The 71,692-nt window shown below is 45.1% G+C and overlaps 2 protein-coding genes across 4 annotated transcripts; both read left to right on the top strand.

The window, feature by feature from the left end:
• Positions 1 to 1,341: 1,341 nt before the first annotated feature.
• RNF7 (ring finger protein 7) lies at positions 1,342 to 8,759 on the top strand. Of its 3 annotated transcripts, XM_080672604.1 has the most exons (4): positions 1,342 to 1,628; positions 5,414 to 5,461; positions 7,054 to 7,158; positions 7,335 to 8,345. In XM_080672604.1, the coding sequence occupies exons 1-3, from the start codon at positions 1,454 to 1,456 to the stop codon at positions 7,116 to 7,118; spliced, it is 288 nt and encodes a 95-aa protein (XP_080528730.1). In that variant the 5' UTR covers positions 1,342 to 1,453; the 3' UTR covers positions 7,119 to 7,158; positions 7,335 to 8,345. The 3 variants fall into 3 exon arrangements, with proteins under 3 accessions (XP_080528730.1, XP_080528731.1, XP_080528729.1); XM_080672605.1 differs by lacking the exon at positions 7,054 to 7,158 and having other exon boundaries at positions 1,343 to 1,621; positions 7,335 to 8,759; XM_080672603.1 differs by lacking the exon at positions 7,054 to 7,158 and having other exon boundaries at positions 1,348 to 1,628; positions 7,335 to 8,759.
• A 15,953-nt stretch (positions 8,760 to 24,712) lies between these two features.
• On the top strand, positions 24,713 to 53,902 carry GRK7 (G protein-coupled receptor kinase 7; the record flags this gene model as incomplete). Its single annotated transcript, XM_080677096.1, has 4 exons — positions 24,713 to 25,318; positions 26,782 to 27,219; positions 47,022 to 47,296; positions 53,566 to 53,902. 4 exons carry the CDS (start codon positions 24,713 to 24,715, stop codon positions 53,900 to 53,902), a joined length of 1,656 nt encoding a protein of 551 aa, XP_080533222.1.
• Between the last annotated feature and the right edge of the window lie 17,790 nt (positions 53,903 to 71,692).

Raw genomic sequence — 71,692 nt, 5'->3', positions numbered from 1 at the left:
ACTCCTTGAGCTTGGTTAGCCCCCACTTGGTCACAAGGCCTGGCATCAGGACATGAGGGGATGAGGGAGGTCCAACAAGAGGTAGAAGGCTCTGAACCCTAACCCTGGCACAGCAGGTGTCCACCCTCAGATGGTGGTGGTAATCAGGTATCTCCATAGGCTCTCTGTGGCTCATCTTTCATATCTTTTAAACGGAGATGTTGTCTGCTTTGCACGGAAAACGTAATTATACGACCCTGGGCTAGCAATAGACTCCTGACTTCAAAACTGTCACCATTACTTCTCTGGACCTCATTCCTCCTGCATATAGGAGGAGGTTAAGCTAAATTAAAGTTTCTCAAAGAGTGGCCCCCAGAGTTCCTGGGAACCGTTCAGAGGTCAAGACTATTTGTATAACAATACTCAGAGCTATTTCTCTCCTCTCTCTCTCTCTCTCTCTCTCTCTCTCTCTCTCTCTCTCTCTCTCTCTCTCTCTCGCCCAGTGTTTTCCTGAAGCTACATGATTTGCGAGGTCATTGCTCTTAAGATAATTTGTAATGAGTTTATTATTGTTATTTTTAAATGAATTAATACAGTGCCCTTGTCGCTGTGGCTCCGTTGGTTGGAGCATCTGTCATCCTGTCCACCAAAAGGTGGTGAGTTTGATTCCTGGTCAGAGCACATACCCAGGTTGTGGGTTGCACCCCTGGTCAGGGTGTGTGAGGGAGACAACCAATCTATGTTTCTCTCTCACATCAATGTTTCTGTCTCTCTCTCCCCCCCCCCTTCCTCTCTCTAAAGTCCATAAATATATATATATATATATATACAAATAAATATTTTTAAATGTTTTTCTCAGTTTTAATTTCTTAACCAATATATATTCTCCACAGCCAAAAGCCTCTTGAGGTCCTAGTAATTTTTGAGTGTAAAAGGCTCCTGAGACAAAAATGGAAGCTCATGAAGGTCATTCAGTCACTCTACAAATAATTGGGGTTTTCTGTGGCCAGGCGTTTTTTTAGATCCGGAGGACAAGATGCTGACAGACGTGGTCCCTGCCCTTAGGGAGTTTACATTTGGGTGGGGAGACAAACGGATATGTTAACAAGGTAATTTCTGAAAGCCGTAAGTTTCACGAAGGCAGAAAGCAGGACACGTGTTTCCTGCACCATGTGCACCAGCCATCACGACAGAACACTCCCCAGCGCGGAGGCCAGACTTCCACGCCGACGCCCCCCAGGCCCTCAGGCCTCCAGGCTGCCCCCCACGTGAAGGGGCGGAGGGGCGGGGTCAACGGTGTCCGGGCGCTGGCGTAATGTGACGTCACTGCTCGCGCCAGCCAATCGCGGGCGGCGCCTGTGGCAGGCTCCGCGGTCGCCGGCGGCCTGCGGGCGGCGCTGTGGTCTGTCGGGCGGCCCCACGGAGCCGCCATAGCCGCCGGCCTTCCCCGACCCAACGTCTCCGCGCCGCCGCCATGGCCGACGTGGAAGACGGTGAGGAGCCCTGCGCCCTGTCCTCTCACTCCGGGAGCGCAGGCTCCAAGTCGGGAGGCGACAAAATGTTCTCTCTCAAGAAGTGGAACGCGGTGGCCATGTGGAGCTGGGACGTGGAGTGCGATACGTGCGCCATCTGCAGGGTCCAGGTGATGGGTAAGCGCTGCACGCGAGGCCGGGGCCGCACTACGGCCTCCGCGGGGCCGGCTCCGGCGGGGGGACGCGCGGAGGCTCGGAGAGCCCGCTGCCCGGAGGGGCGGCGGCGGGGCGCCCTGCCCCGAGCGGGAGAGCCGAGGAGCGGGGGGCAGCCCGTGCTGTGGCCGCCGCCCGGGCCTTGGGGTCCCAGCGTCTGGGGCTGGGTTCTAGCGAGGGGAATGGGCAGTGAGTAGAGGGATGAAGATAATTGCGGGGAGCGATGGGTGTGACCAAGGTCATACAACTATGTGGTTTGTCGGGAGCTGGGAGGAACCGACTCGGTTAGTGCGGCAGGCCCCAGCCCCGACTCTGAAAGCGGCCCGCGGAGGGGTCGCGGCCAGGGCCTGGTGCCGCAGAGCACGTCACTGGTTCCGGTCACACAGCCGAGTGATGCTCTGGTCATCTTCCACCGAAAACGACACCCTCGGTCTGCTGCTGAGAGCTGCAGGGAGGGAGAGGGAGCCCAGCCCGGCGTTGGTGGGCCCGCTGCAGCAGGCCTGGCTTTTAAGTCTGGATGGCTCAGGCAGGTCCCACGGCACGCGCTCGGCTGCAAGGGAGCACAGGGTGCTTCGAGAATATTTCCGTTTTGTGGGAATTGAATAATGTGAAGCCCTTGACTTAGACACACAAAAGTTAATCTTCTAGCTGGCCCCTTCCTGTCGTAGGATGCTATTTCCTGGAAAAGACTGCCCTGCTCTGAGGCAGGCCTTTGTGGATGGAGAACCCGCTTTTACAAATAAGTTTGACTTCTTCCTGTGGTACTGTCAATAAAAATATTGGACCGAGTGAAACCTCTCATAACAACTTCACCCCGTGTTGCTGTATATGGTTTCTGTTTTAAGATCTCAGGCCACCTTGAAAAAGAGGTGCTCTTTAAACGCAAGTTACATGTTTAAATAGAGCATTTAAAACTACTCTGAGAGCTTCTTACGTGTTGTTTCTTGAGGGTAGGTGAAGAAAACCGAGGTTTCTATCATTTTAAAACTTTGTGTCTTGCCCTGAAAAATGAGAGAATTGGAGAAAAAAAACTTAAAAGAGAATTGCTCTCCCTTTTTTCGAGATGAAAACTTCTAGCAGAATCAAGAGATTTCTCAGTTTACACTCTTTAGTATGCCCTCTAGTCTTTTATGCATAAGGACTTGTTTCGAAGAGGATTTACAACAGTGGGATCCAAGTATTTTTTTATGTTTTACTTTCGAAAGAGCTTGATTTCAGACATGATCCACTTACTTTGATATTTAGGTTTGAAAGTACCTAGTTTATTGGCCTGCAGTACAGCCCCCTTACTACATAACTTATGCCTTACTTAAGAACTAGAATCATATTTTCCACTTTGGGTGGCATTTTTAACTTACATAGGTGACTTCATTTTTTGTTCTTTAGCAAGATAGGCTTTGCTGAAAATTTTGTCACCTAAATTTTCTTTAGTTTAAAAAGAAGAATGTTCCTAAAAAGGCATTTTATTCTTCTCCCCAAAGAAAAAAATTTCAACTACGAAGTGGAAATATGGAATTAAAGTACTGGTTGATATCTTGCAACAAATAAACTGTACTTGGGATATTTAAAGTAAGTCAAAGTATGGGCTGTAAATGGTTCCCCTTCTCATTGACTTTCTAATTATAGCAAGTATTTTGCTACTGTGGATTAACGTTGCAGATTACAACAGCTATACTTTGAGTTCAGGAAAGTGTTCTGGACTAGACCTTTGTATTTTGTTTATGAGGTGTTAAAATCCACTTAGAGGTCAGCTGACAGCAGGAGGAAGTTTGTTTTTCAGACTTCCCAGTCCTTACCCTAGCATCATTCTAAAAGGTGTTAGTGTTATTGTACTGCTTAGAAATGTGCTGTTTCAGATATTAGGAACGTCATCAAAAGAAACTTTTTTAAATCTGAAACTGTGGGAATTTTTATCTACTTAGGTCAGTTTTTGATAATCTAAATCAAAACTATAAGCGTAATTCAGAGATTTCTAGATCCTATAAAAAGAGCCCACTTAATCCTATTTCCTTAATATTTGGAATTCATCTCATACACAACTGATTTATTATGACTTCTTGATCCAAGATTTGCCTGTCAACCTATTCGGATGTGGTTAACACTCTCTTTGTTTCCACTCTCCTCCCTTCATTCTGAAAGCAGCAAGAGCTGCTGAGGAAGAGAGGAATACTTTTGCTTGTACTGCCAAGAAATAAAGACCCAGAGTAACCTAACCCTTCATGGCTGTATGTTAACTTGGACATTTGACACAATCTTTTGGGCCTTCTTTTCCTCATTTGTGAAAGAGGCAGCTGGGATCACAAACTCTGATTCTGTGATTGCACAGAACCAGAGCCTCATCTTCACTATTACATCAGGATCCTTAAGATACTTAGTTGTTTGCCTGTCTGTCTCCCTATTTGCTGTGAAAACCAGGAATCCAGACTTAGTCATTTTGGTGTCCCCTGTGCATATAACTCCTTGCACAGAGTAGATACTTAGTAATTGTGGAGTTGAAGAAAGTCTTAGGAGGCAATGTTGTTTTTAGTCCACACTGAAGAGGCCAGGGTGGTGTGTTTTTTTAGGGTAAAAACATGCAGAGAGAAGCAAACAAGTGCCTGTGTATAATCCAGTGTAAGAAGAACAGGCTCCGGCTCCACCGTGTGTCTATTTTTACTGAATTATTTTTCTCCAGTTAAAACTTTTTTTTCCTGTTGGTTTGAACTTCCTTTATCCAACTTTGACTCCTCTTCCAGCTAGTGAATGAATCCATTTAATTAGTCCCTAAAATAATCTATTTTACTTCCTTCACCAAGCATATATATTTTCTGTATTACCTCCTTCATCAAGCAACCTAGTATACTTTAGGTTCCCATTCCTAGTATTTACTCCCAAGTAATTTATTAAAATACTTTGCCATTGTTAGTTAAATGCTTTGGGCTCAGACTTAGTTTGTAAAGGAAGCATTGTCTTAGAAGAAGAAAAACTCCTAGTTTTTAGAAAGTATTTTTAATTAATTTTAATTTAATGTTTATATAGATTATATAATCACATAATTCAAAATTTTAAGACAGTGTACAATGAAAATTCCTTCCCACTCAGTCCCCTCCAGGTAAACTCTATTATTAGTTTCTTGGGTATCCTTCTAAAGTTTCTTTATGTATGTATAAGCAATGCCAATATATATGCATGGCTCATTTATTTTTAAAATTTTATTTATTCAATTACAGTTCACATTCAGTATTATATTTTGTACAGCAGCATAGTGGGTAGATAACAATATACTTTCCAAAGTGTTCCCCCAATGTTTCTAGTACCCACCTGGCACCATACATAGTTATTATAGTATTGGCCATTCCCTATGCTGTAGTTTATATCCCCATGTGCATAGCTTATTTAGAAGGGTGTCTGGAAAATAAACTACCCCTAAGGTTGAGCTATATGAGCATGCCCAGTGAGCTTATAATAACTTCTAATACAGTGGAGTATTCTCTAGTGGTTGCATCCACTGGCAGGACATCTTTTCATCAGAGCTTGTGAAAATAGAGGGTCAGTAACCCTGGGAAAATTGCTCCTGGTCAGAAGTAGATTAGTGGAGTGCCTTGTACTTTATTCCTGTTTAAACAGTTATGTTCAGGTGAGAAATTAATAGTATGAGCCTTTAATCTCCATCTCTAACCCTTTGGGCTTTTATTTGACTTTGAAGTGTCTGGGTTTTAAAAATTGCATCCTGAGCATCAGAATGAGAATTGCTGTTTGTTTACTTTTAGATGCCTGTCTTAGATGTCAAGCTGAAAACAAACAAGAGGATTGTGTTGGTATGTTGTAATTTCATTCTCATGCTTTTTCAACTGAAGGTGTTTTCTCTCAGTGGGGATGTTTGAATTTGCTATTAAGATTGACTTTATCAATACACAAAAATAAACTGTAAAGCAGTGATCCATTATTAATATAAAATGTGTTGGTTCTCAAAGGGCTTTAATAGAATTCATCTTACAAGGTGTTTTTTTATTGCCTGTAATTAAGAAGAATTGGTTATATAAGTATTCCAGACATGGGCATAGTAAATATTTTGATAATCAAAAAAATGAATAATCCTCTTCTATTAAGAAAATTATATAAGAAGGAATTTGCCAACGCATCATTAAAATTTTGAATATGTTATACGTCAGTTTTGGTAGGGTTTCATTCTACTAAAGCATTTCAGTTTTCAATACTCTTAAGATACAGTGTTTAACTTTTAACTGATAGAGAAAAATTATAAGTCTTTTTTGGAAATATAACATATATATATATATATATATATATATATATATATATATATATATGTATGCATATATATATATATTTAGAAGTCTATTAAATTTCCCTTATAGTCTGGGACTACAAAAGTTGTCTTGGCTAAATGTTGTAAGCAGTTCAAAGGTTTATATGTTCCAGTTCTTGAAATCATCACTTCTAGATTGCTTTATATAAGTGTTTAAACATTTTTCCTAGAATGAAAAGTTAACTTTGTACTTTGTGCTGGTGTGGTTTATAGGATATGTTTTTATTGATTTTTTTTTAGAGAGGGAGGGAGGAAGGGACAGACGGAGGGAGAGAAAGAGAAACATCAATGTAAGAAATATCATTACCTCCCATACCAGGAATTGAACCTGAAACCAAGTATGTGTCCTGACCAGGAATCGAACCCAAAACCTTTTGGTATACAGGATGATGCTCCCACCATCTGAGCCCCTGGCCAGGGCTATATATATAGCTTCTAATTAATGATCTATGCCATTTTGATCAAATCCTGTTTCTTCCTTCTGAAACACTAGAATGATTCTTGCTTTCTACCGTCTACAGCCTATTTTCATAAGAAGTTTTTTTCTTTCCTTTTTTATTCCTGTGTCTTAATTGTTCTGTTATCGTATAGCTCAGATGGTCGAACAAGGGACAGATGAAGCTGACATTTGAGATTATAGTCCAGATTGTGGGTGATTTCCCTTGTTTTAAAATTTTTCTTTCATGCTGTTTGTTAAAAAACAACAACACATTAATTTGGTAATTGTGAGGTATAGGCTGTCTTGCTTTGATCACAAAGAGACCTCTCTTTCCAGACAGCCACTTTGAAAATTTCATTGTCACATGAGGAATTGCACTGCTTATTGATGACAACACAATTACCAGCACTTCTAGGAAATAACTCAGCAGATGCACAGCTGATAATATTTAGAAGCATGTCATCTATTCATAATAGCCTACTTATGAACTTGAAAACATTTAAAACTCATATCTTAATAAGTAAAAATCGGGAGGATATTTTTCAGTAAAATAAAGCCCAAAACATCTCCAAGGTCAGTGCATGACTGAGAGCTCAGGTCTGGGATCTAAGGAAGACTCAAGTCCTTTAATCTCCTAACTTCAGGAAGACAGCTGTACAATATGGAGCTGTACAGGAACTGGGGCCACCACATCATTCACAGATTCTAGAGCTGTGGTGGGACGTCCCCTAAGCACAAACCTTACACATGTAAGTTTCTGTTTCTTTACAGGTAGAAAAAATTATTTTGACCAATTTATCATCTTTATTTGAGATTATGAACCATGATTATTATTCATAATATAAAATAAGCTATATATTTGAGCTCGGTAATTTAAATTGAAATGTCTAATGTCAAATAATCTTTTTTTTTTTTTTCCTTTTAGTGGTCTGGGGAGAATGTAATCATTCCTTCCACAACTGCTGCATGTCCCTGTGGGTGAAACAGAACAATCGCTGCCCTCTCTGCCAGCAAGACTGGGTGGTCCAAAGAATCGGCAAGTGAGAGTGGTGAAAGGGCTTCTTAGTGCATTTGTCCAGAGCCCTGGTGGATCGATCGCCTTATCAAGTGCCCTACTACGGCCAGGATACTCTGGAGGACTAAGTTTTCAAATAGGAGGAGATGGATCTTTGGTCCTTGAGGACTCATCAAAGGCATTGGGTTAGCATTTTGTCAGTTTTATTTTCAGAAATTCTCTACAATTAAGAAGATAATTTATTAAAGATGGTCTTTCCTATCTCTGTGGTATGTGTCACACTGCTTAGAAGTGCTATAAAGGAGGAGAGAACTACAAATTGAATGACCTTTATAATTTACTTATTGATATCTAAGGGGCTGTGGAAGCAGTTCTATTCGGAAGAGAACTTTTGCATGCTTAAGATAGATCAGTTAAAAAAAAACACAGTGTTATAGTAACAAATAAAATGCAGTTTAAAACCCAACTCTTATCCTTAATTTGTTCCTGATATTTATTTTAGACAGGAAAGGGGGTGATGCATTAAATATTTATTTGATATGACAATTTTAAGTTTGGGCCAGAGAGCAGGGTAAATAAGATTTAATCTTTGGACATAAGGGATTTTGCTTTTAGGTTATCGTCCTCTATCATCGATTCATCAAAAAAACCTAGATATGCACACCTCACTGTTCAATCATTCAGTGGGAAAGAACAGGGGCATTTCCAAGTTTTAATCAGATTATGGTATAATTTAACTGTGTTTCAGGTGGACTTAATAAGGGGGAAATGTTTACCACTATAGCATCAGATCAAAAAAAGTTTATTTTATTACACAGTGTTTTAATAAACAGTTTATTCTGTTTACTTCATTTAAATTGTCATTATTGCAGTTTTATGCACAACCTTAAACTTGATATTAATAAACTGATTTGTCAAGTGAATGCTTTTGTTTCATTAGAAAAAAATATTTATATGCTCTTTCATCTATATATATAAAAGCCTAAGGAACTGTTACAACTGGAACGACTGGTCAGCCAGTCACTATGATGTGCTCAATGCAGGAGCTACCCCCTGGTGGTCAGTGCACTCCCACAGCCAACCTCCCACAGTCCCTTCCCCCTGCCAGCCGGCCCCCCCGATAGGCCCTGATCAGGGAGGCTGGCTGGCCAACCTCCCGGGGTCCTTCCCCGGCCGACCAGCCCCCCGATAGGCCTCAATCGCTGGCCAGGCCAAGGGACCCCACCCATGCATGAATTCATGCACTGGGCCTCTAGTTGGTAATAAGAAAATTTTAAGTTTATTACCTAGAAATATAAAATTGTAAGAAAATAAAATCTTATCCCATTCATTCACATTTAGTGGAGGTTAATTTATAACAATTTATGAATCTTTACATCTAAGGAATATGCATATATAAGATATGAAAATCTATATATATAAAAGCCTAAGTGACCCAACGACTGGTCGACTGATTGCTATGACGTGCGCTGACCACCAGGGGGCAGACACTCAACGCAGGAGCTGCCCCCTGGTGGTCAGTGCACTCCCACAGCCAGAGTGCTACTCACTGACCCACAGGCGTGAGCCTCTCCTGCCTCTGCAGCAGCATTATGGAGTGGCGGCAGCGGTGGCAGGCACAGCAGGGTCAGCATGAGCAGGAGCGGTGTGGGGCCTGGCCTGGGCCCCTGTTCCTCCCCAGCCTCCAGCCTCATCCCCACGGGCTCCTTTGCCTGCAGGGATCAGGCCAAAACCAGCAGTCTGATATCCCCCAAGGGGTCCCAGATTGCAAGAGAGCAGAGGCCAGGCTGAGGGACCCCACCGGTGCAGGAATCCATGCTTGGGCCTCTAATATAATAAAAATTAAAATTCTGTATGCATTCATATTGGCTATTAATCAGATTTCTCTGGAAATTTTTGCTTATATATTTTTTCACAACTGTTCACTGAAAAATTACAATATCCTATACAATAAACGTAATATGCTAAGTGTCTGACTGATCTTCGACCAGTCAACTGCTCGACCAGTTGCTGTGATGCACACTGACCACCAGGGGGCAGACACTCAAACCAGTAGGTTAGCTTGCTGCTGGGGTCTGGTGGCTTGAGATGGTGAGAGAGCCAGACACGCCCTAGAGCCCTCCTGCGGTCCCTCCCTGGCCAGCCGGCTCCCATCACCCTGATCATGACTGGGCAAGACGGCCCCGATAGGCCCCGATCACTGGCCAGCCCAAGGGACCCCACCCGTGCACAAATTTGTGCACCAGGCCTCTAGTCCTATCTAATAAAAGAGTAATATGCAAATTGACTGTCATTCCAACACACAAGATGGCCACCACAAGATGGCCAGCAGGGGAGGGCAGTTGGGAGGGACCAGGCCTGCAAGGGAGGGCAATTGGGAGCGATCAAGCCTGCAGAGGAGGGAAGTTAGGGGTGACCAGGCTGGCAGAGGAGGGAAGTTGGGGGCAACTGGGCCTGCAGGGAAGGGCAGTTGGGGGGGACCCAGGCCTGCAGGGTAGAGCAGTTGGGGGGGACCAGGCCTGCAGGGGAGGGCAGTTAGGGGCAAACAGGCTGGCAGGGGAGCAGTTAGGCATCAATCAGGCTGGCAGGGGAGTGGTTAGGGCAGCCGTGGGCAAACTACGGCCCGCGGGCCGGATCCGGCTGTTCTATCCGGTTCTCTTGCTCTCCCCTCCGCTCCTTTACTTTGAATTTATATTAGTTCACACAAACACTCCATGCTTTTGTTCCGGCCCTCCGGTCCAGTTTAAGAACCCATTGTGGCCCTCGAGTCAAAAAGTTTGCCCACCCCTGGGTTAGGGGGTGATCAGGCTGGCAGGCAGAACCGGTTAGAGGCAATCAGGAAGGCAGGCAGGCAAGCAGTTGGGAGCCAGCAGTCCTGGATTGTGAGAGGGATCCCAGATTGGAGAGGGTGCAGGCTGGGCTGAGGGACACCCACCCCCCCGCCCCCCGTGCACAAATTTCGGGCATCGGGCCTCTAGTATAAATATGTTTGACTATTTGAATGTGTTTGTCATGGGCAATGAACTATTTTAGCAGCTTTTGGACCTTTTTAAAAAGTTGTATCTATAAAAAGTGAACCAAATATTTGGCTTTGAAGTAAAGAGAAATACTAAAAATGTTGAGTTATTTTAGTGTGACAGTATGTAAGTAAATGAAATGAGGATGGTGGTAATAAATTGATTTTCCACAGCAAAACTGCCTGTCCGCCACCTAACAAAGCTTTGTTTCTATTACACATCATCCTCTGAGGATAGAAAAGGAGGAGGGACTGGACAAAGCAGCACTGATCCTACCCACCCTGGAATGGTATCAGGTCATCTGCATAGCCATCTGAAAGTTGCAGCCAAAGAACAAGCTGTGACATCTAATTAGGAGATCCAACGCAGAAGCTAAGCATTGAACAGGTGTTCTTTCCTTGTGGTTAAACAGTGTTGAATTTTATTTTACTAGTGTATTGGGAACATTTGTCATCTTTAGCTATTTACTTTCCCACCTATGCAAGTTGCCTTCTATTACGGCTGGCATCTGCGTCAGTAAATTGACCCTATCAAACCCATTACTTCCTTTTTATAAAAAATGTCCCCTTTACTATCCTGAAGTGACATTAAAATGTATATAATAACTTAATTGTACATAGAATAGAAATAAGAGGAAAGTAATTTATAATCATTTATATTTCAGTATGTAAATGCTTGGGTATAATTACATCTGAAGACTGTGTAAGTGATAATAACTCCATATAGACTGTTGTGATTCAGAAACACAAACATTTCTATTGATGATAAGACTTTTCCCCCTAAATTGGTGGATCGTACATAGTAAAGTTCTGAACAAATGTACAATCTTGATTTACATGTTAGTTGTGTGTTGGGCAACAATGAATTTTAAAGCTATGCAAAAAAGTACTTTATACTGTATAAAAAAATTAGGTTCTAGGTTCAGATCATCATAAACTGATTTTTCTACTACATGAATAGGCATTGGAAAGTCACACAGGATGCTGAACTATGTTTCTTCATGTGAGATTGTCCCACATGTTGTAAGACTTTGAACTTCCCTGGCCCCCACCCACCAAATGCCAGGGGTGCCATCGATCATTGTGCCACCCGAAAGGAAGCTCACATTTCCAAAACATCCCCTTTAGAAGTTGTACTGGCTTATCTGGGAGCACTGTTACAAGTGCTTGTACAGGCAATTAACTTACATACTTCATGCCCCAGTCTATGAGAAACATCCTAAAATGATAGATACAAAATAAATCCTATAAAACCCTATGAAGGGTTCAGATTTTTGAGTAGCTACTAACCTAAAAAGAGTTCAGAGAAGCAAATCTTGCTGATCTATGCACTCCTTTAGAGGTGGACAACTCCTAAGTTAGTCTTCAATGTGTAGGACATACACGGTTGGTGAACATTCACTTAGCAGTCTTCTGGGTCTAAAGAATTAGCTCAAAATTATTTTATTTAATGAAGCTAATGTAGAAGCCATTAGGAACAGAAAAGAATGTTTAAGTGTTCCTATAGAAGTTTAATAGACGTCTGATAAGAAAGGTAACTATTTTTAAAGTGCTTTGTTGCTTTCTAAGTTACTGCCAAGGGCTGACTTCAGGTAATGCTCTGAAAAGAAAATTAGAAAATTTTCATGTTTACTTTAGCAAGCCCTTATTAAAAAAATATTTAAAGGAAAAATATTACTGGTTGGATATAAGGAAAATTAGAATTAAAGTACAAATAGTTTTAAAATTTTGAGCTGCTTTATATTGAACATGTGAGTGATACATGAGAAATACTTGCATGGAAGTTCCTACTCTGCCATTTTTACGTCATTCCATTTCTGTTAGGTTTTGTTCAATGAAGTACATCTTACAGAAAAAGTATCTTCTCTGCATGTTGATACTCTGATACTCTAGAGCCAAAATACCTGGACTTGAATCCTAATGCTACCATTTATTTGTGTGACCGTGAGCAAGTTATTTCACCTCTCCATCCCTGAGTTTCCTCATGTACAATATCTACCTTACCAGATCATTTTGAGCACTGAAGACTAAATGTAAAGTGAGAATGACTCCCAGTACATGGTAAGTGCTATTGTTATTTTATTGGTTTTTGGAAGCTCCTTAAATAGAATTGGCACTTTGAAAATAATGTTTTTATTTTTTTAAAATATATTTTATTGATTTTTTACAGAGAGGAAGGGAGAGGGATAGAGAGTTAGAAACATCGATGAGAGAGAAACATCGATCAGCTGCCTCCTGCACACCCCCCACCGGGGATGTGCCCGCAACCAGGGTACATGCCCTTGACTGGAATCGAACCCGGGACCCTTCAGTCCGCAGGCCGACGCTCTAGCCACTGAGCCAAACTGGTTAGGGCTGAAAATAATGTTTTTAATTATGGGCTAAAGCACTCCTAACTGTTCTTAATAAGGATTTTGTAAGAAGTTAATTGTAAACATGTTAGATTACTTGTAGCACTGAGCATCAGTGAAGGATGGTAATGAGGCTTTATTAACAACAACAAAAAAGAAATCGTTGCTTTTTTTAATTGTCCTGAGAAATTTAAACTGTTTGGGAAGATCTAGTAAATCTAATGCTCTTACCTAGCTATCTTATTTTGGCCATTGCTGCCTCAACATCTGCACAATATTCAGATTCTATCTTTTTTTTTTAATATATTTTTATTGATTTCAGAAAGGAAGGAAGAGGGAGAGAGAGAGAGAAACTTAAATGATGAAAGAGAATCTGATTGGCTGCCTCCTGCACACCCCTACTAGGGATCGAGCCTACAACCCAGGCATGTGCCCTGACCTGGAATCAAACTGCGATCTCTTGGTTAATAGGTCAATGCTCAACCACTGAGCCACAGCAGCCAGGTTCAGCTTCTATAAAGGAATATGATCAGTCAACAGAATACTGCCTGATGTGGCCATATTCTCAACAATAGTTTAAAGAGCTGGATATTGGGCAACAGAATTGAAAAGACAGGTCACAAAAGAAGGCATACAAATAGGCAGCACATGAAAAGGTGCCTAACATTCCTCATCAGAAATGCAAGTTAAAGTCACAATGAAATACCTCTACACACTCCTTAGACTAGCTCAAGTTAAAAAGACTGATAACACCAAGTCTTGGTGAAGATCAGGAGGACCTGGAATTCTCTTACATTGCTTGGTGGGAATGAAAAAATGGAACAGCCACTCTGGCAAACAGTAAGACAGTAAAAAGTTAAATATACATCTACTCTAAGACCCAACAATTCTATTCCTAGGTATTTGCCTAAGAGGAAAGAAAACATGTCTCAAAAAAACATAGACAAATATTCAAAACTGCTTTTTTTCATGTTTATAATAGCCCCAAACTGGAAACAGCCCAAGTGTCCGTCAACAGAAGAATAGTGGTATATTCATAGAATGAAATACTACTCAGCAGTAAAATTTTAAAAAATAAAAAGAACAAACTACTGATACATGCTACAACACAGATGAATCTCAAAACATTATGTTGAGCAAAAGAATGCAGGAATAAAAGAGTACTTAACAGTAGGATTTTGTTTATATGAAACTTAAGAACAGGCAAAAGGAATCGATAGAAATAGAAGAATGGTTGCCTTTTGGTGAGAGCATTGAAGAGGGCACAAAAGCTTTTATCGGGGATGGAGATGTTCTATACATTGATTTGGGTGATAGTTACATGAGTATACGTTTGTCAAAACTCATCCAACTGCCGAAACCGGTTTGGCTCAGTGGATAGAGCGTCGGCCTGCGGACTGAAGGGTCCCGGGTTCGATTCCGGTCAAGGGCATGTACCTTGGTTGCGGGCACATCCCCAGTGGGAGGTGTGCAGGAGGCAGCTGATCGATGTTTCTCTCTCATCGATGTTTCTAGCTCTCTATCCCTCTTCCTTCCTCTCTGTAAAATATCAATAAAATATATTTTAAAAAAAAAAAAAAAAGAAAGGACAGTGGCATTGTGGATCCTTTCATTTCTGATTTGATTTCCATTGATGCTGTTATTATTTATGTAATACATTAAGACTATAACTAAAGGCTACTTTAGCTAAGGAAAAAAAAAAAAAAAACTCATCCAACTATACACTTAAGACCTCTACAGTTTATGTAAAATAAATCTGAGGGGTTTTTTTGAAGAGATGGATTTTATCATTTAAGACCACAACCAACACTAGTTTACATTTGCTACTAAGTGGGAAATACAAGAAGATGCATTAATGGTTTATTAATGGTTGTTCCATTTGTCTTATTGTTCAACTCTTCACGAAAGCACTCAAATCAAAATAATTGTGTTTCTCATCTTGTTCTGGTCCCCTGGGGAGGTCATCTGAGAAAGCTCCTTGGAGTTCATTAGGAATGCTACATTTTCAAGAAGTTTATCAAAATGTAGAATAAATAAGTAACGGAAGAGGTGACTTTTTTAAAGAAAAATTTTATTCATTCCAACTCTTCTAGAACATTTTTCAGGGTTTTAAATGTACAAGGCAAACATTTTAGTATAGCCTGAAATTCCTCACTGAACTCTGAACTCGTAACTTTTCTAACGAGGCATTTAAATCTTAAGGATAAAAGATATGGAGTGGGGTCTTTCCCATACATTATGCTTCACAGCCTTGAGGCTGTAGTGTGGGGTTTCTGTCGGACAGATGGCCCAGAACTGAGATCTTGTGAGTACATACAGACAGCAAATAAAACTCAGGAGTGCTGAAGTCCTCCCAACTCCACGGCCCTGCTGTTTGGTGCTCAGGTGGGTGTAAAGTAAAGGGAGTCCCCACCCGCAGCCCTCAAACCCACCATCTAACCACGAAAACGCCTCAGGTCCTCCCAGCTCAGCACAGGCCAAACCTCTGCCACCTCTGCCCACGTGGACCAGGTCGGGGGGGCCAAGTGCTCTGCATAAGACCTCCCACAACTCAGTGGTTCAGTGGGTCCAGTGGTCTCAGTGGTCCAGGGACAGCTCCAGCATCCTATGTGCCCACTGTAGGCCAGCACCCCTCCCTGCCTCAACACTCAGTCTGGCCACCATCTGCTTGAGACCACCAGCCTAATCCTGCCTTCATCTCTAGTTAGGTCAGTCAGACAACACAAGAAAGGCAGGCTTTCCAGGTCACCTGGCTTTTTCTTAAATCTAATCCCACTAGTTCTTTACATCTCCTTTTCTTCCTCCATCTCCCACTCCTCTCCAACTTCTGAAACCCTTCCTCTGATAATTATACCAACACAATTTCCTCCATCCTCCTCCTTTGTAAGTTCCCTTCTCTCTTATTCTCACTAACACTTGGTTCTCCCCTGAGAATAATGCTTTTTCTGCAACACTCCTGCTCCCCTCAGATCACTGGACCTAGCAATGGGCAAGATGTCTTCATTTCTTTTCATTCCCCTACAAACACTGCTCTAATCTCATGTCATTAGACCACCACTCACTACAGTCCTCTTGCAGCCCCACATTCACAGCCCTTCCTCCCATTAGGATGCTGGCTCTGTTCCCTCTCAGTCTCTCCATCACTACTCTTTGGTTTTTGGTGATTTCAATATTCACAGAGATGATGCTTCTAATACTCTGGCCTCTCAATCCCCTGACCTCCTCTCCTCAGTGATCTTGTGCTCTCCACCCCTCTCTTGACCACTCACTCCCATGGTCTCACACCCTTGAACAAAACTTCTCCAAAGAATAGATTCTACTGGCTATGTTCAATTTATCTCCTTTCGTTCTCTGTCAAACTGACTAGAACAGCCAAAACCGGTTTGGCTCAGTGGATAGAGCGTCGGCCTGCGGACTGAGGGGTCCCGGGTTCGATTCCGGTCAAGGGCATGTACCTGGGTTGCAGGCACATCCCCAGTGGGGGGTGTGCAGGAGGCAGCTGATCGATGTTTCTCTCTCATCGATGTTTCTAGCTCTCTATCCCTCTCCCTTCCTCTCTGTAAAATATCAATAAAATATCTTTAAAAAAAAAAAAAAAAACTGACTAGAACAGGGTTTCATCACACCGCTCCATTGAAACTTAAATATCAAATGCCCTAGTGACCTCCAAATTGCTAAAAAAAAAACCCAAAAACCTTTAGTTTCAATATTTTATTAAAATAGTATGTCTAACCCCTGTTAACCAAGATACATGAACTTTGTCTCTTCCCTTCCCCTCCCCCACACGTAGCACAGCACAGTAGCGATTTCCAGTATCCTTCATCATGATAACCAACAGAAATATTTCAAGGTCAATTTTGCAACTAAAAACTAGACCTTGGAAAAATTTGGAAATAAACAAAACATAAAGCTCTCAAACAGAATTTTTTTGTCCTCCATAAGAATAAATGCCAGTGTGCCACTCACCTGATTATACTGCTAGACGTTTGGGGTTTTTTTTTTCTTTGTGCACAGTACACCATTTCATCGTTAAGTATCCATTTTTATAAACATAAAAAATTTTCACTCCATTTAATGTTCCTTTTCAGCTTCACAACAACAACAACGCATAGTAAATAAAAGTAACAACGATAGTTCTCTTGACCTGCCAGCAGCATTGCCACAGCAGATCACTGTCTTTCTTGACCCCCTTCCTTTACTTGGCTGCTAGGACACCATCCTCTGCTGGCTTGCTTCCTTCTCCTCTGCACTTCTCACCTCCCCAACTTCAAGGACTCAGTCCTTATTGTTCTTCCCTGCTCTTACCCCCAGAGTGTCGCATCGCGTCCCACGGCTTTAAATGCCATTTATCTACTGGGTGACTCCCAATGAGGATCTCCAGCCGAGGCCTCTTCCCTGGCTCCAGCCCCATAGATCAGCAGACTACTTAAGAGCTGCATTGGGATGTCTCATAGGCAGTGCAAGCTGAACAGGTACAAGACTGAGTTCTTCAGGATCTCCACAACCTGCTCTTCCAGAGGATGTCCAGCTGAGATGTGGGAAATTCATCCTTCCAGTGATGCAAGCCCCCAAATTTGGAATCAACCTTGTCCTCTTTCTTTCTGCCACATCCCACATTCAACTCATACGCAAACCCTCCCCTCCACTAACCTAGACTCCAAATGGATTTCTCTAGTTTTAACCTTACCCCCTTCAGTCTAGGAACCTGTTAAATTGTAGCAGAAACTTCCAGTGGCGCCCCAGCTCTCCCAGCTGAGCCAGGAATGCAGGCACATGGGTCAGATGGGCAAGGAGCTGCACAATCAAGGCTCAGAATTATGGGAAATAATAAATCATTATTTTAGGTTTTGAAGTTTTGGGGTGGTTTATAATACCACAATTTAATATATTACATATTTTGTTTATTGACAGTCTCATCCACTAAAATGTCATCTCCATAAAGACAGGGATTTTTGTCTGTTTTTATTGTTGCATACCCTGTGCTAGAACAGTGCCTGATCTCTCTCTCTCTCTCTCTCTCTCTCTCTCTCTCTCTCTCTCTCTCTCTCTCTCTCCTTTGTGGGATGAATGAATAGACTGAATAGACAAATGAAAGCCATGCCAGGAGAACTGTGTTGATTTTACTACTCAATTCTAGCTTTACTAATTCCCTTTTATACATCAAATTCATTACTTGCAATGAATGATATTTAAATCTCACCAACTGAATCTGGTTTTCTCTAGCATAACACATGTCAGAGTCAGCCTTCTATTATGTTCCCTCCTATGTAGAGAAATAAGGCTTTCATCTCATTTCCTATTACCCAGTGACCCTAATGTTACTACTGCTTATTAAACTTGATGGTGTTTATATACTTTAAAGTATTTTTTAACATAACTCCCCTCACCCTACTAGTGGACATTTAGTTGTGGTCTAATGCTTAATTTGTTCACTTTTCCTTATAATTCCCTTATTCTCTCAACTCTCAATTATTTTTATTCTTCACTGAATATGAAAAAAGAAAGTTTCAGAAGCAGACTTACCAAAATTTGTAGCAAACACTGAATACTTCTCCATTCCAGAATAGTCTTTTGTGTTCCAATGAAAATAACTTTGACTTTCATCCCCCTTTTTTTATTATAACCACAAGAAATTTTACAACTCATTCCCACATTTTCGTACATATCAAAGGATATGCTTTGTGGACTTTATTTTGCTTTTTTTTGTTATTGTTGCTGTTGTTAGCACTGTGTTGTCTGGTCTTCTCTAATAATCTTTTAGACTTCTTTAATAAAATCTACTTTCCAGAGAGCCGTTTTAATAGATTTTTTAAGTCTCACTGTGTGGACACACTTTCTTTTGTACATCTGCCATAATACATTTGCAAATTGAACCTCTAGTCAGGAAGTATTTTCTGTTTTCTTTAAATATACCAATTACTTAACTTTCTCTCTCAGCTACTGTGGCTCCTTGTTGAAGAAGAATATCCTCTGTTATGGGTATGTAGTCATTATTAAAACAATTAGCGTCCTGTTTAAAGAGGAAGATGTTTATGTTATGCCAGATTATGAATCCTAAGGTTCAATATTTATGAATTTAATTTATGATAAAAGCAAGAAACTTTAAACAGGTCTGCGGATTCTACGGTCTCAGTTAAAGCATTTGCAACTTCTTCTATGTTATGTAACCTCAAAGCAAAATTTTTCCCTGTGTATTCTTGGTATGGATTTTAAGGAAGGTCAGAATTCCTGTTGATACAATCATTTTTCCTTTGAATGCATGGTAATTGTTTCAGTAGCAATTAAAATAGAGCTGAACTAGATGGGTAGTGTTATAACCATGGTACCACACCAACCCTAAAATTAGAAAATTTGCCATTTTGATAGTAAATAAAGCACAAGAATAATTTCTAAAGCCAATCCCAGCTTCTTCCAGTCCATACAGGACTCTTTTGACCCCATAGCTTTTCTGTGCCACAGGGGCAGTTCCCAGTGAGAAACACCCTTCACTGAAGAGGGGGACCCCAAGTTCCTAGTCCAAACCTGGCACTTTTTTTTCTGGTATCAATTTTCTTCATGTATAGTAAGAGCTTAGACTGGTCAACACTAACGTTACGTATGTTGTATTTAACTCTGTTTATGACTGTTGGATAATGTTTGAAGTAAATAAGAACATGCTTGGCTTGGTCTGTGTGGCTCAGTAGTTGAGTGTTGACCCATGAACCAAGAGGTCACAGGTTTGATTCCAGGTCAGGGCACATGGCCCAGTTGTGGGCTTAATCCCCAGTAGGGGGTGTGCAGGAGGCAGCCAATCAATAATTCTCTCTCATCTTTGATGTTTCTATGGCTCCCTCTCCCTACCACTGTCTGAAATCAATAAAAATATATTAAAATAAATAAATAAAAGTCAAAACTTTAAAAAAAAAAAAGAAAGAAAATGCTTGGCAGACTAATATTACTAGATTTGCTCTTTAAAAGATCATCCATCTCTGTCGAAGATGGGTTTGAGCTAAAGAAAGACTGGGGGCAGAGAGACCATGAAAACATGCTTATAATAATTAACAATGAGCTGCTACCATCTTCTCTACAGCATGCCTGTCTCATTTTCAGTTGAAAACAGGAAATCTGTAAGTTTCTGGAAAGTATTTCCATTGCTAATATGAAGGCTCCTTTCACTGAAGGATTTTAAGGTAAATGCTTGGTTTAAACGGACATTTCATGACAGCTAGAAATTCATTGCTCCCTCCTCAATGCTCCCATTGGATGTGGTGCCTCCTTCTATGATGGCCTCTAACCACGGGCTACCACGGTTATTATGCTAAATGGAGTGACCAAACAAAACCCTGGCCCCCACCCCCAACCTCTTGCTATAACTGGAGAGCAGCCCCTTAGTGCAGTGGTCGGCAAACTCATTAATCAACAGAGCCAAATATCAACAGTAGAACCATTGAAATTTCTTTTGAGAGCCGAAAACCGACTTCTGCGCATGGGCCACGAAGTTTCAATCGCACTGTACGTGCGCTCCCGCACATGGTATTTTGTGGAAGAGCCACACTCAAGGGGCCAAAGAGCCGCATGTGGCTCACAAGCCGCAGTTTGCCGACCATGGCCTTAGTCCAAAAGCCCTTCACCTGGGCTTTGAATGCTTGCTGTCTTCGCAGGAACCTTACGCCTGTGTTCTCATAGGGTAACCTTGCCCTCTACACTGCGTCCTGCTACCAGCTTTCCACATGCTACCATTAATATCTTCCCTCTCCCCGAGCGCCCGTGGCTGCTCCCTCCTCTTCACAGCCAAACTTCCTCTGGTGCAATCTGCACTCTTTCATCTTTCTTCCCTCTTCAACCCACTCCAGTTAGGCTTACAGCCCCATGACGTCGCCAAAACTATTCTCCAGACTCGCCTGATCATTCATCATTTCTTTGTCTTCATCTTGTGCTTGAAATCTAAATTTTTGTGAGAAAAATTCTGTGACCATATGGAAACAATAGTCTAAAATGCATCTAGCTCCATGTCTTCTCTGTTTAGCATTCAAAAAATTTTAACCAACAAGACATCCTTGATTTCATCGAAATATGAAAATATAAAGTGTGGTCTGCTGTTGTTGGAAGGATAAAGACCCTTAGCTTTTTCTTTCAGTACTTGTCTTCCACTGAAAGAAAAAAGCAAAATCTTTACTATGGAAGAATTTAAATCAGAAGTTGAAGAATAATCTGGGTTCATTGGATGTCTTAATGCTAACATTAATATGTTAGTCTTCTTCAGAACTTACACTGCTCAAACTATCTTGTTTCTAAGATCATATAATATTGAGTTATATTATTTCATAATTCTTTATTTTTGTTTTGTTTTGTTAATCCTCACCTGAGGATATTTTTCCTTTGATTTTTAGAGATAGTGGAAGGGAGAGGGGGAGACACAGAGAAAAAAAACGTCGATTTGAAAGAGACACATTGATTGGTTGCCTCCCACACGGGCTCTGGGGCCCAGGGATCAAGCCTGCAACCAAGGTACACGCCCCTGACCGGAATCGAACCCCGGGACCCTTCAGTCCACAGGCTGATGCTCTATCCACTGAGAAAACTGGCTAGGACTATTTTATAATTCTTGATCCTCAAATAGATGTGCTGTTGGACCATGCAGAGAATTGTGCATTATAAAAGAAGGTCATGCTCTTACTAGAAACCTTGCTTTACTGTTTTCCTTCTTCTAGGATATATTTTCAAAACTTAAAATTCTTAGAAAGGGAAGCAAATTAAGCATACCCTAATTCTAATCATTAACCTAAACTTTATATGTTCTTTTTGTTTCAAATGTTGAATGACATCAGAGCATTGTGAACTTTGAGGACATACACATCACAGATAATGCTTTACACCTCATGATGCAAAATCTCGCGGAAGATCTGGGCAAAGAGCATTTTTTTTCTCTAGCTTACAAAATTAGTCATAAAAGATACTAAGATATTTTTGTTGTTTTCTCCTATCATGAAAGTTTATTTTCTTCTTTCAAAATGAAATATCTCCTCTTTTCACTCTGTGTGTGGGGGTGTGTGTATAGTAAATCATTTAGTTGCAATAGTTCGTTGTTAGAAATCTTGCATGTTGATTAATCCGATCTGCCTGTCTTCCAGTTCCACCAGACCCCACAGCTTTCCAAACTCATGCGAAATTCTGACTTGGCTGCTCTCTGCTGGGTGGACATTGGACAGAGGAACCCAATTTCCTCCACATTGCTTAGGTCGCTCCTGACTCCAATCTGCATCAGGAAAACTTTTGAATCAGGTTTTGATGATTGTAGTAATCATTTAAAAGCTAATACTTTAATATCACTTGGTTGTGCAGGGCACTATTTGGCATTGACTTCCCTCAAGAACTTACTCTGTTATTTTCTCTGTTTTCAGTTCATGAGCCTGAGAAGTTAAGTAACATGCTGAAGATCACACAGCTAGGACTTGCTAGCAACAGGACTCAGCTTTCCCAAGCAATGCTGAAGTTAGTTCTCGTAACCATCAGGCCACATCTCCAAGCCAAGATTCCTGGCACTGTTCCCCATTGGTGCAGGGTATCCTGGCTGTGCCCAGCCCTTGGCTCTGCTTCTAAGCTAAGAACTCAGTGCTGTTCTTTATTGGATCGACAATGGCTGTTTCATTAAGTTGGGACCTCAACCCTAATTGTTAGCAACCACATAAAGTGTTCCATTTTAAATAGACCTCTTTTTTTCAGGTGGCTAAGACTTTAAAATAATGTTACTCTATTTACAATTGCTAGAAGGCAACAAATAGTCATTTTATAACGTCTAAATTTTGTGTTCAAATATTATCTAAATGTTGTTCTCATTAGTCAGGTCATTTTCAATGACTACGAGAGTGTGTTGTTGTTTTTCACCCAGATGGTCTTTGCTATCACTAATTAGAATACAAACAAAAATAAGACAAACTTCCTCTTATTTATGAATGATAAAGCTACCAAAAGAAGGGTTAAGTCTGAGCTGTTTAATAAGGCAGCCGCTGCCCACATGTGGCTACTGAGCATCTGAAATGTGGCTGGCTCGAATTGAGCTGTGTGGTACGAGTGAAATCCAAAGCAGATTCTAAACGCTCAGAACACAGAACAGGCTGTGCAGTAGCCCATTAGCAACATTTACATCAGTTCCATGTTGAAATGATAGTATCTCGTGCTATATAAAATGCATTATTGAAGTTCATTTCACTTGTTTCTTTTTACCTTTCTCATGTGGCTACTAGAAAATCTTGAATTCCATCTGTGGTTCTGCATGTCCCTATTGAACAAGACTGGGACAAAGAACGTATTTGTGTGAGTGGAGTCAAGCAGTTGGTAGCATATATATTCATCAGTGAAAAGCATACTTTTTTTTCAGTGACAATTCTACCTTTTTCTCCAGGTTCTGCCCCTCGGACTGTCACTGTATCCCTAAGGACCCCGAGAAAGGGCATCTCCTCCTCTGGGGAGATTCTCAGACTGACTTTTCACTACTCAGAAATGTGGACTCAGGATGACATGTCAAGAACAAAAAAAGTACCAGCATCTCTTGGGTGGGTTTCAGAGCGTCCGGCACGGTTCCGAGCAGCGGTCACTGGCACAGAGCGCCCCTCTCTGCCATGGGGATGACGGTTCCCAGCACAGCGTTGCGGAGCCAAAGGGCACCCACGAGTTCATTACATAATTCTTGGTAGCATGTGGCCAAGTGTGGGTCTGTGCTGGGCTACGGTCTGCAGGCTCTGCCACACAGACTGGGGCGTCACCGCGATGTTTTGACAGAGCGTGTGCTAGAGGCTGTTTGGAGAAAATCTCTCTCTCTCTTACTCTCTTACTCTCTCTCCTCTTTTAAGCACTTTCGCATAATACTGAATGACTTGGTTTTCAAGCTGCCTTAGCCTTCCTTTATGGAGAAAAAGCCCGAGTATTCTTTCCCTGTAGGACACAAGTGTTATTTTTGGAGCAGAGGTTCTTAGCCTGATCTCTGTCTAAACCAATTTCTGTTCTTGTGAGGTCGTGGTCTGGGGCGGCTCTGAGCGATCTCGGTGGAGGGAAGCTTCCTGGCTCCTCGAGGGAGGTGGGCAGAGATGTTGAGGGGCCACACTGAAACGTGCCTACCCGGGCCTCCCGTACAGGTTCCCTTGCACTCAGATTGTGCCCCAGGAACAGTCTTGGCCACAAGTGTGAACTGGTGTGCTCTTCCTGCTTGTGTCCCTTGGTGGGATGTTTGGGGTGAAGGTGACTCCCCCTTTTTAACCCGGTGCTATAGGTCACAGACTCCTCAGAACTGAGAGAGCCACAGCTGGACAACCTCTGCAGACCACTCAGGGTGGGGGCTGTGGGAGAGCACAGCCCCCTGGGAGGCCACGAGTCCCCGAGGGCCTCCAGGGACAGGTCTCAGGACCCTGCGTCCGGAGCACCCTCTCTGTAGCCGCTCTGCCGCAGACTGCTGCTCACCAGAAGGACACGCTCTCCAGCTTCTCGCAGCTCCTCGTCCTGGCCGGTCATTCCGGGGGTTAGAGCTTGAGGCTGCTAGGAAACATGTGAAATTAGAAACAGCTGAAAACACACACGGGGCACCACCTCACTCTGACTCCCTTCCTTTGGAAATTGGTTGCTGTGTGTTCAGGGAGCAGGTGTGCATAGAGGAAGGCCAGATAATGCCCAAGGAGCCTCTGCAGGTGTCTCAGGCTGCCACGGCCTCCGAGGACAGGAGGCACCTGTGATGTGTCCTTCCCTGACCAGCTATACATAGCCAGCAAAGCCTCTTACCTGGGAAACCTCTCTCTGCAGCCCCCACATTCCCACCCGCAGACCAGAGGCCTCCCTGCAAATCCCGCGCGGGAGTTACTGCACCTGGGAACCCAAACCAGCCAGCTGGCAGCCGGACCTGGCCGAGTCCCCCGCAGCCCTCCATCCTGCCTTTCCTTTCCCTGTGCTCAGCCATGGTGGACATGGGGGGCCTGGACAATCTGATGGCCAACACGGCCTACCTGCAAGCCCGGAAGACATGGGAGGGAGACAGCCGGGAGCTGCAGCGGCGGCGCCGGAGCCTGGCACTGCCCGGGCCGCAGAGCTGCGCCCCGCTCCGCCAGGCGCTGCCCCCTGACTTCCACAGCCTGTGCGAGCAGCAGCCTGTTGGCCGCCATCTCTTTCAGGACTTCCTGGCCACGGTGCCCCGGTACCGAGAGGCCATGGCCTTCCTGGAGCAGGTGCAGAGCTGGGAGTTGGCAGAGGGCCCGGCCAAGGGCAGCAGGTTGCAGGCGCTGGTGGCCGCTGCTGGTGGCCCTGCCCTCGGGCACCCACCCGCCTTCCTCAGCCCGGCTCTGAGCGCCAGGTGCCTGGCAGCCACTACTGAGGACGAGCGGGCAGCCCTAGTGGCGCTGGCCCGGGCAGAGGCCATGGCCTTCCTGCAGGGCCAGCCCTTCAGGGACTTCCTGGCCAGCCCCTTCTACGACCAGTTTCTGCGGTGGAAGGTCTTTGAGATGCAGCCCGTGTCAGACAAGTACTTCACTGAGTTCCGTGTGCTGGGGAAAGGTGGCTTTGGGGAGGTAAGCGTCTCAGAACAGCCAGGTTGGAAGCTGAAGGATACTGCGTAAAGGGGGTTTTGTTTTGTTGTTTTGTTTTTCTTTAATTTCAAGGGAACTTCCTTAAAACTCATTTCTTGCCACCTGTGGCAAATTCCTAGCACGCTCTCACCTCTCCTTCCTCGTCACCATGTGAAATAAAATGAGATCGCATAGGAAAGACAAGTAAAATGTGGAACTGGTCAAGAATCTTTCTCTTGGGGTCCACACCGGGCACCCCCTGCAGTGCCCTGGAAATTATGGAGAATGGCAGCAGGTGGTGGGGAGCCCCTTTTGCCCTTAGTGGTGGTGGGGCGGAATTTGAGACAAACTGCAGAGATCTGAGAAAACACTCATCTTAAGGTAAAGTGGAGAATTCGTTGTGCACCACTGCTGTGCTCAGCTCTTTTTTCAAGTAGAAAACAAATTTTTTGAGGTAAGATTTACATGAAATTAAAATTAACCATTAACCATTTATGAGGTAAAATCACATAACAAAATTAACCATTAACCATTTTAAAGTGTACAATTCAGTAGCATTCAGTACATTACAATGTTGTATAACCATCACCCATACAAGATATTTCTATCCTTCCTGTCACTCCCCATTCCCCCTCCTCCCTGTCCCTGGCAACAGCTGGTCTGCTTTCTGTCTCTGTGGATGTGTCTATCCTAATGTTTCATGTAAATGAAATCAGACAATCTGTAACCTTTGGTGTCTGGCTTCTTTCACTGGGCATAATTTTTGGAGGTTCATTCATGTAGCCTGTATTATTCCTTTCCAGGGCTGGATAACATGCTATTGCATGGGTATGTTACATTTCATTTATCCAGTCATCCACTGGTGCGCACCTGGATTGTTTCTGCCTTCTGGCTCTTGTGAACAGTACCACTATGAGCACTTTTGGAGGAACCACCAAACGTTTATATTCTGCATTCCCACCAGCAATGCACAAGGGTGCCAGTGTCTTCGCATCCTCACGAACACTTGTTGTTTCCCCTTTTTTCAGTACAGTGGGGTGAAGTGGTACCTCATTGTGGCCCCAGCTCTTTCTGGAAGCACATTTCTCAGTTACAGCTTCTCTTTTCTCAGACGCCTGCCGTCAGTTCACTTCGGCTGATTTCTACCCCTCCACCTTCCATATCCTCCCCCCACCCCTCCAGTGCGTTCTACTTCTACTCCTTTTTTTAAAAAATATATTTTATTGATTTTCTTTACAGAGAGGAAGGAAGAGGGATAGAGAGTTAGAAACATCAATGAGAGAGAAACATCAATCAGCTGCCTCCTGCACACCTCCTACTGGGGATGTGCCCGCAACCAAGGTACATGCCCTTGACCGGAATCGAACCTGGGACCCTTCAGTCCGTAAGCCGACACTCTATCCACTGAGCCAAACCGGTTAGGGCTACTTCTACTTCTTCCTCTCCCTCTCTTTCTCTCCTTTTAGGTATGTGCTGTCCAGGTGAAAAACACTGGTAAGATGTATGCCTGTAAGAAGCTGGACAAGAAGCGGCTGAAGAAGAAAAATGGTGAGAAAATGGCTCTCTTGGAAAAGGAGATCTTGGAGAGGATCAGCAGCCCTTTCATTGTCTCTCTGGCCTATGCCTTTGAGAGCAAGTCCCACCTCTGCTTGGTCATGAGCCTGATGAACGGGGGAGACCTCAAGTTCCACATCTACAGCGTGGGCACCCGCGGCCTGGCCATGAGCAGGGTGGTCTTCTACTCGGCCCAGATGACATGTGGGGTGCTGCACCTGCACTCTCTCGGCATCGTCTACCGGGACCTGAAGCCTGAGAACGTGCTCCTGGACGACGTTGGCAACTGCAGGCTGTCCGACCTGGGGCTGGCCGTGCAGATCCAGGATGGCAGGCCTGTCACCCAGAAGGTGAGTGGCTCTCCCTCTGCCCGTAGGGTGGGGCACAGAGTTGGAGCGGAGAGGGCTGTTCTATTCCCAGGGCAAACAGAGCCTTGGACTTAATTCTTCTAATTTCCTTTTTCCTAAAGCCCTCGGGTTGTCATCTTGCCTAAGTGGAGTGGTGTAAGAGGATTAGCTTAGCTGGTTACTTGGGGGCTACTTAGCTCTCCTCTCGATGGAGGCTGAGGGGAGCCTTCTTGGTGAGTGGGAGATAGTCCATGCTGAATCTAACATCAGGGCCTGGCTTTCTTCCACTGATAACCAACTTCCTGGTGCCATGTTCCTGAGTCAATAGAGCCTTGGTTTTCTTTTCTGGAGAATGATGGGCTGGGCCCTAAAATTCCAGGACTGGACCCTAAAATCCAGAATTTTTGCAGGTAAACTTCAATAGGATGAGACAAAGAAAAGGAAGAAACCCCTAACTCTTAGCATGTTGAATTAAATATGGCCTTGTCTGTTGAGTGTGGAATGGGCTAATGTTTTATATTACATGAAGATGAAATTTGAAATGAAGTATATAAAGGAGAACAAAGGCAACTGATGTGTATTTTGATCAATTTTGGTGAAAGTGGCTTGCAGAGAATTCTTTGATTAAAAAGAGAATTAGTCCTGGCCAGCAGTTAGAACATTGGCCTGCACACTGGAGGGTTTCAGGTTTGATTCCTAGTTAAGGGCATGTACCTCAGTTGCAGGGTCGACCCCCACCCCCAATTGGGGCAAGTGAGGGAGGCAGCCAATCAATGTGTCCTCTCACATGGATGTTTCTCTCTCCTCTCTCTCCCTCTCCCCACCTCCCCTCCCTTCCACTCTCTCTAAAAATCAATGGAAAAAATATCCTCACTCCTTGGATGAGGATTTTAAAAAGGGGAGAGGGGAATCCTATATAATAATCCTATATAATGCAAATCGACCTAATGGCGGAACGTCCAGTCACTATGACACACATTGACCACCAGGGGGCAGACGCTCAATGCAGGAGCTGCCCCCTAGTGGTCAGTGCGCTCCCACAGGGGGAGCGCCGCTCAGCCAGAAGCCGGGCTCACGGGACCAGTCTCTCCTGCCTCCGCTGCAGGCAGGCAGTAAGGAGCGAGGAGTCCCGGACTGCGAGAGCCCCAGACTGTGAGAGGGATGTCTGACTGCTGGCTTAGGCCCGATCCCCAGGGGAATCGGGCCTAAACCAGCAAGTAGACATCCCCTGAGGGGTCCCAGACTGAGAGGGTGCAGGCCGGGCTGAGGGACACCCTAGTATACAAATTTCGTGCACCAGGCCTCTGGTTATATGTAATTAAGCAATTTTGTTAAGTAAACAATACAAAGTCTCTGGAATTCTGACAGGTCTTTACCACTGAGTTTCTGTGAATAAAGGTGGGAGATTCCCCAGGAAGACAAGGGCCCAAGGCACATTTTAAAATACTCTATTAAAACTTTGTTTTTGCACAGTTTTTAGTTTACAAGGCAGAGAAAACAGTCAGGCAAGGAAGTGAGAAAAATCATGACAAGTTTTAGAAACTGCAGGTCATTGATTATATGTGGCTGTGAGGTTTTAACAAGATGTGTAGGACTTAGTATCATTCAAGGGCCTTGGAATGCTTTCCTGTGAGAACAAGAAGCCATTGTAGGGTTTTAAGAAGGGGAATGACATGAGTCAATTTACATGTTTAAAAGACCAATTTGGAAGGTAGATGAGAGTCAGAGAAGCAAGTCAAGGCCCAAGAAGGGATGATGGAGGCCTACATAAGCCAGTAGGACTGAAGCAGTGGCTGTAAATTGGAGGTATTGGAAAGAGACCTGGTGGGACTTCAGGGTGAGGGATAGTGAAGGGGGAGGGGGATCTCTAGCTCCAGTGGACAGAAGGAGGAGCAGAACTGTGGGAAGCTGGCAAGTTCAACTGTGATTGTATTGCATATGAGGTACCTCACAATTCCCAGGGAAGATTCTCAATGGATAACTTAGGTCACATGCCCAACCAAAACCAATTCCACTAGCCAGGATGAGATAGATCACTGCTGTTCCCAGGAACCAGAAAGAAGGTCTGCCCATCTAAATCTCATGAACTGACAACAGAGAAATGCATTCTCCAAGGGAAAATCAGAAGGGAAAAGAATGGGAAGGAAGTAAATGTCAGTTAGGCAAAAACAGTGGATGCCTCTAATAACTGCTGTTACCTCAATGGTTTAAAAAGTTCAAAATCTGAGAGAAACCAAGATGGCGGTATAGGTAAACACCTAAATTGCTGACTCCCACAACAATTTCAAAACTACAACTAAAAGACAAAACAGACATCATCCAGAACCACAGGAAGCCTGGCTGAGTGCAAATTCTACAACTAGAAGGAAAGAGAAAAGCACACTGAGACTCAGAGGAGCTGCAGGAGGCAGAGGTACTGAGACATGCGCAGAAAGGACTGGCAACTGAGTGCACGGCTGGCTTTCTCAAGCGGGAGAGAGACAAAAGCTCCCGACTGCGCTGAACTCCAGTTCCGGGTGAGACTCTGGGGACCCAGACTCATACAGGGTGAAACTGGACTGTCAGAAAAGAGAAAAGCACACTGAGACTCAGAAGAACTGCGGAAGGCAGAGGTACCGAGGCGTGTGCACGGAGAGGGCGGGCAACTGAGTCCGTGGCTGGCTTTCTCAAGCAGGCGGGAGACAAAAGCTCCTGACTGCACTGAACTCCAGTTCCAGGCGAGACTCTGGGGACCCAGACTCATTCGGGGAGAAACTGGACTGTCTGGCAGCGGGCAGAATTCAAGGGCGGCTTTCTCTCAAAGGTACAGTGAGACACAGGGGCCTATTAGGGCAGGGCTGACAGGAAACCAATGCTGTCTGCTCCGCCCTGAGACTCTGCCCCATCCAAGCTGAGCACAGAGGCTTTTGCAAGTCTTGTCTTATAAGGGTATCTCCAGCACAGAAGTTCTCCCAGCGTAGACACAGCTGATCCTCACAGCCACTTGGCCTAGAGGTCAATTCCTCCCAGTGATACCAACAACAATCAAGGCTTACCTACAACAAGACTGTGCACACAGCCCACAAAAGGGTGCACCAAGAGTGTCCACCTCAGGTAACTGGGGAGGCTGAGCCACTGGGCCCTATAGGACACCTAGCACACAAAGCCACTCTATCAACTCAGGGAAGCAACCAAAATGCAGAGACAAAGAAACAGGTCACAAATGAAAGAAATGGAGGAAAGCAAATGACTGGATATAGAGTTCAAAACCACGGTTATAAGGTTTTTCAAGAATTTTCTAGAAAAGGCAGATAAATTTAGTGAGAACCTCGAGGATATGAAAAAGGACCAACTAGAAATTAAGCATACACTGACTGAAATAAAAAATAACATACAGAGATCCAACAGCAGATTAGAGGATCGCAAGAATCAAGTCAAAGATTTGAAATACAAAGAAGCAAAAAACACTCAAACAGAAAAGCAAAAAGAAAAAAGAATCCAAAAATATGAAGATAGTGTAAGGAGCCTCTGGGACAACTTCAAGCGTACCAACATCAGAATTATGGGGGTGCCAGAAGAAGAGAGAGAGCAAGATACTGAAAACCTATTTGAAGAAATAATGACTGAAAACTTCCCCCACCTGGTGAAAGAAATAGACTTACAAGTCCAGGAAGCACACAGAACCCCAAACAAAAGGAATCCAAAGAGGACCACACCAAGACACATCATAATTAAAATGCCAAGAGCAAAAGACAAAGAGAGAATATTAAAAGCAGTAAGAGAAAAACAGTTAGTTACCTACCAGGGAGCACTCATACGACTGTCAGCTGATTTCTCAACAGAAACTATGCAGGCCAGACAGGAGTGGCAAGAAATATTCAAAGTGATGAATAGCAAGAACCTAGATTACTCTACCCAGCAAAGCTATCATTCAGAATTGAAGGTCAGATAAAGAGCGTCACAGATAAGAAAAAGCTAAAGTTCACCACCAAACCAGTATTATATGAAATACTGAAAGGTATTCTTTAAGAAGAGGAAGAAGAAGAAAAAGGTAAAGATAAAAATTATGAACAACAAATACATATCAATCAACAAGTGAATCTAAAAATCAAGTGAATAAAAAAATCTGATGAACAGAATAAACTGGTGAATCAGGGGCATACAAAAGGAGTGGACTGACAATCCTCGGGGGGAAAGGGGTGTGGGGGGTGCGGGAAGAGACTGGACAAAAATCGTACACCTATGGATGAGGACAGAGAGGGGGGAGTAAGGGCACAGGGTGGGGTGGGAACTGGGTGGAGGGGAGCTATGGGGGAAAAAAGAGGAACAATTGTAATAATCTGAACAATAAAGATTTATTAAATTTTAAAAAAAAGTTCAGAAGCTTTCTGACCTCTTAATCAAGGAGTAATGGGATCTAGATCCTTTACAAAAGCTTCTATGAGATAGGGACCAGTATTAGCTCCATTTTACAGATGGAAAAATTGAGCCCAACTGGCGTGGCTCAGTGCTTGAATGTCAACCTATGAACCAGGAGGTCACAGTTCGATTCCTGGTCAGAGCACATGCCCGGGTTGTGGGCTTGATCCCCAGTGTGTGCGTGCAGGAGGCAGCCAATCAATGATTCTCTCTCAGCATTGATGTTTCTATCTCTCTCTCCTTCTCCCTTTCTTTCTGAAATCAATAAAAATACTTTTTTTTTAAAGAAAGAAAAATTGAGACTCAGAGAGGTTAAGTTACTCACCCAAAGCCACATCACTAATATGTGATAGGAACCAGATATGTCAGATCAAGAGCACTTACAGTTTTGACTCCACCTTGTTAAGTTCCCACACAGGGCAGACGTGGCCTATGGTCTTTAATGCTGTAAAAGGCTCTCCACTCTGGAAAACTCAGACAGAATAAGTGCACGTGATGGCATTAGCATCTCTCCCTCCGTCTGGTCTGATATGGACACCCACCAACCACAAGCCTAGCTGAACCACTGACAGAGTTTAGACTTCAGAAGACGAGCACCCCCACATACACCCCCACTATGTCTCAGAGCTAGCCTCCCACACAGCGACACTATATCATTAAACGTGGTCCCAGCCACTGTCTAAACTCACTTGTAATAAACGTGATAAGCACCCCTGCCTGTTCTCAGCCGACATCTACATGCACACACTAAAACGAACTCATAGCACCTTTTAGAGACTCCAGGAAAATATCATAGGAACCTTGGGCAGCGGGACTCATGCTGGGACTTTCCAGATTCAGCATTCAATGTGGGCAACAGTGACCTTCAGATTTTATGGAAGGTGGGTCCTTAGAGCTTGTTATTTAGTCAAGACTGGACACGAAGTTAGAATAATGACCAAAAAGCTTTTCCACATTTGGTTACCTTGTTCTGCCTTAAAGCCTCTGACCAACTCCTTACATTCAGAAGGATAGTGGGTGACAGAGGCTGGGCATTATTCTCTTTATTTTTAAGCCTTTATTATACTGAACACAACGCTAGAGACACACTGACTAAGTGATCTTTAAGAGATTTCTGAGTATATCATCAGAAGTTAACCCCTACAGACATCACAACCATTATGACCCTGCTCCAAATTTTTTTCTTTTTGAAATTTACTTCCAAGTAACAGTTTAAGGAGAGGCATTCTGGTTACTTCATGGTCTCCACCAAAATTATAACAACCATCATTAACTAAATTCAGTTCCTACAAACTTTTTTTAAAAACTGATTTTAGAGATCAAGAGGAAGGGACAGACAGCGATTTGTTGTTCCACTTATTTATGCATCCATTGGTTAGTTCCTGTATGTGCCCTGACCAGGGATCAAACCTGCAATCTTGGCATATTGGGACAATGCTCTAACCCCGTGGTCGGCAAACGGCAGCTCGCGAGTCACATGCGGCTCTTTGGCCGCTTGAGTGTGGCTCTTCCACAAAATACCACGGCCTGGGCGAGTCTATTTTGAAGAAGTGGCGTTAGAAGAAGTTTAAGTTTAAAAAATTTGGCTCTTCAAAAGAAATTTCAATCGTTGTACCATTGATATTTGGCTCTGTTGACTAATGAGTTTGCCGACCACTGCTCTAACCAATTGAGTTACCCAGCCAGGGCCTAGAAACTGGACCACTACAAAAACTTCAAGTCTAGCCCAGCCAGCATTGCTCAGTGGTTAAGCATCAATCTATGAACCAGGAGATCACAGTTCAATTTCTGGTCAGGGTATATGCCTGGGTTGCTGGCTCAATCCCCAGTGTGGGGCGTGCAGGAGGCAGCTGATTGATGATTCTCTCCCATCATTGATGTTTCTATCTCTCCCTCCCTCTCCCTTCCTCTCTAAAATCAATCAATTTAAAAAAAAAAAAAAGAAGAAGAAGAAAAACCTTCAAGTCCATTTTCAAAGTATTTACTACTATTAAGAGTATTCAAAAATCTTCACAACAGTCTTGGAATTATTTTAACATTCATTCATTGAAAAGGCAGTCATTTATTCATTCACTCAATGAATCATTCAACATATACTTATTGAGCATTTTCCAGGACTGAGTTAAACATGAGAGATAGAATAATGAGCTAAAAATGGACATGATTTTCTGCCCATATGGAGCTTAGGGTCTAGTAGGGGAGAGATAGAACATAGTAATCATTGGAATGAATGTAAAATTTCAATTATGATAAACTAGAGGCCCGGTGCACAAAATTTGTGCATGGGGGGGGCATGTCCCGCAGCCCAGCCTGCACCCTCTCCCATCTGGGACCCCTGTCACAATCCAGGACTGCTGGCTCCCAACTGCTCGCCTGCCTGCCTGCCTATCTAATTGCCCTTAATCACTTCTGCCTGCCAGCCTGATCACCCCCTAACCACTCCCCTGACAGCCTGATCGACACCTAACTGCTCCCCTGCTGGCCTGATTGCCCCTAACTGCCCTCTCCTGCCAGCCTGATTGCCCCTAACTGCCCTCCCCTGCCGGCCTGGTCACCCCTAACTGTCCTCCTCTGCAGGCCTGGCCGCACCCAACTGCCCTCCCCTGCAGGCCTGGGTCCCCCACAACTGTCCTTCCCTGCAGGCCTGGTCCCTCCCAACTGCCCTCCCCTGCTGGCCATCTTGTGGTGTCCATCTTGTGGTGGCCATCTTGTGTCCACATGGGGGAGGCCATATTGTGTGTTGGAGTGATGGTCAATTTGCATATTACCTCTTTATTATATAGGAGGATGCTGTGAAAATGTGGTACATGGGGCTCTCCAAGGAGGATTTGACTTAACATGTGAGGATCAGAATTAACCTCAGGGAAATACAACTTATTTGCTATTGAGAGATAGACAGGCATTTACTCAGCAAAGAAGTTGGGGTGGTGTCTGAGGCTGTATTCCCTGGAAACAGACTCTGAGACAGATTTACAGGGTGGAAGATTTATTAGGGTGCTCTCCCATGAGATACAAGCATGAGGAAGGCAGGGTTGGCAAAGAGAAGCTGACCCACAATGAGCTTGAACTAAGACCTCAGGCAGTCCTTCAGTGAGCTCTGGAATTGGGGTGGCTCTAAGAGTTGTCCAGGCTTTTGTATCCCTCCAAGAGCCAGTCGGTGACCTTGGCCAGTTGCCAGAATGGGGGAACCTTGGGTGAGCAGTTCCCTGCTGCAGAGGGCAAGAACCCATTGCAGGGAGGCAGGATTCCAGGTGTGTGAGCCGAGGCTCCAGGACCTAGGCACATACTCCACTGTCTCACTGGATTTAACTTAGAAAATACAAATTCGAAAATTTGTCAAGACAGCCTTCAAAGCCCCCACTGTCCGCCATGCAGGGGAACAGCACCGTCCTGCTAGGGGACCTCACCTTGCTCTGTACCAGCAGGCTTGGCACAGGAGGACAGCAGTGGGTTTTTCATGGACTTCCTACAAACACTGGTGGTGGGGTCCCCAGAGCTCTATGAGGGGCCCCTGGGCAGGTACAATGTCAATGCAGATGCCAAGGCAGACTGGCTGAGCCCGAGTCCTGCAGAGATGCCCTACAAGCTGCTGGTGAGGGTGAGGGTGCTGGGCAGTCAGGATGGCATCTAGCAGACCCCACATATGGTTCCAAGGGGCCATAGGACCAGCTACCACCCCAGCCATGACCACCCCACCCCACTACCACTGCCCCATGTGTGAATTTATTCTCAAACCATTCAATCAATAAAGTTTCCCACAGCCAAACTGCATCAAACCCCAGCATAGGGCTGCTTCGCAGCACAGGGCCCTGTCCCACTGCACTGGCTGGCCCTGGTCCCAACGTCTGGGGAGTGCAGGCCAAGAACCTGAAGAGGGGATCTGGGTAGAGTCCCCCCAGGATCCACTTAAGGAGGAGCAGAGCATGTCAGGCGATGGGAATCACCAGTGCAAACTGCTGCTTTGGGGGAAAGTAAGGGAAGGCAGGAAATGAAAAGCACAAAGCAAGAGGGAACATGGTTCAAATGAAGCTGGAGAGGTGGCAGGGGCCTCCCCACACCTGGCATTACCAGCCACGTAAAGGACTGACTTTTTGCTGACAAGCCCGGGAAGCCTTTGAAATTATTTAATCAAGGGGGCAACATGCTCAGAATTCTGTTTTGAAAAATTGCTCCATCAGAAGTGAGCACAGATCAGAGGGGATTCAGGTGGATTGTGGTCATTTGTCATCCAGGTGACAGATGATAGCAGCTCAGCCCACAGGGGGCAGTGGAGCCAGAGCGCGATGGATGCATTGGGAAGAGACTTCAGGATGAACAGGCCTCCGTGATGCCTGGGGTATGGGGTCAGGGAGAGAGGGTGTCCAGGGGATGTGTTAGGTGAGGTTTTGTTGCAGATACAGACTTGGACCCAGAGTACAACAGGGAATCGGGTAAACAAACGCCTGCCTTCATGAAGCCCCAGGATGGGGAAGAGACCCACACGCAAAAGGGCAGTGACAAGGCAGCGTGGTCGGGGCTGTGCAGGTTGGGTGTAAGGAGGGCGCCCAGCCTGACAGGGGGACATGGGGTCGGGAAGGACTTCCAGGTGACAACCAAGTCAACACTTACACAGAAGGTGGGCAGGAAAGAGGAAGGAGCGTGGGCCAGGCAAAGGGATCGGCAGATGTTCGTGATGCTCAACTGAGGGCGATTTGGGCCCCAGGGGACACGTGGCAACGTCAGGAGACAGTTTTGATTGTCATGACTGGTAACTAGTGGGTAGAGGCCAGGGCTGCTGCCAGTGTTGTGCAATGCCCAGCACAGCATCCCTCCTCAAAGAATGATCTGGCCCACAATGCCCGTGGTGCCGTGGTTGAAAACCCTGGCCAAGGTAAAATCATAAAACAGCGTGTGAGTCCAGTCACAGAACAGAGTGGCTCTGCCGCTGTCTAGAGCGTGTAGTCACAGCGTGTGAGGGGTGACAAAGGGTACTAGTAGAGATGCCAGCCTAGGAGGCTGGAGGAGTCAGATAAGAATATTTGAACCCGATGCCACAGGTGTCGGGGAGCCACTGAAGGTTTTCAGGGTTGGAAGTGACTAAATCAGCCCTGGAAGGATGATCTGGAAGATTGTCAACAGTAGGGAGGTGAAGCAGAGGGTTTGGGAACTGGGCGGGCCAGCACATTGTCTGTGAGCCGTGGAGGTGAGGAGAGAGCCAGAGGCCTGCAGGGTGCACCAGGAGGGGCTGTCATGCAACACGATGCGGTCCAGGGACCACAAGCTGCTGTGTCATCTAACTTGATGTAGACGCGTGTTGGAAGCTCAGAGCATCCCTTCAGATTAAGGGCAGCTGATGAAAAACGCTCCATAGGATCACGAGATGGAAGGAGAGTGAGTGTGCCAATGAGTCTGCCACTTACTATGGCTGCTGTGTACAGAGGCACAGGCTGACCCCTCACGGGGGCACCTGGCCAGGAGACAGTGGGGACTGATGGCTAACCCATGCTCCATGCACATGGCATGCAGAGTGCCTTCTTCCAAATGCCACTTTTGGCCACAGCCCTGTACTTGACCCCAGGGAAGCCATGCCTCTTCTCTAAGCCTGGTTAATACCACCTGCTTCTTAGGCTTGATGAGAAGATTAAGTAACAAGATAGATAAATGCCTAGCAGAGGGTCAGCTACTTGGTAGGCAATCAAGAAACGACTGTTCTAAAAAAAAAAAAAAAAAGAAGAAGAAGAAGAAGAAAAGAAACGACTGTTCTGACTATATATATAAAAGCCTAAGCAACCGGCCAACTGGCTGGTAGCTATGACACGCACTGACCACCAGGGGGCAGACACTCAATGCAGGAGCTGCCACGCAACAGCAACTTTGCAGAGTGCCCTTTCGCACTCTGGGACCCCTCAGGGGATGTCGGACTGCCAGTTTTGGCCTGATCCCCGCAGGCTAGGCCAAGGGACCCCACCTGCCAGAGGGACCCTGCTCACTCCGCAGATGCCCTTTGAGCCCCGGCACTGCCTCAGATGCAGCTGGCCGGGGTGGGACTGCAGGAGGTTGGCTCCAGGGCGTGTCTGGCCCATCTCACCCAGTCCTGCCCCACCAGCCACCTTCTAATTAATTCCTCTCAATGTGCACAAATCTGTGCACCAGGCCTCTAGTTCTACAAGAAACCAGGCACCAGCCTCTGTCACAATCCCCACTGTTGCATCGTTTCTGCCTCACCTGACATGACAGGCATGTAGCTGCTCAGGTGAGCTTTGCAGCTGTGCTTTGTTCCCTGAGGGGCACAGGGAGCCAGCAGGAGTCCCAGGCTGCCCTGGGTGGGCAGTGGGCGAGGGCTCAGCTCACCTCTAGGCTGAGCCAAGCAGCACACACAGTTGTCTTGCTTCCTCATAGCCACGTGGAACTTCACTTGTGGTTTTATTTTGAGCATCTTGGAGGCACCATGGAAAATATGCTTCAGCCCGCTGCTGGATGGATTCACAGAACATGAAACCACCAAAGAACACACTCGGGTGAAATATTTGCAATTACTGTATTGATCTCTGATGACGTGCCAGGCCGGTCTTTCACTCTGATGGGGTCTTAGAGGCTTCTGGGTTTTTCTTCTTGTGCAGCCGCCCTCCCTGAGACAGCCAAAGCCCAGGCTTGATGGCCACCCTTGCTAACCTACTTTTTAAAAAAAACATTTTTATTTATTTCAGAGAGGAAAGGAGAGAGAGAGAGAGAGAAACATTAATGATGAGACAGAATCATTGATTGGCTGCCTCCTGCACGCCCCCTACTGGGGATCAAGCCTGCACCCCGGGCATGTGCCCTTGACCGGAATCGAACCTGGGACCCTTCAGTCCGCAAGACTCTCTATCCACTGAGTCAAACCAGCCAGGGCCTTGCTAACCTATTGAGGGCCTGCTATGTATCAGGCTTTTGGAGGGCGATCAGTGTGTCTTAATCACTTTCATGTTCATCACAGTCCTATGAGGTAAGAGCTCTGAGGCTCAGAGAGGTTGAGACACTAGCCCGGGTGACCAGCTAATAATTGGTAAAGCTGGAATCTTAGCCACAGCAGACTGACACCAGGCTTGACATCTCAGAAAGCATTATTGGAGGGACCCCTCTCTTGGTCCCCTGGTCTCCCAGGGGTGTCAGAAAGAGTAGGAAGCCACCTCTGGTGAGGCTCCTATTCCCCAGCCAGGAAGTGGCTGGCAGAGAGAGACCGGTGGGAGTAAAGCGGCGGGGAGGTGGGGGGCGCAGGGCGGGGCAGGGCGGGGGAACCTCGGAACCAAGTCCCCTGGGGTCTCGGGCTGCATTCCTCCGAGGTCTGCAAAGGCCACCGCTTAAAGGCGCAGAGGAGCAGCTGGGAACGAGAACAAAGCGGCCAGGCCCCCCTCGGAGGAAGGAAGGAGCGAACCCCAGGAAACAGCTGATAGCGCTAAGCTCAGCTTGTTTTTTTCCTCTGCTCAACAGTTCTCCTGCCACGGCAAACAAAAGATGTACATTTTGATTCCCTCTTCTGTTTGGATTGTGCTGTCAAGTGGATCTGGTTTGTGATGAGCTGGGGGGAGCGAGGCGGAGGAGACAGCCGCGGGCGGTTTCTTGCTCCACTGGCCAGTTTGCTGGGCCCAGGCCGCCGCTGCCGCCTGGAAACCAGAGAGCGTCCTTGTCTGTCTCTCCCCACCCGCTCATCAAATCCAGCCTGACCTGGCCACACCAGGGCCATGGCACCGGCACTTCTTCTAATGATGGCATTCAAGGTTGCCAGCTTTTCAGATTGAAAAGAGTGGAAGTGGAGATTTACTCCTGACTGTGACCTGATGGACCTGCACGTCCATGCACTTGCACACGCACGCTCTGCTTTATGGGTGTGTAAAACTATTAAGATAGGAGCTGTGCCCTCTGAGACCCACTGAAAGGCCCCTCCCTGTTCTCATCACCTCCGAGGTCACAGTCCACTGCTGACCAAAGCCACATTGGGGCTCCTGTGAGTGCAGGATATACCCACCCCACCCGGCCACTCAGCCCCTTGTGGGCCCAGGGGTGAGAGTGACCACAGCTACAGGGTCAGTGGAAACCAACATCCAACATCTGCACAGGCCCCAACGGGCTGGCTCTGATCTTGATCCCACTTTAGGGTGTCAGAGTCTGGACACCTTCAGGTGACAGGTGGCCCTGATGGGTCTAAGCAATCCACATGCCATGGCTGTAATAGAAGGACTTCTTGCTGCCCCCTGGGGGGCAGTTGGGGAGGGGGCAGCCCCTACATGGCTTCCTAAACCCTGTGTGGTCTGGTGCTTTAGGCCCCGCAATGCTGGGCATACTTTTTGTTGACTGTGTGTGTCTGCCAAAGGGCACTATGAAACCAAAAGCAAAACAAAATGAAGCAAAAGAAAAAAAAAAAAAAAAAAGACAAACCACACAAAAACCTCCATTCAGAGGTTTGCTGCTGCTGACACTTGGTGATCCCTACAGCCCGGGCAATGGCCGTTCTGGTCACAGGAACTGAAAGCGGCTGTTTTGATGGCACAGAGACTAATGTGGGGGGAGGCCCTTTGTAACTGCAAGAGTTAAACTGAGCCAGAGAGGTCAGCTGGCTCGACCCCGCCCCATGCTGCCTGGCCCATTCTCTCCTCCCACCCCTCTGAGGAGGCAGTTCACATGCAGAAGACAAATGGCATAAAGGGCAGGCCATTAATTTTTTCAGCTGGAGGCTGAGATGGAATTTGGGTGCTTAGACTCTGGCGTGCGCCTCTAATTCCATTCTTCTCCTCTGTGAAATACCTCCACTCTTCAAGGAGGTGGTGCCCTCCAAAATCCCACCAGGACCTTTTCTGTCTAGGGCCAAGAGGCAAATTTAGTCCTGAAAATTATTTGGAATGAATCTCGGGCCACCCTTGCTGTCTGGCGTTTTTTCCACTACACCAACGGGCTACAGTGCGGGAAAGATGGAGGCCGATTCTTCATTCATTTTCTTGGGACGGGAACAACGTGTTCCCAGAATACTGCAGGGTCTGGCCCCCCACCTCCCAGCAGCCTTTGTAGTGGGAGCAGCCCAGCCAGCCTCTGATGAACAGAGATAGGGGCAAAGAAAGGAGAACTTGTTGGGAAAGGGGAAAGGAAAGCAGCTTAAGCAAGAATGGAACAAGGAGAGCACTTAGTACTTGGCACATGGGGAGAGGGAAGGAGGGGACTCTAAGGAGAGAAAATGAATCCTGAAGGGGACATGGAGGATCAGAAAAAGCAATTTCACCTACTTCCATAGAGGCTGTGTGATGCCGTGGTTCAAAGTGCAGACCTGGGTGGGAATCTTGGGTGGGTGACCTTGGGCAAGATTTAACCTCTGAGTCGTTCAGTTTTCTAATCTGCAAAATGGGGGACACAATAGTCTCTATCTCATAGGATTATCATGAAGCTTAAACAAGAAATTTGGGTAATGCTCTTGAGAAAATATTCAGCATGTGATAAACGCTCAGTTAGTATTGTCCGCTATTATTTCTAATTTTTCTCCCAGCATGTCTCACACAAGCCTTTTTTCAGGACAAGGCATGTTCTCCACTTTCACCTTACACCTCCTACTGAGCGACTGGTGTTTATCTGGTCCTGATTACTGATGCTAATCCTTAAAGTCACTGGGCTCCGAAATGTGCTCCTTGGAAGGGTGACACACACAGAGTAGAACGTACCAACCACCGGGTCTGAACGGCCGTTGGATGTTGCTTGTAGTCTTTCTCTGTGCCCCTCCCAGCCCAGCGGAAGAGATTAAACCTGAGAGAAGCTGCATAGGAACATACAGCCCAGCTGAGAGTTGAGGATAGTGAAATACTGCATATGGGGAGACCCTCAATCCCTTCCCCACCTCAGCTCCCAGAATGAGGGTAAGCAGGCGGACACCTCTCAGGTAGGGTACTGGAGGATCTTTATGCGGAAACTGAACAGCCCAACAAGGTCAATGGATACTCACAGGTGAGGTCCCCATTGAAATGGGTTGGCAGGATCACTGTCCAGTAAAGCCCATTCACTGAGCAGCTTCATGCTAGCTTTTTAGTGTTCACTCTTACATGTGAACAAATCATCAGAGATCATTTGTCATTTCAAAACACTCTCTAAAATAAAATACAATGAAAAGAAAAAAGAAAGAAAGATCCAGGTCAGGGTGGCTCAGTGGTTGAGCATCAACCTATGAACCAGAGGTCACAGTTCTATTCTGGTCAGGGCACATGCCCACGTTGCAGGCTCAATCCCCAGTAGGGGGCGTGCAGGAGGCAGCCAATCAGTGACTCTCATCATTGATGCTTCTATCTCTCTCTCTCTCCCTCTCCCTTCTTCTCTGAAATGAAAATATATATATTTTAAAAAAGAAAGAAAGAAACTTGTAGAAAACAGGAACAATTCAGGAAGTAGAAGAGACCTTTTTTAAAACATACTTAATATCCTTTGAGATTTAAGAGAAGATATTGCATCCATGAAACAAGAACAAATGCTATAAGGCAAGGAACACTCAGAGAAAGACAACAAGGATATTTGCAAATTTAAAAAAAACTGATATGTTTGCAGAACAACATGAATAAATCTCAAAAACATCTAAAAGTCACAAAGCTGGGGTGGGATGAGGATATCTGTAATAGTGTCAACAACTAAAAAAAGAAAAGAAGCCAGACACAAAAATGTATCTGCCATTCAATGTCATTTATATGAAATCGAAGAACCAACAAAACAAATCTACGGTGACGGAAATCAGAAAGTGGTTGCCTGGGAGGAGAATGGACTAGAGAGGGGCACAGGGAACTTTCTTAGATGAAAATGTTCTATATCTTATTTAGGTGGCATTTATGTGGGTGTATTCAATTATCAAAATTTATTTATCTGACTAGCCTAGACCTGTGCACATTATTCTATGTTAATTGTCCTATCTAATAAAAGGGTAATATGAAAATTAACCAAATTAGCCATCATTCCGTCACAAAGATGGCGGCACCCATAGCCACAAGATGACGGCCCAGTCCTCCCGGCCCTGCCAGAGTCCCCCAGTCCCGGGGGGTGGAGGGGGCAGCCGCTGAGAGCGGGCAGTATGAGTGGCCTGGCGGAATGCTTGCTTTGTTGCAGCGGCAACAAGGGGGGGATGGGCCTCTGGGCCACGGAGAGCCTCTGGGCAGCGGGCGCAGAGCAGCCAAGCCCCGCAGAGAGCTACTGGCACGTGGATTCATGCGCAGAACTACTAGTATGTTAATAAAAGCATATTTGCAGCCCTGGCCAGGTAGCTCAGTTGTTAGAGGATTGTCCAAAATGCCAATGTCAGGGTTCAATTCCCAGTCAGGGCACATACAAGAATCAACCAATGAATGCATAAATAAGTGGAACAACAAATCAATGTTTCTCTCTCTCAAATCAATTTAAAAAATAAAGAATAAATAAAAAGATATTTACAGAAATGAAAAGCTCAGTAGAAAAATTAAGCCTCTAGATCTAGTTATCAATGTACAGGAAATACACAGTACAGAGGAACATGTAACTGATATCATCGAGGTACAGTCAGCAAAATCTGACTGTGGCAAACTCTACAGTTTAGCCAGATTTTTCCAATAAAAACTTGCGAGGGGTGGTAACAGACAAAGGAAGAATTTATGTATTCACAGAGATTTAAGAGACATATCAATCAATCACATGGACTATTTGAATCCAAATTTAAACAAACTGTTTAGAAGACAAATGTATAGGACCATTGGGACAGCATTAACATATCCAGATATTTGAAAATATTAAAGAATTATTGTGATTTAAGTGAGAGAATGGTATTGCAGTGATTGTTTTTTTGGATTTTTTTAAATGACTTTATCTTTTAAGATTCATAGTGAAATACAAAGGATACAAGGTCTAGGATATTCTGGGGCAGTGGGAGTGGGCAGGGGAACAGGAACAGTGCATGTAATATGTAATTTGGGTGACCATATATTCATTTGCCCAGTTTACATCTGTTATCCATACCTCTGTTGATCCATTAATCATGTCTTTTATGTATTTACAGTAAGTTCCCTTCCTTTTTCCCCCCAACCCCCAGCACCTTCACCTTGCTCATATCACATGACCACCCTGGTGCAAAGGATGCTGGGAGGTGGAGTACTTAGCCTCCTGGCCTCTATCATAGAGAGATACAAAAGAAAGGAAAGAATGGGATTGCCTTTTGCTACTTTGACTTACAGCATTTCTCAGACTCATCCACCTCCCCCTTCCAATCTCCCCTCCCCCACCATTGCATCCCATAGACCTGTGGTCGGCAAACTGCAGCTCGCGAGCCACATGCGGCTCTTCGGCCCCTTGAGTGTGGCTCTTCCACAAAATACCACGGCCTGGGTGAGTCTATTTTGAAGAAGTGGCGTTAGAAGAAGTTTAAGTTTAAAAAATTTGTCTCTTCAAAAGAAATTTCAATCGTTATACTGTTGATATTTGGCTCTGTTGACTAATGAGTTTGACGACCACTGCCATAGACCTTATATTTCAGAATGTCAGATTCCTTAAAGATCCTTAAAGGTCCCTGAACACCTCACATTTTTCCTGACTTTATCTCTTGCACAGGCTTGTTAGCTGGGTAGCAGTCTCTCCCCTGTGCTTGCTTTATACTCCCATTATGGCATTTACCCACTTTATTGAATTAACCTTTGGACCTGTCTGTCTCCACCAGCCTGTAAGTTCCCAAGGGCAGGCGCCAGGCCTTATATGTCTTGGTATCTCTAGGACTCACTGCAGGGAATGGCTCCATAGTGAACGGAAAACATCTAGTTACCAGCTTTTACTGCAGTTTACTTACAGCGTCTTGTTGGGCATGCACCAAGGGAGGCAGTAAGTACCTGGTTTGGCTACAAAGATGAGTAAGTATATCCCGGGCCTCAGAGGAGCCTACAATACCCTTTTGTCCGGGCAAATGTAAAACTAGACAAGATGCCAGAACAACAGATGTAAACCGGGACCGTCCCAGGCAAACCGGAATATACGCTCACCCAAATTACATACTACACACACGCTGGCTGCTTCTGTGAGAACAGCTGTGCCATGCTGACTCATGCCAGCCTGTCGGACCCCAGTCACTTCCAGAATTTTCTTGCACTGCCAATTACTCCTCATTAAGTGCTTGGGTCATTTAATTTTGTTTCTTGTTGTCCATGTAAGAATTATTACAAATTTAATATCCTAAGGCATTACATACACTGTGCACATAAAAAAAACATATATTTGCCTGGCCAGCGTGGCTCAGTGGTTGAGCGTCAACCTATGAACCAGGAAGTCACGGTTTGATTCCCAGGCAGGGTACATGCCCAAGGTTGCGGACTCGATCCCCAGTGTGTGTGTGTGTAGGGGGGGGGCGGGGCGGGGAGATATATACATTTCTTGGTATTAACACTAGTCTCTGGTCTATTGTCTTTATTGATGGGCATTGTTTCTAGCTTGTGACCATTATGAATAATGGAACTAAGAACATCCATCTCAAAATAGATCCCTTTTTCTTCCTTCTGGGTCATTTCTTTGAGGTACAGTATACTGCAAAGCTAAGTAACCAGGTTGAAGGACAGGAACAGTTGATACATTGAATTTTCTATTGCTCTAAGTCTTACTGCTCTAATATAAGCTTATTGTCACTTTAAGGTGTTTTTGTTTGCATTTTTAAAAATATTTTATTGATTTTTTACAGAGAGGAAGGGAGAGGGATAGAGAGTTAGAAACATTGATGAGAGAGAAACATCGATCAGCCGCCTCCTGCACACCCCCTACTGGGGATGTGCCCGCAACCAAGGTACATGCCCTTGACCGGAATCGAACCCGGGACCCTTTAGTACGCAGGCCTACGCTCTATCCACTGAGCCAAACCAGTTAGAGCTGTTTGCATTTTTAATTGCTGTAAAAGTTATACATTATGCTTTAACCAAAAGCTACTTAGTTTTGGGAAAAACATATTGTCATGTAAATACATAGTTTAATCATTACAAGGTATGTTGTAGGTATTTGTTAAATATTTGTTGAATGAATGAATGTACTAAAATCACACACAGTCACAAAAAATGACAAATACTGTATGATTCCAGTTATATAAGGTTCCTAGAGTATTCAAATTTATAGAGACAGAAAGTAGTATGGTGGTTGCCAGGGGCTGAGGAATTTTTGTTTAATGGATATTAGAGTTTCAGTTTTGCAAGATGAAAAGTGTTCTGGAGATTCATCACACAGTGATGTGAATGTTCTTTATTCTCTTGAACTGTACATTTAAAAATGACTAAGATGGTAAATTTTATGTTATGTATATTTTACATATATATATAATTTTTTAATACAGTGGTCATTTGGTATATATTGTCAGTAGAGGTATGCCTACATTATATGGTCATGCATGTTAAATGAAGTTTCATGTGTGCGATTTTCTAGATTAAATGGCTGTTAATTTTTTAAAGCAGAGACAGACAGACCAAGATATGTGATGTTAATATTACTGCATAGCAATAGAGTAGGAAACATCATAGACTAGATAACATTATATGAACATTCAAAATTAGCAATGAAGTGCTCAACCTTACAACCTTAAAAAAAATAATGCATCTAATTTCCTGTTACCTGTGATTTAAAACCGACAGGCCTGGCCGGTGTGGCTCAGTTGGTTGGAACATCCTTCTGTGGACCGAAGGGTGACGGGTTCCATTCCCAGTCAGGGTGCATGCCTGGTTTTCAGATTTGGTCACCCATTGGGGCATGTGTGGGTGGCAACCAATCAATGTTTCTCACATTGATGTTTTTCTCTCTCTGTCTCTCCCTTCCTCTCTCTAAAATCAGTTTTTTAAAGGAGAAAACTTGTTTAATAATAAAAAAAACAAAGGCAGAACTTAGGGGTTTTAGAGAATCCACTTGAACTTTTCACCTTTAAAGATGAGGTGAGGAGACTAAGAGAGGGCAAGTGATTTTCTCTCTTCAAGAGCAGCCACTTTGTCCCTGTCATAGTGCACTCCAGCCAAGTCCTTTCTATATGTCATTGGCCCAATGGGTCTCATGTCCTGCCCTGACTGCCCAGAGCCTGCTGGGAAAGCAGGGAAAAGAATGGGTTAGACACAATGTCATGCCAAATCTATAATAATAAAAGCATAATATGCTAATTAGACTGGACGTCCTTCCGGATGAAGCCAGGGCTGCGAGGGAAGCCCAGATCCCGGGTGCCTGCAGGCGGCCGGAGGGAAGCAAGCTTGGATGCCAGGTGCCAGAGGGAAGCTGGTGCCAGCAGCCAGGGGAAGGAAGGCCTACTCTTGCACGAATTTCGTGCATCAGGCCTCTAGTAAATTAATAAACCCCTTAACAAGAAAAGAAAAGGAGAATGGGTATTGGATAGACAATCAACAACTTATGTTACACTCACATTAGTGTTTTTGTTTTGTTTTGTTTTTGTTTGGGTGTTACAGGCTGGAACCAATGGTTATATGGCACCTGAAATCCTAATGGAAAAAGTGAGTTACTCCTACCCTGTGGACTGGTTTGCAATGGGATGCAGTATTTATGAAATGGTTGCTGGAAGAACACCATTCAAAGATTACAAGGAAAAAGTCAGTAAAGAGGATTTAAAGCAAAGAACCCTGAAGGAAGAGGTCAGATTCCAACATGATAACTTCACAGAGGAAGCCACAGACATTTGCAGACTCTTCTTGGCTAAGAAACCAGAGCAACGCTTAGGAAGCAGGTAAATTACCATGTAATAGAGATGATTCGTGATGTCAGCATTGTCCACAGGCATCTGGAGAATGTTGTGGGTTAATGACAAAGCTTTGGGATTAAGTCTGTTATTATTGTCCTACTAGAGGCCCAGTGCACGACATTCATGCACTTGGGGGTCCCTTAGCCCGGCCTGCGCCCTTTAGTAGTCCAGGTGCCCTCGGGGGATGTCCAACTGACAGCTTAGGCCCACTCCCCACTAGATGTTTCTGCAAATATTTTTTAAAATGAGATTAACATATAAGTCAGTAGGCTTTCAGTAAAGCAGATTATTCTTCATAATGTGGATGGGCCTTATCCAATCAGTTGAAGGCCTCTGAGAAGAGAGAATTCTCCCAGAAAACCTAGCTTTGGACTTGAACTGCGACTCTTCCCTGGCTCTCCAGCCTGATAGCTTACCTTAAAGAATTTGGACTTGCCAAGCCTCCACCAGGAAAAATATTTTTCTCTACCCTCTTAGGTTCAAGAATGGAGACCTGCAAACTAAACTGGCAAAAGACATTTTCCTTTATGTACATATGCAGGAGTTCACAGACAGATGTGAGTAGGAGGTGGTTAGAATTAGGGGCTTATGTACCCTCTTAAGAGGGGAAGGGGAGGAGGAGAAGGGCACGTATAGGCAAACAAATGACTTCTTCATACTGGTGGGGGTGGGCACTGTGGGAGAATAAATGTCTTTTAGGACAAATAAACGGGCCCTCAGGAGAATAGATGGGAGATATGATAGTTTTGTGACAATATCTATTTTTGGTGCAGTGTTTATTTCTGTCACTGGTAATAAGAGTCAATCTTCCCTGGTTCCAAAACTCCTGAAATTCCCGGGGGAGAGGATTGATGAGTTGAGTTCTTTTAGGAGGCCCTGCTTTTATGCGCATGTGCATCTGTTGACTCTCAAATGCCCTTAGCTCAAAATAACTTTTATGCCACTGTGGTGCATTCTGGATCCTTTCAACATCCTTTGATTCTGCTCCTCTGGAGAACCCTGGCTAATACAGCAGGCATCTCCCTGCTGAGCAGTGGCTCAGAGATCCTGGCTGCTTCTATCTTTTTTTTAATATATATTTTTATTGTTTTCAGAGAGAAAGGGAAAGGGAAAGAGAGATAGAAAATCAATGATGAGCCGAAACCGGTTTGGCTCAGTGGTAGAGCCTCGGCCTGCGGACTGAAAGGTCCCAGGTTCGATTCCGCATGTCCCCAGTAGGGGGTGTGCAAGAGGCAGCTGATCGATGTTTCTCTCTCATCGATGTTTCTAACTCTCTATCCCTCTCCCTTCCTCTCTGTAAAAAATCAATAAAATATATTTTAAAAAAAAAATCAATGATGAGAGTCACTGATTGGCTGCCTCCTGCACGCCCCCCACTAGGGATCAAGCCCGCAACCCAGGCATGTGCCCTGACCGGGAATCAAACCGTGACCTCCTGGTTCATAGGCTGACGCTCAACCACTGAGCCACACCGACTGGGCGTGGCTGCATCCATCTTACAGCCCCGTGGGAACTGGTGGCTTCCAGGTGCCGTGGCCTGAGAAGAGAACCCGGGAGCTTTGTGCTGCCTGAGCCGGGAAGTGGCCCGCTTCACACATCACTTCTGATGGCCAGAACGTTCCTTGGCCCCTAGCTAAGGAGGGCGGGGGGGGGGGGGGGGCAGGCGGGGGGCTGGCCAGTGTTGTCTTCTGTGTGCCCAGGAAGGAGAGACCTGGATGTGGTGACCACCGACCATCTCTACCACCTGGTTCTTGAGTATCAGAGGGCACACCTACAGTGACCAAGGCAGTGGGGGAAGGGAACAGTCCCTTTATTTTATTTTCATTTCTTAAAATGGATTTTTCAATTACAGTTGAAGTACAACATTATATTAGTTTTAGGTGTACAAGGTAGTGATTAGACATTTATATAACCTACCAAGTGATCACCCTGACAAGGCTAGGACCCAGCTGAACGATACGCAGGGGAGCAACCTCGTTAGATGGCTCCCCGGAGGGAATGCCACCCACTTGGTGTGTTTGAAACCCTATCTCAATCCTTTGTCAGCGCACTTTGGGTCTATAAAATCAGATGTTGATAAACTCCTTCAAGAAAATGACACCTTAAAGCACTGGATCGTTGCCTGAAGCTGCTCCATCAAACCTTTTTATAAAGCACATGTTGTTGTGACTGTTTTGAATATAACTGTTTACAACGTTAGAGAAGAGACATATAAAAACCAGCTGTTCAGTGAAAAAGGAAACCTTCCAACATTTCCATTTCAACTCTTCATAGTTTTAAAAAATTTATTCATGCCCCGGACAGCGTGGCTCAGTTGGTTGAGCGTCTTCCATGCACCAAAGGTTGCTGGTTCAGTCCCCAGTAGGGGGCGTGCAGGAGGCAGGGGACTGATGCTCTACTCTCACACCGATGTTTCTCTCTCCCTCTCCCTTCCTCTGTCTCTAAAATCAATTTAAAACAATTTTTTTTTAAATATATTTTATTGATATTTCACAGAGAGGAAGGGAGAGGGATAGAGAGCTAGAAACATCGATGAGAGAGAGACATCGATCAGCTGCCTCCTGCACACCCCCCACTGGGGATGTGCCTGCAACCAAGGTACATGCCCTTGACCGGAATCGAACCCGGGACCCTTCAGTCCACAGGCCGACGCTCTATCCACTGAGCCAAACCGGTTTTGGCTAAAACAATTTTTAATGCTGTAAAAATTTCACTCAAATTTGATTAATTTTGTGGGTGTCCTTCAAAGCAGAGCGAATGCCTAGAGAGCATGTTACATAGCAAAGAGGTCAAGTGCCCCCTCCCCAGTGCACCTACGAGCATTTAAAATAAAGTGAAGTGGAATCGAATGAACAAAAACTAACAAACAAAATAGAAACAGACTCATAGATAGAGAACAGACTGACAGCTGTCAGAGGGGAGTGGGTTTGGGGGGCTGGGTGAAAAAGGTGAAGGGATTAAAAAAAACCACTAGTAGACACAGACAACAGTATGGTGATTACCAGAGGGAAAGGGGGGTGCGGGGGTCCAACCATGGTGTTTTCCAATAAAATCAAAGGTGAAGGCCACTTAAGTATTTTGCAGTTTTCATTCTTTCTGATCGGCCCTGCTGCAGAGTAAGGGCAAATCCCATGCACTTGTCTGACGTGCAGTGCTACACACACAACACACACACACACACACACACACACACACACACACACACACACACGGTTCAAGCTAATGCCCACTGTTCTTGTCAGACCAAACCCCACAGTGTGGTCCTCGTGTATGGGCAGCTGGTTCTTACCGTCATTGAATGGTATGAGAAAAGCCATTATAATCTCCGTGTGGGAATCAGTGACACAAGAGCCCCTGTTAATGCTCGGAAATATATTCCACTCCAGCAAGCAGGAGAAGCCTCCCTGCAGCTGCCAGGTTGGCTATTACAAAAGCCACCGCCTCCATCAACAGCCTCTCCTCTTGGTCCCAGAGGAGATGGCTCCAAAGAGCCCTGCACAAAGCAGGCCGGGGAAGACTCAAGACTAAAATCATCTTCATGCGATTGCTAACTACAGATCTCAGGTGAACTGGATCAAAGGGATCAGCTTTGTGGTGGCCTAGAGTAGACGCAGAGGGCAAGGCGTGGAGGTTGGGAAGCCTAGTCTTCTGTTGTTAGCATCAGCAAACACCGACATCAATTGGGAAAGGACATTGTTAGGTAAATTCCCAGGCCAAGGGGCCAAGAAAGAGGCCGACAATTCTAACATTAGGTCAAGAACTTATTAGGGACACTTACATACGAGGCATGTCTTGGGCGGTGGCAAGATGCCATGGATATCCACGTGCAGGTGATAAGGGTTATATAGTACAGGGCAGGGTGGGTGGGGTACTGGGGTGACTGGTCCCAAATTAGGGGGAAATGCCTTACATGCCTGCCTGGGGCTGGACCAGCACACCTGGGGGCTAGGGGAGGGGTCCATCAGACAGCCTCTGAGAGGAGTTTCCAGAGGCAGTCTTTGGCCAGTATCTAGCTGGCGGATCCAGCAGTGTCAGGCACTGGTCACATCATGGAATAGTCTCTCCCCCATCGATATAAGGCATGGGCCCTGCCTTCCAGAGGCAGGTTCTTGAAGAACATTAAAGAAAGCCTCAAAGTGGTTCATCAATCCCTTGTCTTATGTGACAAGTTGTAAAAGGGCTGCATTCAGCCATCCTGACGGACAAGCCCAGGCCATCCGGTTTCTCCAAGTTAAAGCTGCTCAGAGTGAGTTTAAGGCACCCTCTTGACCTCTGGGACAGTGTGGTCATGCCTGCCAGCAGCCATAATGTGGTACAAATTCCTTCCTCCTGGCACCTGGTCCCATTCCAACTCCTTTGTTCTCTGTGAGACACACAGGCCTGGGGCTCATTCCTGATCTACTTGGATGGAATTCTAGTTCCACCCTTGTTCTACCACATTTAAAATCTATCTGAAACCCACCACCCAATCTCTCTGATACCTTAACATGGTAAATATTGCTGTGTAAATTATACCTCAATACAACTAACTAACTATATAGTAACCCCAAAAAAGTATACACACTTTAATAGCTGATAGCTCAATTTTGAAAGTAAAATGTATTTTAATAAACACTGCCTTTATAATTATTAAAAGTGAGTGTATACATTTTTGGGGAATATATATATATCCTTGAAGCTTCAGTTCATCTCAGTAACCCTCCCTCAAGGCTTCTACTCTATAGGATATAAACTACACAAATATTGGGCAGTAGATTTTAGTAGAAGGCAAGCCTGCATTTTCCTTTCTTTCCATTGATGGAAACTTGGAGGCCTTTGGAAGAAAAGAGAAACCTTGTAGTATCTCAGGATGCAGCTTTCCATACCTGTCTTTTCAGTTGGGTTATAATGGGGAAAGTCCAAGGAGGCCGGGATGGCCCTTCTGGATGGGACTAGGCCAGAATCACAGAACAACAACATAAGTGAAGGATTTAACATGTTAGCTGAGAGTAGGCTCTGAATAAATGTCCATTATTGTCACTATTAGTAGTAACATCCTTATTGTATTTAGAATCTAGTCATCTTTCGGGGCAGAATGTACTTCAGTAATCATGTGACATGATGTGGAGTCTCTGAGGGGTGGGCTGGGCTTTCTGTCTTGTTTCTAACAAATAGAATATGGCAGAATGATGAGATGTCATTTCCAAGATTAAGTAATAAAAGGACTGTGCCTTCTGTCTTGGACTCTACCCCCCACCCCTCCCTGATCATTTGCCCTGGGGATAACCAGTGACAATGTTATAAGGCAACCCTATGGAGAGGCTCACATGATGAGGGATGGAGGCTTCCCAATAATTATATGAGTGAGCTTAGAAAGAGATCTTCCCCCAACCCCAGGTGAACCTTCAGATGAGACCACAGCCCTGACCAACAGCTTTACTGCAACCTCCCAAGAGACCTCAAGCCAGGGGCACCCAGTTAAGCCATGTCTACATTCTTGGCCCACAAAAACTGTGAGATAATTAATGTTTATTGTTGTAAGCCACTGAATGTTGGGGCAATTTGTTATACAGCAATAGGTAAATAATAGAAGAGGTTTCACAGTTGGGAACATACATTTTCCCCCTATTCTAAGGCAATTGCTGGAATAATTTCTAGCGTAAGGAAGGAAGAAAGATTTGAAAACAAATAAACATAGTCTTGAGCACCAAACATATGCTCATTCATGCTACTGACAATTACCAATGGATTTTGTTTTAAGTTTTTAAGGATTATTATGCCAGCTGGGGGTTGGGGGAGGGGATGGGGATTAGGTGGGCTCCTAGAAATCATGTTCTATGATGAGTGAGATGTGAGTGTGGTCTTTTAAAATGTGAGTGGTTGTAATGTGGAAAGAGACATTAACTGTGACCCTGAAGGGCAGAGCAAGAGGCGAAGACAGGAAGTTGCAGGCAAGCAGGTTCTGGCCCCACTGATGTTTGCTGGTGTTTCACGGAAACACCAAGAATGAAAATCGTGCCAACTGCTAGATTCTTGGCAAATCACATCTACGTGTGAAGGCTGTCTGCAAACAATAAAAATGTTAAGGTCTGCATAGGGTGGAATTGTGGGTGATTTTTAAAGTCATCATTTTTGTAAATGATTCTTTGTGTCATTATATTGTCTTGGCAATTGACATGTGTTACAGGAAAAGAATGCCTCACACTTTGTATTGTTAGGACGGTTCCTGTTTGGGTTTGTTACTGTGTCGGGCTGAGCATCTCCTTTCTTCACAGAGAAAAGTCAGATGATCCCAGGAAACACCCTTTCTTCAAAACCATCAACTTTCCTCGCCTGGAAGCAGGCCTCGTTGAACCCCCATATGTGCCAGACCCTTCGGTGGTTTATGCCAAAGACATCGACGACATTGAAGATTTCTCTGAGGTTCGGGGAATAGAGTTTGATGATAAAGATAAGAAGTTCTTCCAAAGATTTGCAACAGGTGCTGTCCCCATAGCGTGGCAGGAAGAGATCATAGAAACGGGACTGTTTGAAGAATTGAATGATCCCAACAGACTTGCAGGTTGTGGGGAGGGTAATTCATCCAAGTCTGCTGTGTGTTTGTTATTATAAGTTGTTCTCTCTACCAGACAGGCAGCAGGAGTCTCAGCTGACCTAATCCTCGAATGTTCCTGTTAACCTAAAAATAAAAATAAAAAAGGCCTTTCAAGATGAGAGGCAACACGCATTTATTGAGGTCCGTAAGAAGAGCTATTTGGATCGCACTGATTCAGACGGGAGCCCAAATGGCGTTCCAATTAGGAGACAAAGGCAACGGGAATTTATGAGAAAGGGAAGGGTGGCAAATCACATGAGTAAGAGGAAGCCATGTCTGTCTGTGCAGAGAACATAACACAGTGATGTTAATTCTCAATAATGCTGTTTTAGCTTTCAGTCCAGTAGTTGTAGGAACTGCTTCCTTGTTATCTTTGCAAACAGATTTTTAGGACAAATGTTGCCCTAGGCCCAGTCCAAAGGTCATTTTGTCCTGTTTTAACATTCCAAAGATTTGAGGCATAGACACACAAGGCAGTTCCTCTGGCGTGGCAGTTCTGGTTCCATTTTAAAGTGGCTCCATTTATGTCATGTTTACATTCCTAACACATGAAAATCTATCACAAAGGGAACTGATCAATCAGGCGGGGCATTTATCATAAAGCAATTCAAAGCACAGGCGCTCTCTCTCTCTCTCTCTCTCTCTCTCTCTCTCTCTCTCTCCTTCCTTCTTGCTCCTCTCCTCCTTCCCTCCCTCCCTCCCTTCCTCCCTCCCTTTCTCTTTTTCATAAAGATGAGTACAGTCTCAGTTTTCACGGAGGGCTGGGAAAAGGAACACAGGTTTATTTTGATAAACTAAAAGCATGAGCTCTCTACTATCATGTCCCTGAGAATTACACCAAGTCCTAGGAACACAGAAAGGAACTTTGTGGTGTGCACAGAAAATGAGCATTTGCAATTCTTAGTAAATAATCATTTTAGTTTTCCTTTGTTTATATCCTTTCTTCTCTTCATCTTTCAGGTTGTATTTTTGTTTGTTTGTTTGTTTTTTCTGCTTCCGTACTTATACAAAGGATTTTGATGCTGGAAGTAAGTGTCCCTGATATCCTCCCCATAAAAAGGAGTGAGTTGTAATATTTTGGTAATATCTCAGTTTACAAAATAATTTTTAATTTACTGTAGGTCTCTTTTTCATATTGATTTCAGAGAGAGGAAGGAAGAGAGAGAGAGAGAGAGATAGAAACATCAATGATGAGAGAGAATCATTGATCAGCTGCTTCCTGCACACCCCCTGCTGGGGATGGAGCCTGCAACCCGGGCATGTGCCTTGACTGGGAATGAAACCATGACCTCCTGGTTCATAGGTCGATGCTCAACCACTGAGCCACACCTGCTGGGCAGGTTTAGTTATTCTTTCAATATATATCGCTGCATGTCATGAGCCAGGCTCCATTTTGGTTTTAGGGGATACGCTGGGCTTTGTCCCTTTAGGATTTATATATATATTTTTTTTTTATTGATTTTTTTACAGAGCGGAAGGGAGAGGGATAGAGTCAGAAACATCAATAAGAGAGAAACATCGATCAGCTGCCTCCTGCACACCCCCTACTGGGTATGTGCCTGCAACCAAGGTACATGCCCTTGACCGGAATTGAACCTGGGACCCTTGAGTCCGCAGGCCGACGCTCTATCCACTGAGCCAAACCGGTTAGGGCTGTCCCTTTAGGATTTTTAGATTGCAAGGTGCTTTTGTTCTCCCTCAGTCTCAGTGAAACCTTATATCTCTCTGAGGAGAGATGAATTTTGTTCTTTTCATTTCCCCCCACATTTTCTGCACTGAACACATCTTTTTAAAATCGGGGAGGGAGGTGGGAATATATTGATTAAATCAAGCAGGACCCATGTAGTTGGACCTGGGAGTGCAGGGTATGCCCAGGCTGGCTCTGGCCATCACTGGCCTGCGAGGAACCCCCTCCTGGCCAAAGGGCAGCAGCCTGGGTCCCAGAGTGAGGCCAGGTCCCCTGCTGAGTCCGCAGAGTCTCCCTGGACAGAGCCAGCAGCGGGTGCCGAAGGCGGGGCTCGACTAGAGGCTCCACAATGCAGCCTGTGAGCTGTGGCTGGTCGGTGATGAAGTGCTTACCGCGCCCCAGAGAAGTGGAAGAAAGAACACACCGCAGCACGTGTTTCCTGTGCTCCTCACTTCCACATGGCTGTGATGGCGTCGTTACCAGTCATCGTTTATGAAGTCGTTGATCCTTCACAAAAGTAAAACTTGGAGAGCCTGTGACCGTTCCTCAGGTTTCTTTATTTTTGTTTATTTTTTTATTTTTCTGACCCGTGAGATCTCAAAGTCTGGGACTCTCTGGCCTGGGTGACCTGGAACGGCATTCCAGCTAAAGGGAAACGTGCTTCCATAGAAAACGGTGCATTGTTCAGAGGAGGATCGGCAACCTTTTCCTGGAAAAAAACAGAGTAAATATTTTAGACTCTGCAGATGGCAACCGCTTAACTCTGCCTCCACAGTGGGAAGGTAGCCATAGATACCGTGTCAGGACTGAGTGTGGCTGTGTGCCAATAAAGCTTTATTTACAAAAACAGGCAGTGGGGCTGGAGTTGGCCCACAAGCAGTAGTTTACTGTTCCCAGTCATAAATAAAGTCTTATTATTAAACCCTGCCTCTCCCATCTGCACCGCCAGCTGCCACATCCATTCCTGCCATGCGCACAGTTCCTGCAAGCAGCAGGAGGAGCTGTCAGGGGGAGAGGCCAGGAGGAGGAGGAGGACGGGAGCCAGGAGAACCCAGGCCAGCCTCTGAAGTTCACCTGCTGGCGGTGCCGAGTGCGCTGAGCCTCTGAGGCCACGGTGCGGACTTGCATTCCAGAGGCCCACAGGGTCCCTGGTGGGACAGCTCCCCTCCGAGGTCCGCCGCCGTCCAAAGGCGGCCTGTCCACTTACGTTTGAATTGCGGAAAACAACCAGCAGTTTTTTTCCTAGTGTAAGTATGTTCCAAAAGTTGCACAGGCCCTATCCTTAAAAAATCATCTGTTGTCTACGAGTAGAGATAATCGACTTAAGAATAGTCTGTGGTCAAGAAGTAAAAAAAACTTCTTTAAAATTAAAACAAAGGACAAAAAAATAAAAATAAAAAAAAGAATAGTCGGTGATCAAGATTAAAGAAAATGCAGGGAAACTACCAGCACCGCGCCTACAAAACGCGTAGTCAGAGCCACACCTGAGCTCCCTGAATTGGTCAGATCGGCCTCCCAGGCAGCGTTGCGAGTTTCTTCCAGCAAGTCCACGTGTGTGCCCTCTCTGCCCCCGAGCTGGCCAGGCAGCTGCCAGCATCGCCACCACTGCTACCAGTAATAGTAACCCAAGAAAAGCTGCCAGTCATTGAGCACTTTTTGTGTATTACCCTCAATGCTCACAATCATCCTGCGAAGTGGGTTTTACTATCTGCATTGTATCAACGAAGAAGGGAAAGCTCCGGAGGCTAACGGGCTTGCACACGGTAAGTGCCGAGGGACCCCAGGCCGGCCTGACGACTCGTGGCTATGAGGTTACTGGTTTCCCCTGGTAGGAACTGCCTCTGTCCCTCCCTATTCCCTCAGAACCGTTAGTGGACCAAGCCCAAGGAAGAGGTAAATATATGTATTCAGGCCCTAAATGGACGAGCAGGGCCAGACTAAAGTGAGGGGAGGGAGGCCTCTAGGTCACAGTGTTTACGACGGCAATCACTCTCAGGATAAGCAACCGCGGAATCAAAACTTGCACAAAACTGAGAGTGAGTGCCTCCTTCAATTTCGCAACCTCCGGCTTTATTGCAATCACATTAATTCTCAACCCATGGACTAAACAGCTCAGGTGTAGCTACTTGGGAAAATCCTTTTGAAAGTACATTTCTTTGCACCTTCAAAAACAGCCCTGGCCCGTGTGCTCAGTGGTTAGGGCTTTGGCATGAGAACCAAAGGGTGGAGGGCTCAATTCCCGTCAGTGGTCAATGGCACATACTTGGGTTGTACCTTTGATCCCCAACTCAGGTTGGGACACATACAGGAGGCAACCAATCAATGTGTCTCTCTCACATTGATGCTTCTCTCTCCCTCCCTTCCTCTTTCCTCCACTCTCTCTAAAAAAAAAAAAAAAAAAAATTGATGGGAAAAATACCCTCAGGTGAGGATTAACAACAAAAAACAATCATCTACATTCATTCTTTCAACAAATATTAATTCAGGGCTACCATGTGTTAGGTGTTTAGGAGCCAGGAATTCAGCCCAAGACAGATCACGCCCATCCTGAATATATCCCTAGCCCTTTGGCTGGGTATCTCTATTAGCCAATATGGAGCAATAATTTTTCCTACTTCTCTTGTCACCTTTCAGTTGACGCCAAGGACCAAGAAACACAATGTTCATGGGATATTTAAGAGCCGAAATTCAGTTTCCCCTTTTCCTTTCTGCTTTAAAAGAATTTCCCCAGGTTTGTGCTTTAGAATCCTTGTTCTGGAAAAGGTATGGAATAGGACTTGTGAACTCCTTACTAATCTCCCTTAAAGTGGAAAGTTACAGGCAGGCTCCAAGGCAAATCCAGATTGGCTCGTGGTGCGTGTTGTTTTAACAAATGCCAGTGTAATGAAGGGGCTGATACATGTCATAACTGGTAACAAGGCAGACAATGGTGAAATAGCAGCTCAACCAAAAAGCTTCGGAGGCCCTTGGCTGCGCCTGGCTTCCCAGGAGCGGGTGCCCTCCGGCCCTCTCCTGTGCTTGGTCGTGTTCTGGGCTAGGCCCACAAACTGCGCTGCAGATGTTTGCCCAGACCCGTGGCGTTTCCACGATGGTTATTACTTTGTGTGTCAGCATTTCCTGTCATAGTTCAGTGTTTGGTCAATTCTAAGTCACTTCGGTCTGATAAGCAAGTTTGTAAACTCTCTGGTCACCTTGCCTCCCTCTACCACAGTCCACTTTTGGTCATTTTGTCACGCCCATTGTGCGTAGGGATGCAGAAAGGAAGAGAAATAAATCCATCCATTTGCTTTGGAAACAGGAATTTAAGAAAAAAAACCAAAACTATTCACTGATATCTGGATACTCTGAGAATTTAAGTGACTCTCTGCCCACCTTCTCCCACCCCCTTTTTTCATAGCCACAGATCACTCTGCTAATAAGCCCCAGATGTAACATTAAGTTGAGATTTCTTTTTTTTTATTTTTAGAGAGAGGAAGAGAGAGGGAGAGATACATCAATCTGTTGTTTCACATATTGATGCATTCATTGGTTGCTTGTACATGCCCTGACCAGAGATCGAACCCACAACCTTGGCACATTGTGACGACGCTCTAACCAACTGAGCTATCCAGCCAGGGCCAAGAATTTTTAATATATATATATATTTTTTTTCAATTACAGTGTACATTCAATATTAGTCTATACTAGAGGCCTGGTGCAGGGATTCGTGCATGGGGGAGGAGGGTCCCTCAGCCTGACCTGCACCCTCTCACAATCCAGGACCCCTTGGGGGATGTCCGACTGCCAGTTTAGGCTCGATCCCGGACATCCCCCGAGGGATGTAGCAGTGCGCCAAGCAGCAGGCAACCAGGGAGGAGCCTGAGCCGAGGCGGACGCCAAGCCACTTGCGCTCATCCCGGCCCACTGCGCCTGCTGCCACTGCTCGGTAGCTCTGCCACAGAGTCGGGAGAGGCTCCCGCTGCCACAGCTACGCTCACCAGTCGTGAGCCTAGCTTCTGGCTGAGTGGTGCTCCCCCTGTGGGAGCACACTGACCACCAGGGGGGCAGCTCCTGCATTGAGCATCTGCTCCCTGGTGGTCAGTGTGCATCATAGCAACTGGTCGTTCGGTCATAATGGTTGCTTAGGATTTTGTATATATAGATTAGCTTCAGATGTGCAATATAGTGGCTAGAAATCATGTGCTTGATAGAGTGGTCCCCCTGATGTTTCAAGGACCCACCTGGCCCCATCCATAGTTATTATATCAGTGACTATAGTATTCCCTATGCTGTAATTTACATCTCTATGACTATTTGATAACTACCAATTTGTACTTCACCTTTTTATACCCAGTTCTCCAACCCTCTGAAAGCTGTCAGTCTGTGTTGAGAATTTTCTTGTCACACTTGAGACACCCAAAAGGAGCTGGGTGCCTATTAACCCTTTCACCTCCCCCATGATCCTAAGCCAGCACTACCTCACATGGGAGAAGCAGAAACAGTGGGGACGACCAAGAGGGAAACGCAGTTCTAGGTCAAAGCTTATTCCAATCATACTCTGTGCCGAAGGCTAACTTGGAGAGAATGTGTGTGCAAGGTTTCCTGTGGAAAAGTCCAGAGAGAATGTGTTTGCCTCGTTCTTCCCTGTTTGGGAAGAGGGAGACTGTTGAAATACTGTGTGGTGAGGACGTGCCTGCACTTGGCCCCGGGGGTGCTGCAGCCAATTGTGCCACCTCTTCCCCACGCCCTGTTCTGGGGGTGACCTCACCGTGGCAGCTGGAATTAGGCCACAGAGGGTGTATCTACATCATGAAACTCAGCAAATGCTACAAATCAGGGTTTACTTTTTCTGGAGAGCAGGAGGGTAAGCATTTCTCAGCACTTCAGTGACTTATCCCTGAAATATATGTGGTTGGTTAGTTGTGATTCTGCCCAGGGCCCAGCAGGGACTGCCCCAAGCTTTGGTTCCTTGGCAGGGGGTGGGCAAGGCTGTAGGGCAGAAACCAACCAAAGAGTCACAAGCCATTGCCCCTGGCAGACACTCCCCAGGCAGAAAGGCTGGCGAGGGCCAAGGAAAGCTAGAGGGGGAGGCTACTGATATCTAAAAGATGAGAGTAGGAGGACATGAAAGCCTGTGACAAGCACAGAACCAGACAAAAGGAAAGGGGTGCAGAGAGAGGAAGGGGCTGAGGGGTCTGGAAGCTCCCTCCAGAAATGTTACATCAGGTCCCAGAGTTTGGGTCATCACTCCACAGCAGGGGTTCATTACAAATGTGATTTGAGGAAGAGGGAGGGGAGAATAGAGGGGGGATAAATGCTGATGGAAGGAGATGGGGGGGGGGGTAGTGAACACACAATACAATATACAGATGTTGTACTATAGAATTGTACCCCTAAAACCTATTAATTTTATTAACCAATGTCACACCAATAAATTAAATTTTTTTTTAAAAAATGTGATTTGATGGAAGCTACTTCATGTTAATGGATCTGCCACCTCTTACATGTTCACTGATGTAAAGCAAACGTGCTTCACTCATCGGCAAAAGCACAAAACAGAGAGAAAGGGCCCTGGCCAGTTTGGCTCAGTGGATAGAGCATCGGCCTGTGGACTGAAAGGTCCCAGGTTTGATTCCAGTCAAGGGCATGTGTCTTGGTTGCAGGCACATCCCCAGTGGGGGGTGTGCAGGAGGCAGCTGATTGATGTTTCTCTCTCATCGATGTTTCTAACTCTCTATCCCTCTCCCTTCCTCTCGGTAAAAAAAAAAAAAAAAAAAAAAAAACAGAGAGAAAGGTAAGGTGTCCCCCATGTCACAAAATTCCTTGCTGATCATTTTTTACAACTGCATTTTATTCCATAGATGCACCGTCATTTAACCAATCCTCTGTTTTGATTATAAATTTTCTTTTTTTTAACATATTTTATTGATTTTTTACAGAGAGAAAAAGAGAGGGATAGAGAGCCAGAAACATCGTTGAGAGAGAAACATCGATCAGCTGCCTCCTGCACACCTCCCACTGGGGATGTGCCCGCAACCAAGGTACATGTCCTTGACCGGAATCGAACCTGGGACCCCTCAGTCCGCAGGCCAACACTCCATCCTCTGAGCCAAACTGGTTTAGGGCTATAAATCTTTTTCCAGTTTTTCCTTATTATAAATAGTCGGGTAATGAACATCCTTGTAGCTACCTTGCAGCATCCTTAATTATTATTTATCACCGTTTTAGGACAAACTAGAAATAGAATTTGGGGGTACATATAATTTTAAGGCTTTTTTGATAAATATTGTCAGATTAACCTCCAGAAAGCTTGTACCCGGCTGCACTCCCACGAGCCACGGGTTGTAACCTTCTGAAAAGATGACAGAAAACCAGCAGCGCCAAGGGATTCGTGGCCAGCTGCCTCCCAGCCTGATGGCAGCCGGGTGGCTATTTACCGAGGACAGGCACTCCGTGTATACCTGAGTATTTCCATTAGGAAAATGCAACGATTGTAATTCTAGACTTTTAAAGTCAGTTTAGACCTTATCTGATGCAACGCCCTAATTTTACAGAGGCGGAAATTCAGCCCCAAGATTGCACAGCTAATTAAAAAACTTGCTGGAACTTCTGTGTTACAGAGAGTGGCTGTGGTGCAGTCCTAGTACTAATAGCTAACGCCTGTGGGCTAGATCCCTCCCAAGTCCATGCTGCTGGTACCGTTATACCCCCGTTTTATGCTAAGGTAAGGAGGCACTGAGAAGGGAAGTAACCAGGCAAAGGGCACACAACAGATACTTTGAAATTTTCAGGTTCAAGTTTAAAAAAAACAATGCCTAAAACCCAACTATAACCACAGATGATCAGCACACCCCTTATTTTTAATGGTGGAAAGGAAATTCAATCTCTGGTTCCTTCCAGGCCAGGCTGGTCCACACCCAATTTCTCGGCAGCCCATGTGTGATGGGAATCCTGCCCCTGCAATTATACATTTCTCCTTGATCTAGTGACAGTTGGACGTCCAAACTTGTAGCTCTTCAGGAGCACTGGAATGACAGCAACCCACCAATTGTGCACTGTGAATGGTCCTAAATGACAGCTCTTCCTGGGGGCTTCCTGTCAGAGGGAAAAATGCTGGCTGCACTGGGGCTATTATTCGCTTAAAACAATGAAAGCGCTCACAATAACTATGAGGGAGAAGTGGGGCTTGCCAATCATCTCCAGGTCTCTTTGGAACAAGCCAAGGCAGAATGTTAAAGCTCTTTCCTCCTTGTGTCTTCGAAGGTAGCAAAACAGAACGAATGGCACTGCCTGGGCAGAGGCAACCCTGACTCCGTTGTAGGTTGTAGGGCCGGCAACACCATCACTTCCGCAGGAAGGGAGCCCACTTATAATAAAAGCCCTTCATTCACTTCCCCCTTCCCAGCCCTAACCTGCACTTAAAACTCTGAAAGAGAATGTGATCCTTAAACAAGGCAGCCACCAGCTGATTACAATCTTATAATGATATAAATTTTTTTGCCGGAAAGGAGCGCCCCACCTCATGAATCATCCAACCGCTATTCTTTGCTTTTGCTCAGCTCATTTTCTTAGTTCTGTCAATTGTCTTCCCCCCTCTCCCCCTTACCCCACCTCCACCCCCACTTGAGGAAAAACCTCACTTCGAGTTAATCCCCTGTCTCTGGTGCCAAAACCCGCCAGGAGCAAAGCCCACATAAGGTAGGTGCATCTTAGTGTGCCCAGCAGAAAGGAGCCATGTGCTGTCTGGGACGGGGCCAGGGGCCAGAGAGCCTGGACACCCTTGATTTTCTCCAGGGCTTCGGCAGAGCCAGCCACACAGCTTATGTGCCACGGGGTAGCTGCCAATTCACCCACCTCTGGTAGAAGCTCAGAAGGCATTTTGAAAAGGGATGTTATGAAAGCAAAATGGAGAGTTCTCCTGGACAAACCAACTACACTGTCTCTACCTATCGGTGCGTTCCAGTGGGCCATTGGGGAAGATCTCAGTGGTTCTGAATTAAACATTATTTTTTGTGTCGGAGTGCACAGTGCCAGCCATCAGCATCCCGCGTCACAGAGCTGTATTGTTAACAGCTCCTGGATTTGCTGGCAGGTGAGGCTCTCAGGCCCAGTCCTTCCCAGGCTCTCCCCTTCACTCTTTTTTTTAAATTTTATTTTATTGATCTCACAGAGGAAGGGAGAGGGAAAGAGAGAGAGAAACATCAATGATGAGAGAGAATCATGGATCCGCTGCCTCCTGCACACCCACACTGGGGATCGAGCCCAAAACCTGGGCATGTGCCCTGACCAGAATTGAACCATGGCCTCCTGGTTCATGGGTTGATGCTGAACCACTGAGCCACGCCGCTGGGCCCTTCACTCTTTTTTCACACAGAGCTCCGTTTCAGTCCCTGCCCATTTCCTCTCTCGTTGGTAATTTCAATAGGATTTCTCAAAGTTCTTGAACCTGGGTCAGCCATTGTTATACTTCTTGAAATTCTCAAAACTTTGAGCAAACATTTGGAAACACCCCCTCAGAGCTCATTTGAGCCTCACCTGTATTCTATACATGTACTGAATTCAAGACAGGTGGTGAAAGTTTGACCTTTAAGAAGTGTAGAGCCCTGGCAAGGTTACTCAGTTGGTTAGGGCACTGTTCTGATGAACCGAGGTTGCAGGTTCAATCTCTGGTCAAGGCACGTACAAGAATCAACCAATGAGCCTGCCTGTGTGGCTCAGTGATTGAGCGTCCACCTATGAACCAGGAGGTCACGCTCCAATTCTGGTCAGGGCACATACCCAGGTTGCGGGCTTGATCCCCAGTAGGGAGTGTGCAGGAGGCAACCAATCAATGATTGTCTTTCATCATTGATGTTTCTATCTCTCTTTCCCTCACCCATCCCCTCTGAAATTAATAAAAATATATTAAAAGAAAAAAGAATCAACCAATGATACATAAATAAGTGGAACAACAAATTGATGTTTCTCTCTCTTCCTTTCTCTCTCTAAAATCAATTTTTTAAAGAAGAAAAAAGGAAGAGTAGAGATTCTAGAATGAATTGCAAAAAAAAAATTTTTTTTAATCAGAGTCTTTTCTTATAAATGGTCATTGATAAATTAACCAGGATGAAAGATAGTAGAGGAAAATGGCTAAACATGTACTGGTAGACGAGTCTTCCCGTGTTCAAATCCACCTCTTCTAGCTGTGTGACCTTGGCCAGATTACCTAAGGTCTCCCCATCGATAAAATGGAGGTGAGTGAAGTACCATATCTCACAGGATTGTTGTGATGATCAACAATATTCTTATAATGATTATTAATGTAATAGTAATTTATGAAAGTATCTGACACATAGTAAGCACAGAGAAAGTATTAGATGTTGACATTTTCAGAGGATCACAAGATGCCAGAAGGATGTGAATGATTTTGCTAATGAAAGTCAGTCCTCTGTTCATGGAGTTTTCCCAGCAGATCCTGGACATCCTAGAGTTCGTATTAACAATTCTATACTTATTAATAATAAGCTCTAATTACCAAAGTTTAGCCTAACATTTTACATATATTCTAGGTTTAATTGGATGTGCTAAGTATCTTCCAGGTTAGCGTTCCTAGGAATTTCCCTTTATTCTCCTGTGTCCCAGGTTTGGGAGTGGTCTCTATAGGTCAAAAGGCAAGGCCAGGGTTTCCTCTTTCACCCGCAGATGTAAGCCCGGTTTTCACTTTTCCACGTTACCGTGTACAATGCTGAACAGTTTGTAAAGAACTTTCAAACGTACTCTGCTTCCCTCCTTGGACGAACACTTGGAAGTAAGAGGGGCAGCTATTTTTACCTTCATCCCATGCATGTGGAACCTGACACTTAGGGAAGTTCAGTGACCTAATTGTTCACCCTACATTCTCCTGTGATTCTATGAACTTTCACACCTTCTAGGCTGGTCAGGGCTCAGTCTCCTGCCTAGCATGCCTCTTCTTCTTGAGGGTCATCTCAAGTGTCACAGCCTCTGTGACATGCCTTCCCACCAGCCCAGGCAACTGCTCCCTCCCCCTGAGCTTCCACAGCACTTCCATTACCACAGGAGGTGGGGGTGGAGTGCCATGGCTCTGAGAAACGCCCAGTTTGATTCTCTAGTCCTCCTTTGCTAGCTGGGTGACCTTGGGCAAGTCCCAACCCAATCCAGGCTCTGTGTCTTCTTGAGTAAGAGGAGGATAATATTTCTACCACGTATTACCTACAGGTGTCAAGAACTTTACAGGTTAGCTGATTTGTTCCTCCTCACAGCCCTAGAAGGAGGGTTATTCTCAGCAATATAGCTCTCTCAGGCATGAACAAGTTTTGACCCCAGACTATCTGACACTAATTTATTTCAATAGATTGTCCTGCATCCTTACACTGGAATGATTCTTTCCGGATTCCTGCTGCCCTGAGTCTTTGAAAGGGCTAAGCAGATAAGTATGCAAACAGCTTCATGACTCATTGGTTGGGTGCTGTCCTTCTCTCTCCTCCTTATCATTCAGTTTTAATTGTCCTCCACCAGAGTGGCCTACCACGTGCAGGTTCTGATGGTCCTGGGTGTACATCACAGCATATATCACAGTTAAAGAATATTTGTGTTGACTAGTCAACAGTATCTTCCGTCAGAAAATCCTGACTCTTAATCTTTCTAAAAACACACAGACACAATTTTTAAACTGTGAAAAACAACACACATACCAGAAAATGCAAGCTTAAGGAATTGTTATAAAGTAAAAAGCCATGTCCAGCCGGCGTGGTTCAGTGGTTGAACACTGACCTATGAACCGAAAGGTCACAGTTTGTTTCCCAGTCAGGGCACATGCCCGGGTTGTGGGCTCAATGCATAATGAATCAGCCAAGAGGCAGCCAATCAATGACTCTCTTTCATTATTGGTGTTTCTATCCTTCTCTCCCTCTCCATTCCTGTCTGAAATCAATAAAAAATATATTTTAAAACAATAATAATAGCCAAAACCGGTTTGGCTCTGTGGATAGAGCGTCAGCCTGCGGACCGAAAGGTCCCAGGTTCGATTCCGGTCAAGGGCATGTAACTTGGTTGCGGGCACATCCCCAGTAGGAGGTGTGCAAGAGGCAGCTGATCGATGTTTCTCTCTCATCGATGTTTCTGACTATCCCTCTTCCTTCCTCTCTGTAAAAAATCAATAAAATATATTTAAAAAAAAAAAACACAATAATAATAAAGTAAAAAGCCATGTAACTACCTCCCAGGTAGTTACAAGAAATAGTTCGTCACCAGCACCCAGAAGCCCCCTCATGCTCCTTCCCAATCATGACCTCCACCCTCTCTTCTATTTTATGAAAATCAGTTCTCTGCTTTTCTTTTTTTAATATATTTTTATTGATCTCAGAGAAGAAGGGAGAGGGAGAGAGAGATAGAAATATCAAAGATGAGAAAGTATCATTGATTGGCTGCCTTCTTGCCCTACTGGGGATCGAGCCCACAACCCAGGCATGTGCCCTTGACCAGAATCAAACCAGGACCCTTCAGTCTGCAGGCTGATGCTCTATCCACTGAGCAAAACCGGCTAGGGCTCTCCTTTTCTTTGTAGTGTACCTTCCAACAGGCATCCCTAATTACTCTAGTCATGTCTTTCCTGTTATTGACCTTTATACAAATGGGTTCATACAGTATATACTGTTCTATGTCAGGCTTCTTGCACCAAAAATTGTTTGTGAGAGCCAGCCATGTTCTGTGTGAGTGCATTGTGTTCTTTCTCATTGCTGTATAGTATTCTACTCTACAGCAAAAGCACACTTCACTTATCCATTCTTCTGTGGATAGATACAGGGATTCCTCAGTTTGGGACTATGGGGAAAAACAGTGTTTTGAAGACCCCTCGTATATTGACTCCAGTGGTCTTTTTCACTAATCAACAGGTGTATTCTGTCTCCCTACTCCTTAGAAACAATATTTTCTCCCCAGCACACACCACCCCGCCCCTACCACTTAGTCTGCTGTTTAACTTAGAAATGTCAAAACATTACAGTACACGCTGGGAACCCAAAGAAGTAGGAGGTCAGAGACTTTCTGGAGACCTCCCTTCCTTTCTGCTTCAGATTTGACTTTCGATAACAATAGCAACAACAACAACAAAATACTTAAAAGCATGAAAAGAATTCTTATTCATTTCCTCTGAGAAGTAAGGGAGAAACTGTTGAGCTTGTTGGTATTGCTGGTGAGGCTGGGACCAGGTTTTTGTGGGGGTTTTAAAATATACTTTCATTGATTTCAGAGAGGAAGGGAGAGGGAGAGAGAGCTAGAAACATCAATGATGACTGAGAATCATTGTTCGGCTGCCTCCTGCGCACCCCCTCCTGGTTCATAGGTGAATGCTTAACCACTGAGCCACCCTGGCTGGGCTGAGCCCATGTTCTTGTAAACCTCAAGTAAGGTGGGGGTTCTGTCACCAGAAGGGGACAGGCCCAGAGCGGATCTGCCTCGGGCCCGCCTGCAGTGTGTGGTTCTTGACTTCGAGCTGGAAAGATTTCACAACCTGAGTCTGGGTGATTGTGAGAGGACATTTACTAACGCTGGGGACAGGGAAGCAAGGGCAGGCTCAGGACAAAGAAGCACCAGGAGAGAGCCCGGCGGGCCGTTTGGGCTCTCCAGTACCATTATAGGGAAGAAGTGAGCCAAAGCAGGGCTGCTGTTAGCTCACCAAGGAGTCAGAGAAAGGGGGGCCTTGGAAAAAGGTTCAGAGGGTTGGCTGGGACGAGCTGCCCATTGCTCCCCTGGTTGCAAGTCTCGTGGGGACCCTTAGAGTTCAGGAGAAAGTTCACAGCTGAGAAAGAAAGGGGTGGGTGTGCTCCAGAGAGAGCCCACGCTGGGTCTTCTGTCTTGAGGCTTTTTATCTCTCTTAGGGGAGGTCTCAGGGGAGCGTTTCAGCAGAATACTCATCAGCTTTCCAAGTGTGTTTTTTAATCATATGTTCATGGACCAGAATGAGCGCATAGAGAGACCAGGGTCATATTCTGGTCAGCTTTGCCTCTATCATGGTTTTCTGGTATTTATTCCTCTGACTTCATCCATCCTTGGGTTTGGCTGGCACTAATGGCACTAACTGGGTCTCTGTTATCTATCTCCCTGAGCAGGGTGATTTAAGCTACTTCCCCTCTGGTTAGGGAGGAGAGGTGTAAGCCATGTGCTCTCAACTGTCCTTGGCTGGAGAAGAGATTTTGGAATTTACTAGCTGGCTGTAAATGGCTTGCCTTGTTTGGCCCTAGTTGTCTAACCATCTGTCTCAGTTTCCCTTTTCCCACTTGTCAAACATTCTCCTAACATCTAACGATGTTGCCTCAGTTCCTCTTCTTGCACAAGGAGCGGGGAAGGTCTGGGCTTCTGCTTCGGGCAGGCAGATCCACAGCCAGCTTGCAGGTCATCTGGAGGAAGGACAGCGAGGCCAGCCACAAAGGAACTCATTCCAGCTGCAGGCCAGGTATGAAGAAGGCCGGGCTGGCTGGGCCATCCGTTCACTCCACCAACGTGGCTCAGAAAAAGTGGGCCTGGCTGAGCTAGCGGGAGGGTGTCCTTTCCTGCGTATGCCAAGAAGTGCCTGAGTGAGCTTTGCCCCAGTGGAGAGGGTGTATCTGATTCCTACAAGGAGCTAAAATGTGGAGGGCTTGAAGGTTCCAGTAGAGTGAGTACAGGGCTTGAACCACAAATCTCCCTCCTCAGCTCCGTTTCTTGGGTCATCCAACAGAGAAGCCATCCAGCTGCTGTGGTTTATTTTAAATTTCCATTGTTTCCGTGTGTTGGACTTAAATATTTTCAACACTACACTGCAGGCAGACACATAATTGGTACCAGCTTTCTGGAGAGCTACTTGGTAATAAGAATCAGAAACCTGGAAAATATGCTTTTCCTTGGACCCACAATTCTACTTCCAGGAAGCCATCCTACGAGAATAATCAGACAATAGATGCAAGAATAATCATCACAGTATTGTTTATAGTGTAAGATCTCAATATAACAGACTAATTGGGTCGAGGGGGTATCTGTTAAAGCCGGAAGTCTGTTATATAATAAAGTTGGTTTTCCAAATGCGTGTGTTAAAAATTTGACAAATTAGTTTACCTGTTTTTACTTATGTTAAAACTGCTACAGAAAGTCACGCCACGTGACAACAGAACCAGTTACTTCAAGTGATGCTGTGTGATCGCATGCTAATCATTCCCTGAACATTGTTTACCAGTGGTGACTCTTGGATTTAAATATGTAGACTATTAGTTGTAGATATGTAATATTTATGTCAGTGAAATTACTACAGTGTTTTTTCCAACATATGGCCTATTCACTAAAATTTGTTAAAAATAACAGTGAATTAATAACAAAAAAAATAACCTGTTAATTTAATTATAAGCAAATCTTGGGTAAAAACATTTAAAAATTAACAGAATGTTAATTTTCACTTATGATATATGGGCTGGAAATTTTGTCTGTTAAATCCGAAGTCCATTAAATCAAGGTTCCCAAAATCGAGGATTTACTATAATATGGAAAAACTAGAGACAAGCCACAATAAGGATCCAGATAAATAAATCTCTATACATTCTTATAAAGTAGAATGCTTTATATCATGGAATGATGTTAACTCATAAAATAATAGTTAATAGTATCACCCCAAAAGGGGAGAAAGACTGAAAGGATGTGTATTTCCATAGAAAAATATCTATGGATTCATATGTAATTATAGAATTAGTAGACACTATATGTAATATTCTAAAATCTACATTTTTATTGTAACACATGCTCATTGGAAACATTCAGACGTCTTTATTTAAGGCCATTCCTTGGAGGTAACCACTGTGAACAGTTTTGTCTCTTTCCTTCAAAACCTATTTACATGTTCAAGTGCTTTTACGATTTATAATCTATTTTTACTTGCTCCATCCTACAGCTGAAGAAACGGGCTCCCAATGGTTAACCCTGGAACACCATCACTATTTTCTGGAATACAAAATGGACATCAACACAGAGAGGCACATCCTTGGCTGGCCCTAGGCCACTTTGTGGTGTCAGTTCTTGGCCTCTTGGGAGATTTGATTTGGAAGAGATTTTTGAGGTGATAGCCTCCAACTGTTACCATACTAACGGGGTCTGTTTGCCTTCAGTCATCAAAGCCCAATAAGACACGAACAGGAGTTTTCAGCCAAAAAAGTAAGGGCTCATGTTTAGGAAGTGGCCCATGTGCAGAGAAAGGCGAGCTAATGCTCGGAGACCTGGCTCCTGATAGCTTCTAGGGGATGGGTTCTATAAGAAGGAAATCACTAACCATGGTGACTAAGGGAGTTAGGGTCATGGGCAGGGTCATGGTCTCTGCTGACTGGTCCGTGCTGGGTAGGGTCGTGGATCCGTGCATCTGGCCCCGATGTCAGCCGTGGCATTGCAGCATCTGGTTTTGCTTCTTCTCTGGGCCTGCAGCGGAAACACAGCTGAGGCCTGGATGTTCTCTCTAGTTTGACCAGAACTCTGTCTCTGGAGTCAACAGACCTGCGGCTTTGTTCCTAAGGTTTTTGGAAGCTGATCAGAACCTCATTGTCCTGAGGGCTTAATGATTAAGGGAGTGGTCCTGCAAGGCAAGAGGGGCAGGTGAGTCAGGGTGCTGGATGAGGCCAGTTTGAATCAAAAGGAAAGAAAGGAGAGAGTTCATATTAAAGAAATGAAGTCTCTACAGGTTACACAACCCCTTCAAGGTATAGATGTTCCCCTGCTCCACTCAGAGGGGTGGCCTCCTCCAGTCACTTCTTGCACATGCCCAGTGGCGGTTTCCTGCTTTCCACAGGCGCCTCCTTTACTTCACAGAGCTGAAACCTACCCACCTACAACTTGAATTCCCTGACCCCAGCTTTTCTTCCGGGTTCACATCCTATTGGTGAGTCCTGGCAAACTCGGCAGGGCTGAGGCAGTATTTTAAGGGATTGGACCAAGGGTCAGATTTGAGAGCCAGCTTCCAGGCCAGGGTCAGGGAGGGGGAAGGGGACAGTTCCAAAGTTGCCTGTATGTAGGGGACAAATTAAGATTTAATAACATGAATACCTCCTGTATACATGGGAGAGACCCAGGAAAACTGAATAATTAGCCAAGGTGGCTGAAGCTACCACCTTAAATGCCATCTTCAGCTGAAGAG

Source organism: Plecotus auritus (genome assembly GCF_963455305.1).
Source record: "Plecotus auritus genome assembly, chromosome: 6".
Classification (NCBI taxonomy): domain Eukaryota; kingdom Metazoa; phylum Chordata; class Mammalia; order Chiroptera; family Vespertilionidae; genus Plecotus; species Plecotus auritus.
This window is presented reverse-complemented; position numbering and strand designations above follow the sequence as displayed.

Coding starts and splice junctions, on each gene's coding strand:
- RNF7 (XM_080672603.1), top strand. CDS start 1,454: ATGGCCGACGTGGAAGACGGTGAGGAGCCCTGCGCCCTGTCCTCTCAC. Junction 1,629..5,413: donor CTGCAGGGTCCAGGTGATGG/GTAAGCGCTGCA, acceptor GTTTACTTTTAG/ATGCCTGTCTTAGATGTCAA. Junction 5,462..7,334: donor CAAACAAGAGGATTGTGTTG/GTATGTTGTAAT, acceptor TTTTCCTTTTAG/TGGTCTGGGGAGAATGTAAT.